This window comes from Chiloscyllium plagiosum, unplaced genomic scaffold (assembly GCF_037043375.1).
Source record: "Chiloscyllium plagiosum isolate Xiang-an unplaced genomic scaffold, Cpla_swu_hap1 HiC_scaffold_24, whole genome shotgun sequence".
NCBI classification, from domain to species: Eukaryota; Metazoa; Chordata; class Chondrichthyes; order Orectolobiformes; family Hemiscylliidae; genus Chiloscyllium; species Chiloscyllium plagiosum.
Genome location: NW_028270162.1, coordinates 15,510,345 through 15,577,900, shown reverse-complemented (window position 1 = coordinate 15,577,900; position 67,556 = coordinate 15,510,345). Strand labels below are relative to the sequence as shown.

The window sequence follows — 67,556 nt, the reverse complement described above, 5'->3', positions numbered from 1 at the left end:
ACAAAAAGAAAAAGTTTCCAGTCTAGATGACTCTTTATCAGAGTTGGAGTGATGTGTGGAGGGGCAGCAGCATTTCACCTGTACCTCCTCCAATCTTGCATATTGTATTCACTGTACCCAATACATTGTGGCTACAATACATTGGAGAAACCAAAAGCAGACTGGGTGACTTTTTTGAGGAACATTTCTGGTCTGTGTGCAACCATGACCCCAGTCTTCCCATAGCTGGTATTGTAACACAGCATCTTGTTCACATGCCCACATATCTGCCCTTGGCATGCTGCAATGCTCCAGTGACTCACAGCGCAAACTGGGGGAACAACATCTCTCCTTCAGACTAGGCACTTTACAACCTCAAACTGTGAACTCACTCCCACTCACCTTTCTTTTAGCTTGTTACATTCTGTTAGCTTGTCCTTTCTCCCATTCTTCTCATCCCAGTGGTACTGTCCAGTCTGTCAGTTAGACACACCATTGTTCTGCCATTCTCATATTCCAATCTCTTAATCTGAACTATCAGCATCTTTTGTCCAGCAGCACCTACACCCACAATCTACCCCTCCCCCCAAACTATAGCAAATCCTGGACCCTCCATACTTCAGCCGGAAGCGGCAGATTCAAACCACTACAAATGCCGGAGGAAAGATCACAGAAGCGCTTCACAGGAGGCTCCCAAGCACTGAGGATGTCACCTAGACAGGGGACGAAACGTCTGCACCAGAAATTCCCAGCTCGGCGAACAGAACCACAACAACGAGCACCCGAGCTACAAATCTTCGCACAAACTTTGAACTTCAGCTCTGATGAAGTGTCACCTAGACTTGATACATCAGCTTGATCTCTCTCTCTCTATGGATGCTATCTGACCCTCTGTGATCCTCAGCACTTTGTTCTTTCCATACAGATTCCAGCATCTGCAGTAATTTACTCCTACTCCCTTCTCTTTCTTTCTATTTGGTCCATCAAAGGTCATCTACCTAATCCATTAAATCTTCCTCTTTCTCCAGATCGCCTCAACTTTCACTTTTTAACTCCTTTCTGACTATTTACCATTGTTTATCTCTGTTATTCAGTAATTTCAGTAAAACAGCCCTTTGGATGTGTCCAATCTTCCAATTTTCACCCTCCACAGGCTACTCCTCATCTCGGCTTCCTACCCACTTCACATCTTGTTCGTACATCAACCCCGCAACAACTTGATGAAAACCCAGATACTACAGGATCATTTTGCTCCATACTGTCATACCTACAGGTGTCTTCTGTCACCGACGTCTATGGCCAGGAGTTTCTTGGGGATATCTCCTTCTGTCATTAGTTCTTTAATCAGTCTGTTCAGACTTATTATAACACACCTCCAGGGCAAGTGCAATTATGAATCTGGATCTCCTGGCTCAGAGATAGGGCATTACCATTGTGCCAAGAGAGCCCTTTGCTCCTGGCCACATCTACTTTTTCATAGAATCCCTACTTTTTCATAGAATTTCACAGTGTAGAAATAGACACTTCAGTCCAACAGATCCACACCGAACCTCTGAAGAGTAACCCACCCAGACCCATTCCCCTAACCTATGTTTACCCCTGACAAATGCACCTAACCTACACATCCCTGAACATTATAGGCAATGTAGCATGGCCAATTCACCTAACCTGCACATCTTTGGAGTGTGGAAAGAAACGGAGCACCCAGAGAATGTGCAAACTCCACACGGACAGTCGCCCGAGGCTGGAATCGAACCCGGGTCCTGCACTATGAGGCACCAGTGCTAACCACTGAGCCATTGTGCCAGCCCGTGTGTGGCAGCAGCTTGCACGGCTCAGGAGGAGGTCACTAGGAGCGGAGAAGCACCCATATGTTTGGGTCTGCAAAGCCGGGGCTGGGGTGGAGACAGAGCAGTGCAGAGGATACAGCTCAAATTTCACGGGCTGCTGGGATTTGGATGGAGGGGCAAGATGGGAAGAGATATTTGGGGAGCTATCTAGGGAGTAGATTATGGAGCACTGATGGTGTCTAGCAGACAGACTGTAAGTGTATGTGAAATGTCATGAGAGACCTAGCATTCCCCCATCCCCGAATCTCACTAATACCCCCTACCCAGGTCTCTGGTTCACCCAGTACATCTCTCCCCACCCACAATCCACCTTGCCAGAATTCCCATCTCGGACTCTTGCCTTGTTAGGTGGGGTGTCACCTCTTTCACTTCCTCAGAAATGGTCTGGCTATGTATCAAATGTAAAAATCTCATCCTTTTCTTCAAACCCCTCCTTGGTGTTTTCCCAGTCATGGTATTGTCTGCAATGCTCTGAACATCCCTGTTCAGTTCTTGCTTCCTAGGTTTTATGAGTATAATTGCTCCACCAAAGGTGGTCATGTTTTCAACTGCCTATCTCTCAATCTCTTTCATCTCTTAAGACAGCAGATGGAATTTGAATTCAATAAGAAATGATCTGGAATTAAGAATCTGCTGATGACCACAAAATCATTGTCGATTGTCAGAAAAACCCATCTGGTTGACTAATATCCTTCAGGGAAGGAATTCTGCCATCTTCAGCCAGTCTGGCCTACATATGACTCCAGACCCACAGCAACGCGGTTGACTCTCAATTATCCTCTGAAATGACCAAGCAAGCCACTCAATTGCATCAATCGTTACAAAGTGTCAAGAAAGAGATGAAACCAGACAGGTCACCTGGCTTTGACTGAGGCACTGGAAAAGACAATGGCTCTGTCAACCCTGCAAAGTCCTCTTCAATAACATCTGGCGACAAGACCAACTGGGAGAGCTGTCTCACTGACGAGTCAAGCAACAACCTGATATAGTCATACTCACGGAATCATACCTTATAGACAATGTCCCAGACCCCACCATCACCATCCCTGAATATGTCCTGTTCCACCGGCAGGACAGACCCAGCAGGGTGGTGTCACAGTGGGGTATACTCAGGAGGGAGTTGCACTGACAGTCCTCAACACGACTCTAGACCCCATGAAGTCTCATGGCTTCAGGTTAAATGCGGGCAAGGAAACCTCCTGCTGATAACCACATACTGTCTTTCCTCTGCTGATGAATTGGTACTCATCCATGTTGAACAATACTTAGGGGAAGAGCTGAGGAAGCCTATGGCACAAAATGTGGGTGGAACATTTCAATGTCCATAATCAAGAGTGGCTCGGCAGTAGTACTACTGATCGAGCTGGTCGGGTTCTAAAGGACATAGCTGCTATCCATCGTGTTGCGTGGCACTATCATCATGCTAAATGGGACAGACTTCAAACAGATCTAGCACCTCAACACTGGGCATCCATGAGATGCTGTTGGCCATTGACGGCAGCAGATTTGTACTCCAGCATAATCTGTAACCTCATGGCCCAGCATATCCCCCACTCAACCATTAGCATCAAGCCAGGGGATCAACCCTGGTTCAATGGAGAGTGCAGGCAGGCATGCCAGGAACAGCATCATGCATACCTGAAAATAAATTACTTGCGTGCCAAACAGCATAAGCAGCAAGTCATAGAGTCATAGAGTTGTACAGCATGGAAACAGACCCTTCAGTCCAACTCGTCCATGCCGACCAGATATCCCAACCCAATCTAGTCCCACTTGCCAGCATCCGGCCCATATCCCTCCAAACCATTCCTATTCGTATACCCATCCAAATGCCTCTTAAATTTTGCAATTGTACCAGCCTCCACCACTTCCTCTGGCAGCTCATTCCATACACGTATCACCCTCTGCGTGAAAAGGTTGCCCCTTAGGTCTCTTATATATCTTTCCCCCCCTCACCCTAAACCTATGCCCTCTAGTTCTGGACTCCCCGACCCCAAAGAAAAGACTTTGTCTATTTACCCTATCCATGCTCCTCATAATTTTGTAAACCTCTATAAGGTCACCCCTCAGCCTCTGACGCTCCAGGGAAAACAGACCCAGCCTGTTCAGCCTCTCCCTGTAGCTCAAATCCTCCAACCCTGGCAACATTCTTGTAAATCTTTTCTGAACCCTTTCAAGTTTCACAACATCTTTCCGATAGGAAGGAGACCAGAATCGCATGTAATATTCCAACAGTGGCCTAACCAATGTTCTGTACAGCCGCAACATGACCTCCCAACTCCTATACTGAATACTCTGACCAATAAAGGAAAGCATACCAAACGCCTTCTTCACTATCCTATCTACCTGCGACTCAACTTTCAAGGAGCTATGAACCTGCACTCCAAGGTCCCTTTGTTCAGCAACATTCCCTAGGACCTTACCATTAAGTGTATAAATCCTGCTCTAATTTGCTTTTCCAAAATGCAGCACCTCGCATTTATCTGAATTAAACTCCATCTGCCACTTCTCAGCCCATTGGCCCATCTGGTCAAGATCCTGTTGTAATCTGAGGTAACCCTCTTCGCTGTCCACTGCACCTCCAATTTTGGTGTCATCTGCAAAGTTACTAACTGTATCTCTTATGCTCGCATCCAAATCATTTATGTAAATGACAAAAAGTAGAGGACCCAGCACCGATCCTTGTGGCACTCCGCTGGTCACAGGCCTCCTGTCTGAAAAACAACCCTCCACCACCACCCTCTGTCTTCTACCTTTGAGCTAGTTCTGTATCCAATTGGCTAGTTCTCCCTGTATTCCGTGAGATCTAACCTTGCTAATCAGAACACCTTACTGAAGTCCACTTAGATCACATCTACTATGCTGCCCTCATCAATCCTCTTTGCTACTTCTTCAAAAAACTCAGTCAAGTTTTTGAGACATGATTTCCCATGCACAAAGTCATGTTGATAGGCTAAGTGCTCCCACAATCAATGGATCAGATCTAAACACTGCAGTCCTGTCATGTCCAGTTGTGAATGGTGGTGGACAATTAAACAACTCACGGGAGGAGGAGACTCCACAAATAAACTCAACCTCAATGATGGAAGAGCACATCAGTGCAATAGATAAGGCTGAAACATTCACAGCAATCTTCAGCTAGAAGTGCCGAGTGGATGATGCACCGCAGTCTCCTCCAGTGGTCCCCAGCATTACAGACACCATCTTCAGCCAATTTGATTCACTCCATGTGATATCAAGATATGTCTGAAAACATTGGATACTACAACGGCTATGGACTCTGACAACATTCGGTCAAATGAAGTGTGCTCAAGAACTTGCTGCTGCCATATCGAAGCTGTTCCAGTATAGTTACAACACTGGCATCTACCTGATAATGTGGAAGATTGCCCAGGTAGTTCCTCTACACAAAAAGCAGGACAAATCCAACCCAGCCAACTACTGCCCCATCAGTCTATTCTTGATCATTGGTAAAGTGATAGAAGGTGTCATGAATTGTTCTATCAAGCAGCACCTGCTCAGCAATAACTTGCTCAGTGATGCCCAGTTTGGGTTCTGCCAGGGCCATTTAGCTCCCGGTCTCATTACAGCCTTGGTTCAAACATGGACAAAAGAGCTGAATTCCAGAGGCGATGTGAGACGTTAAGGCTGCATTTGAATGAATGTGACATCAAGGAGCACTAACAAAACTGTAATCAACAGGGTATCAGGGGGCAAACTGGTTGGTATGATACCTGGCACCTCCACATCACGGCTACCATCGACAATGGCTGTTGGAGGTCAGTCATCTCAACTCCAGGACATCCCTGCACGAGTTCCTCAGGTTAGTGTCCTAGGCCCAACCATCTTCAGCTCCTTCATCAACGACCTTCCCTCCAACATAAGGTCAGACGTGAGGATATTTGCTGAAGATTGCACAATGTTCAGCACCATTCACAACTCCTCAGATACTGAAGTAGTCCATGTTCAAATGTAACAAGATCTGGACAATATCCAGACTTGGGCTGACAAGTGGTATGTGTCATTTATTCCACACAAATGCCAGGCTATGACCATCCCCAATCTGCCCACTGCCTCTTGACATTCAATGGTGTTACCATCACTGAATCCCCCATTATCAACATCCTTGAGGTTACATTGACCAGAAACTCAACTAGACTGACCACATAAACAGTGTGGCTACAAGAGCAGGTCAGAGGCCAGGAATACTCCTGCGAGTCACTCATGGCCTGACTCCCCAAAGCCTGTCCACCATCTGAAGGTTGGCATGCAGATGCAGCAGGCAGTGAGGAACATTAATGGCATGCTCTCCATCATAGCAAGAGGATTTGAGTAGGAGTAAGGATGTCTTGCTGCAGTCATACAGGGTCAAGCGTGTGGTGCTGGAAAAGCACAGCAGGTTAGGCAGCATCCAAGGAGCAGGAGAATTGACATTTCGGGTATAAGCCCTTCATCAGGAATGAGGCTTATGGGCCGGGGTGAGAGATAAATGGGAGGGGGGTGGGGCTGGGGGAAGATAACTGGGAAAGCTAGAGGTGGATGAAGGTGAGGGAGAAGTTGATAGGTCAGAGAGGAAGGCAGATAGATGGGAAAGATGATGGACAGGTCAAGAGGGGGTGCCAAGGCTTGGGACTGGGATAAGGTGAGCGCAGGGGATATGAGGAAACTGGTGAAATCCACATTGATGCTGTGTGGTTGGAGAGTCTCAAGGCAGAAGATGAGGCATTCTTCCTCCAGGCATTGGGTGGTTAGGGTGTGGCGATGGAGGAGGCCCAGGACCTGCATGTCCTTGATGGAGTGGGAGGGGGAATTGAAGTGTTTAGCCATGAGGCGGTGGGGTTAGTTGGTGTGGGTGTCCCAGAGATGTTCTCTGAAATGATCCGCAAGTTGGTGTCCTGTCTCCACAATGTAGAGGAGACCACATCGGGTGCAACGGATACAATAGATGGTATTGGTGGAGGTACAGGTAAATTTCACATCCGACAGAAATTTACCTGCATCTCCATAAATGTCATCTAATACATCCGTTGCTTTTGAGGGAATCCAGTGAAGGTACACCAGACTGATGTCTGGGATGGCAGGCTCGGCATATGAGGAAAGTCTGGATCGACCGGGCTTGTACTTACTGGAATTTAGAATGAGAGGGGATCTCATAGAAACATAGAAAATCCTGATAGGGCTGGACAGGCTAGATGCAGGAGAGAGGTCCCTGTGTTGGGGAAGTCCAGAACCAGTTACAGTCTAAGAATAAGGGATAAGCCATTCAGGACTGAGATAAGAAAGAATTTCTTCACTCAGGGAGTTGTGAACCTGTGAAATTCTCTCCCATAGGAAGCTGTTGGGGCCAGTTTTTTAAAAATATATTCAAGAGGGATCAAAGGGGTTTGGGGAGAGGATGGGAATGTGATACTGAGATTGCATGATTGGCCATGATTGTATTGAATGTGGTGTAGGCTTGAAGGGCCGAATGGCCTATTCCTGCACTTATTCTCTATATTTCTACAAGGCAGAGTCAGGAGTGTGATGGGATACTCATCACTTGCCTGGATCATGCAGCTCCAACAACACTCAAGAAGTTTGACAACATCCAGAACAAAGCAGCTCGTTTGATTGGCACCACATCCACAAACATTTTTTCCTTCTACCACCAATGCTCAGTGGCAGCAGGGTGTACTATCTATGAGATGCACTGCAGTAACTCACCAAAGATACCTTCCAAATCCACGACCACTACCATCCAAAGGGATAGGGGAGCATATATATGGGAACAACACTGTAGGTTCCCCTCCAAGCCATTCAAAATCCTGACTTGGAGATATATTGGCATTCCTTCACTATTGCTGGATCAAAATCCTAGAATTCCCTCCCTCAGAGCATTGGGGGTCAACCCACAGCACATGGACTGAAGTTGTTCAAGAAGGCAGCTCACCACCATGTTCTCAAGAGGTACTAGGGATGGGCAATAAATGTCAGCCCAGCCAGTGAGGCCCATATTCCACAAATGAATAAAAAATAGACACTTCTTAAAATCCTTTTGATCATGTCCTTATGCTAATTTAGCAAATTTTGACTCAAGTACAAGTTCTGTTTGATAAACTGTAAAGCTCCACTGAAATATTTAACCACATCATGATGCGAAACAAACACAAGTTGTTGGGGTGAATTATAAAAGTGGAGAAGTGAAGGATATAAAGATAAATACAAACAGCAGGAATTTTAAGCTGATTTTAAGAGTGCAATCTCTTCTATGTTGGCGAGTCAAAGTGAATTGTGCTGCAATGGCTGGTATCTCTACCTCACAGGCAGCTCGTCTGGCTTCAAGTCTCACCTGATGACGGTTGGTGAAGGATTATCAATGAAATAGCCAAACAGATTGATTATCACTCTTTAAATCCTTCTCATAAGTAGTGGTGAGAGCAAAAGATTCTCTGGTTAGCCAGAACCGTGTGTTAGCTGCGATCTAACAGCCTTCCCTTGTTAAAAGTCTCCACACGACTCCTTTGAGTTTGCCAGGAGAAAGTGATGACTGCAGATGCTGCAGATGCCCTTCAATAGGAGGGGGCTTATGCCCGAATCATCGATTCTCCTGCGCCTCGGATGCTGCCTGACTTGCTGTGCTTTTCCAGCACCACGCTCTCGACCTTTTTAGTTTACAGTCTTACTGTCCCTCTGACCTCTCTGTCCCAAGTCTGCTGCAATCTTCCATGTAGCCAGAAGGAACAGCATCTCATCTTACCAGAATTCTCATCTCAACATTGAGCTCAACAATCTGCGATCGTGACCTCTGTCCAATTCCTTCTGCATTTCTTTGCTGGGGTTTTAAACGTCATGTTTCACGTTCGGTATCAACAGCAGCTCCTGCCATTCACGCCTCCTCTAGATGCGTCTGATTTTGTTTTAACTTGTCTCAAACTACAGTATTACCTTTAACCATTGAAACCTCTTGCTTAATTCTCCACTCCGTCATTGACTCCTCATTTATTTTTCCCACCTTTCACTTGTCCAAAATCTATTACATTTCTAACTTTTCCAGATTTCATTAAATGTAAGTTACCTGTGATGTTAACTCATTTTCTCTCTCCACAGGCACTATCAGACCCACTGATATGTTCTGCTTTACATTTCTTCACATTTTGTTTTTATTCCAGTGTCTGTAGTATTAGATTAGATTCCCTACAATGTGGAAACAGGCCCTTCGGCCCAACAAGTCCACACCGACCCTCCGAAGAGTAACCCGCCCAGACCCGTTCCCCCTAACTAATGCACTTAACTCTACGGGCATTTTAGCATGACCAATTCACCTAACCTGCACATCTTTTGGACTGTGGGAGTAAACTGGAGCATCCGGAGGAAACCCACGCAGACATGGAGAGAATGTGCAAACTCCACACAGACAGTCACCCGAGGCTGGAGTCAAACCTGGGTCCCTGGTGCTGAGGCAGCAGTGCTAACCACTGAGCCACTGTGGCTTGAAGTTAATGGTTCCAACAACTAACTGCATTTATATAGTGAAAACAATATGGTACGACTTTCAGAAAAAAAATTTGTCAGGCAGATGGGATTGGCTCAGAATGGCAGCATGGTCAGCATAGACATGGTGGGCAGAAGGGCCTGTTCCTGTGCTGTGCTGTTATATGTTTAAATCACACAAGGAGGTATTTTGTCAGGTAACCAAAATTTTGGCCAATGAGGAAGATTTTAGGGAAGATTTTAAAACAAGAGAGAGGTGAAGAACGGGAGGGATTTTACAGAGGGAATTCCAGAGCTTAGGGCTCAAGCAGCTGAAGAAATAAACTCCAATACTGAATCAATTTATATCGAGGATGGTCCAGAGGCTGGGTTTAGAAGAATGCAGGGATCACAATGATTATAGGGATAAAGGCAGCTGCTGATATAGGTAAGGCTGGTCATAAAATCATACTTTACAGAAGAGGCTCTTTGGCCCATTGAGTCTGCACTACCAAAGTTACACCAAATCTAAAGGCCAGAGAAAAATTTGAAAATTAATGAGAATTTTATAATTGCTGTTGCTGGACCAAAGGTCAGTGCAGTTCAGGAAGTGTTTACCTTTATTTTTAATTCATTCATATGATTGGAGAGGGCATTGCTGGCTAGACTGGCAATTATTGCCCGTCCCTAGATGCCCTTGAGAAGGTGTTGGTGAGCTGCCTTCTTGAACCGCTGCAGTGCGTGTGCTGTCGGCTATACGCACAAAAATTTGACCCAGCAACTATGAAGGAATGGTGATATATTTCTGATGAAGAGCTTATGCTCGAAACATTGACTCTCCTGCTTCTCAGATGCAACCTGACCTGCTGCGCTTTTCCGGCACCACACTTTTCAACTCTGATCTCCAGCATCTGCAGTCCTCACTTGCTCCACAGTGATATATTTCCAAGTCAAGATGGTGAGTGGCTTAGAGGGGAACTTGTAGGTGTTTCCATGTATCTGCTACTCTTGACCTTCTAGACATAATTGGTCATGCTCAGAACTGGGGATGAGTTTAACTTGAAGATCACCATGTGTCAGGATGAGGTTGGGTTGGTGGGAATTTCAATCCACGCAGTTGGCATCATTATCACACACCAGCCATCCAGCCAACTGTGCTAACCATCCAAAACACAGAACAGGGCACTGCCTGCTGTAAAAGGGGCACAATTTGATGCAAGTTTACTATTAAGCTGAAGAGGGTTCAGAAGGGATTTGTCAGGATGTTGTCAGAAATGGAGGGTTTGAGCTATAAGGAGAGGCTGGATAGGCTGGGCCTTTTTTCACTGGAGTGTAGGAGGTTGAGAGGTGACCTTATAGATGTTTATAAAATAATAGGGGTAAAGATAAGGTGAATGGCGGGTGTCTTTTCCCTAGGGCAGGAAATGTCAAGACTAGGGGAGATAATTTCAAGGTGAGAGGTTTAAAAAAGATATGGGGGCATTTTTTTTTAAACACAGAGAGTGGTTCCTGTGTGGAATAAACTTCCAGAGAAAGTGGTGAATGCAATTGTTACATTTTAAAAAGTACATGAATAAGGAATGTTTGGAGGGATATGGGCCAAGCGCAGGAAGGTGGGACTAGTTTAATTTGGGATTATGGTCAGCATGAACTGGTTGGACTGAAGGGTCTGTTTCCGTGCTGTATGACTCTGACTTCCCTCTCACTACCCTGCACCATGAGGACTGGTTGATGTCAGCAATTCTTCAGGAGTGGGGATCTAAATTCCCAGCAAGAAATTTGCAGCTTAGTCCCAATGGGGCAAGATAAATAGATGTAGATGATCAATCCTGACTATGGCTACCACTCTTGAGAATATTAACTGTGTTTGTGTGTGTCTCTCTCTCTGTTCCTGTCTCCACAGATTCTGCCTGAACAAAATGCTGTTTTTCAAACACATTGTACACATGATCTTAGTGTTGACTAAGGAATGAAGCAGCAAGCTTGGCATCTTGTTTAAGTATTAAGTATTTGAAAAAAAGTCAGGAATTTGTGAGGCAAGCATTTGATGTTACTGATCAAACTGGGGGGAACTAAAAAAACATAGCAAACCATGAGTACAGCAAAGGACATCTTGCTTCAGCATTTCCCATACCGGTGCCTGTTGATAAAAAGTAATTGTCACACTGTAAAAATTTTTATTTCCAAACAAAGCATCAACAAAATACTGAAATGACAGAAACATGGACTGTGCAGTTTCCATGAGGGACAGTGTTAACATTTTACAGATTTCAAACACACTGATATCTGGCAAATTGCTTGTTATAATAACAGATCATTTCCCAAACAACATATTTTCATTGAAGCCATATTTAACTCGGTAATCATAATGCAATCAAATAAAGGCTTGAATCTTTGATTAGGGAAAAGATACATAGAGTGGTTATACTGCCCTCTGTTGAAAAGCTTTCACATGGACGAGATGTGGAAGAACTGAGGCTATAAAAGCATTGGATTCTAATGCTTTGTTGATTCTTTCGTGTTGTCACCCTTTAAGTAAATTTTCTGCGTTATTCAGTCCTGTACTGACAATTGCCTGTGATGCAATTCCGAAGATTGGAGAACACTCCCACACCGCTCCCTCCCCCGCAAGGAAAAACAAACAGGTTTTCCAGAGTTTTATCCCGATTATCCATTAACTCTAGGTATGGGTGGATCTCAGCCTTGAATCCACAGTGCCCGTGCATAATTTATTGAGTAAGACGGGAGTTGGCCTATGGGGAGGAAGAAGAAGGTGGCTCCCAGCTTCCATTGGAATTGTAACCCACGGAAAGCCAAGGGGAGGAGGCTGCAGGATGGCAGCAAGTTGGAAATTCATTTGTAGCCTGCGGGTTGGTTTGGGGGGGGAATGGGGGTGCAAATTCAAGGAGACGGATTAGGGTTTCCGCTTGCCCAGCAGTTCTGCATGAGGTGCCAGGGGCACCTGACACAGCCATAATGAAGGGGGTAAACAAACTCCCAATCCCTCTGCCCCCAACTCAAAGTGTCTGCCCAGCTGCCAGCCCCATTTACTCATTTAGCTGGAGATGCTGCCTCCATGTTGGAGGGCCCCTCGCACTTACTTTCCCTCTACTGCCTCCTGCTGCTCTTTTCAGGTTGAGACGCCTCAGCCAGGCTCTCCAGCTCTGAGAGCCCATATGGTGTCTATAATTGGACATTGTGACGTTCCCCCTCCATGTCAATGGGGTAGCCCTGGAAATACTGTCCCCCCATGCTGATGACCTGATCCAAAGTGGGGATTGAAAACCCAGAGGTGTGTTCCCACCTGAGTTTCTCTGCCCCTGAAGGGACATTGCAGTGCTTTAGAGTGGCGCGCACACACACAGCTCTCAGGATGGAGCGGAGCACAGGATAATGGGTGCTGCATCATGTTTGGGGATGGGAAAGGAGAATGTAGGTGGTTTCAGGCGGCGTATGGGAATGGGGCGATTGGGCAGTGAGCTCTCCTCAGTCAATGATTGGCTCTCCATGGCCAACAGGCAGCCAAAGTATACAGGAGGCTGGTTAGCTGTCTGCAGCAAAGCCATCCCTTTAGGTTGGGAATGGACCCTAGATTGGGGGTGGGTGGGGTTAATTGGCTGGGTATTGGAAGGGGTTCTTGGTGAGGAATAGCAAGACGTTATTGGGTGGGTATTGGAGGGGATTATTGGCAAAGTATTGGAAGGGGTTATTGGGTGGGTATCGGAAGGGGTTATTGGGTGGGTATTGAAAGGGGCTATTGGGTGGGTATAGGAAGTGGGTATTGGAGGGGGTTATTGGGTGGGTATTGGACAGGGTTTTTGGGTAGGTAATTGAGGGCATTATTGGCTGGGTATTGGAGGGGGTTATTGGCAGGCTATTGGAGGGAACACACAGCAGGAAGCTGGAGATACCTCCTAGTAGGGCGTGTTCACCTCCACGGTGGATGGCCGAGCCCGGGACAGTCAAGGGACTGTCCAGCTCTGGGTCTTCAGTCTTAACAAAGCCCTTTTCCCACCTTAGGATCTTCCTGTGCACCAGCAGCCTTCCGGCCTCTCTAATCCTATGCGTCCTATACCACTGGGCCTCTTCCATCAGTTCCCTCACCACCAGCCCCTCCATTACGGTCCGGATCAGCCTTCTCTCAGGGCACACCTCCAATACGAAGGAGAGTCTGGATCTGCGAGTTGTCCCAACAGCTGGAAATGTTTAAAATGAGGCAGGCTTTGCCCGTTGGAGGTGCTGTTAAAGTAAAGGCCTGCTACTGGCCAATCACGAAGCTGCATTGATGCTGGTCAATCGGTCCCTTTAATCCTGATTGGAGGAGGGGTATGAGATGACCCTGCAAAAGGGAGAAAAATGGAAGACTATGGGAAGGAAAATATATCTTTATTTTGTAAAGAAATATGACGTCAAACTTTGCCCTGTGTAGAGTTTCCATTGAAAGGCACTGGCTAACCCCACCTCCCCCACTCCTTTCCCAAACACTGACTCCACTGTGGCTCATCCCAGAGTCAATGATACTGGGGTGGTGTTGAGGCGGTCAGTTGTCAATTCGAGTACGCCCACCAGCAGGAACCCCGGGAGACAAAATCGAGGATCATTTTTCAACCAAGAGGATCTTCACAAAACAGAGGGCCAGAAAGAACAAAAAGGGGCAACGTGCATTTATATAGCACCTTTCCTGATCACTGAATGACACAAAGCACCTTACAGCCATCAAATCATTTTGAACTGATTTAATGCAAGAAATACGACAACCAATTTGCACACAGGAAGCTCCCACAAACAGCAACGTGATTCCGCCCTGAAGATTACAGGATAGGCATTCGGCAAGACACTGGTGATCTACTTCGAATCAAGAGTGCTTTGCACAGAACTGGGACGACATTTATTGCTTTGGGGGATTTATAATGGTGACTTCCCCAGAAGGGTGCAGACATAAAACTACTGAGTGCTTGATTTACTATCCCCTACATCCATGAGCGTGTGAACAATGTATTGTGTTAAATTCAAACTTATTTCAAAGGGGCAGTTACACGAAAAATAAATTGTCAAATATTTGATAACAAAGCCGTGACAACAATATAGATTGTGACCTTAAGCCAATTAGAACTGTTGTAGAGTTATGACATCCCCTTATTCAAATAGGTTGGTTAAATATGCTTCCATTCGAAACAGTGCCAGTTTAATGTGGGGTTATATGTAAGTTACATGTCCCTGTTTTTGGATGCAAAGAGTTTCAGTACTACACTATAATACATGGTTTCAGGAATGTTTCCGTGAGGTTTATCTATGGGTTCACTGCTGCACGCAGTATTCGTAAAGCCATCCCCCTCACACAGAGTTGTCTGACTGCTGATAAGCAAGCTCTTGTCCTATGTGGATGGGAGTGAGGAATTCCTCAGCCAAATCTGTTTTCCATTTGGCCACCATTGTTAGATTTCCCCAAGCATCATGGATAGATGAACACAGACTATCCTCAGTAGAAGGCAGTGAATCTGTGAATCTGTAGGAGTGTAGTGGTAGTGTCATTGGCTCTATCCTGGAAGGCCTGTGTTCAAGTCCCACCTGCTTCAGAGGTAGGTCATAACATAGCAAGTTGATTATTTTTTAAAAAAGTTATCATAGAAGCTGATCATTAAACATATTCAAGGCTGTAAGAGACAACATTTTAACCAGTAATCAAGGATTTTGAGGGTAAGACAGGAAACTGGAGTTGAGGATTATCAGGTAAGGCATGGTGTCATTGAAGGGTGGAGTAGACTCAATGGGCAGAATGGTCTACTTCTGCTCCTGCATTATATGATCATTGCAAAATCTTTCCCCCTTTTAGAAGGGAAATCTAGTGGGGCCTTTTGTGAGGCAATGGTGGTGCCTCTCCCTCTCGACCAGGTAGACCTGGGTTCAAAGTCGAGAGTGTGGTGCTGGAAAAACACAGTTGGTCAGGCAGCATCTGAGGGGCAGGAGAATTGACGTTTTGGGCATAAGCCCTTCATCAGGACCGGGGTTCAAGTCCCACCTGCTCCAGAGGAGTGTCATAACATTCAGAGTCCAGATGTTTTGGGAAATCTGTGATGAGGATTTTACAATTAGATGCTTGTTTATTCACCCCTTCCTCCAAGTCAAAAAAAAGCATCACAAACATATCCTATTTGGTTGGTGAAATTCCTTAGCTTTGTGTCCCCATCAAAGTGCTACAGGGCACGGCAAGGTGCTATATTAACGCAAGTCATTCTCTTCGGAAAGAATGGCATCTTACACATCCACAATCTCTGCCACATGGTGCCAGCTACTTCAGTTAGACAGAATGGCAGTCAGGGTGGCAGGGCTAACCGCATCAATCTCTCAATAACTGCACCACATAGTGAGGGATGATCTGTGTAAATCATTGCTGGAGAAGGCAGTTCAGGGCTTTACGTTGGTTGCTGCTCTCAATCCATCTCATTCCCCAAGATTCACAGCAGCAAACTGGTATTTTTAGAACCACCTCAGCTTTGTTAACTGCGACTCTATTTGTAAAACCTAGGATTCCATCTGCATTATCAATCACTTTCTCACCCTGTGCTGTCACCTTCACATATTTGTGTATTTGTGCCACTCAAGCCCTATTTTCCTGCACCCTCTCGTGAGCTGGCATCATTTTTGGCCAAGATGGACCATCAGGTAGTCCAATTTGCATTCTGCCATTTTATTAATATCGTCCTGTTCACGGAATATTCAAACATTGAAAGTCAAAGAGATGATGGAGAGACAGCATATGATGGCAACAAGCTAAGATTCACAACCTCAGCCTTAAAACATGGGAACAAATAATTCCTGGAGATCAGTCCAGTTAATTCGATTCATTCTGACAAACGGGCACAGACAGGAAATTAAGAATTTATGATGTTAAAGAGAAGTCAGACAGAATGTTCTCACTGAGTGTATTGATGGAATAGGTTATCGAGGGAGGGTTGGGTGTCTGACATTATTAGAGGCTGGTGATTGTACAGGTTATTGAACAAAGCAAAAATCAAAAGATATGACCATAGGCTTGCTTCACAGGAATTGTCTAACAACATTTCTTCTGCCCTTCACCTCCCCCTCCTCTCCCACCGCTTTCCTGCTCATGTTAACTTTACTTTCAACTCTTATGTAAACCATTAGACAGGCAAAAGTCATTTATCTTTCATAACATAACATTCTATTAATAGCAGTGTTCATCATTTATGACAGAGCCATACCATACACAGCACAACTGAACATTACAAGGAGGGTCGATTGTACTTAAGATGGATGCTGCTTTTAGGGTGAACTGTATGATGGGTTCTGAGGAGGATAAACCATCCAATACCATTTCCAAAACCAATTGTGCTCCTCTCAGATGCATAATTAAGACCAGAAATGTTCATATCACTGTACATCATTGCACCTGAAAAATCATGAAGAGCGTTATCGCCTTATTAATGACTATCTGATTCAGGATGTCACCTCACTCAGTTTTACAATCTCCGTAATCTGTCCAAGACGATACTGACCATCAGCACACTCAGTATGTATCTAAAGTGATGCAAGATTAAAGACTAATTACTTTTCTTGAACTATTTTGCAATAACTGCAGAATTATTTTCACCACCAGGTCTGTTGAATCTCATTATAGGAACCCACAGAAATTAAAATACAGCACCCCCTCCTGAATTAAGAGCAGTTTTCTCTATTCAGTGGCCTTTGTGATCATCCAGGTGAGGGAATTTGGGGAAAGGGACAGTTTCCACCCTCAAGTAGCTACAGGGTTTGTTTTGGACATTTGTTCACAGGATTTGGCCATCTCTGGCAAGGTCATTGTGTTATTGTTAATCTCTGATTGCCCTGGACAAGGTGACACCTAAGCAAAGCCTTCATTAACACAATGGATTGGCTTGTTGGGTCATTTCAGAGGGCATCCAGAGTCAGATTGCTGTGGGCTTGGAGTCACATGTCACTCAGACCAGGAAGGACATCACATTTCCTTAAATCTGTAAACCACATGGATCTTTCAATGACAATTCATCAGTTTCATGGCTACCCCTCAATAGACACTACATTTTTAAAAAATCCAGATTTCCTTAACTAATTAACTCTAAATTACCCAGCTGTAATGGTTTAATTTGAATTCCTGTTTCAGAAGGATTCAGGATTTATGATTTATAATCCAATGGCATAATTAGCATCCTACTATGTTCCTGCATCTAACATCCAATGGGTTTCTATGGAAAGCAAATGGGATGGGGGAATTCAAACAGCATTGCACCCAATCCAATCAGTTTCTTGACTTGGGGTGGGGCAGTGAGATCAGGTTACACTTGCTCCCCTGTTCCAACCCTGGTATGACAGTGGAGGACATTCAAGGGAGACATTTTTCTCATCACTCTGTTCAGAGATTGAGCCTCTGGTGTTGGTGGGACTTGAACCTGGGTTTATCACTGTACCACAGGAACCCTAGCAAGTATTTCCAGCAATGGTAATTTTCCAAGCTCCCCTTGCACGGAGCTGGCAATGTACCTCAGAACTAGAAGGAGCCAGTGCAGCATTCTTTAATCTTCAATATCTTTGCATCTCCAAATGATCATGTTCAATTTAGAATCTAGTATTATGCCATAAGCCCCTTGGTAGAAACTGGTTCATCTCACACCATTCCCTTATAACCAGCCACAACAGGATCAAACTGGGCTGCAATTCAACCTGAGCTCCCCATGATGAAAGGATAATTTCAGTCACTTCTCCTTTTTGTCTTTGATTTCTGAAATCCTGAGCTTCCCGACAATATTGTACTGTAACCAGTACAGCTAGAACTGCTCTTCACTGAGTTTGGAGATTATTGTCATTAGACGCTCTTCACAATGCTTTCACTTCAAGTTTCAAAGCTCACTGCAGCTTCCTTAATGTGAAGGTTAAGGTACGAGAGAATAAACTAACCACTAAAGGACATTATAGAGGTTTGTAAATCATGAGGGGTATTAGATAAGGTGAATGGCAGGTGTTTTTTCCCTATAGTGGGGGATTTCAAGATTGGGGGCACCTTTTTAGGTGAGAGGAGAAAAATTTAAAAAGACATGAGAGGCAATTTTGTTTATACACAGAGAGGGGTTTGTGTGTGGAATGAACTTCCAGAGAAAGTGGAGATGCGGGTACAGTTCCAACATTTAAAAGATATTTGAGGGGCATGGATTGGTTGAATAGGCAAGGTCTTTTCCCCAGGGTAGGGGAGTCCAGAACTAGAGGACATAGGTTTAGAGTGAGAGGGGAAAGATATAAAAGAGAGCTAAGGGGCAACTTTTTCACACAGAGGGTGGTACGTATATGGAATGAACTGCCAGAGGAAGTGGTGGAGGCTGGTACAATTTCAACATTTAAAAGGCATCTGGATGGGTGTATGAATAGGAAGGGTTTAGAGGGATATGGGCTGGGTGCTGGCAGGTGGGACTAGATTGGGTTGGGATATCTGGTCGGCATGGATGGGTTGGATCGAAGGGTCTGTTTCCATGCTGTACATCTCTTTGTGGGCGGCACGGTGGCACAGTGGTTAGCACTGCTGCCTCACAGCGCCAGAGACCCGGGTTCAATTCCCGACTCAGGCGACTAACTGTGTGGAGTTTGCACGTTCTCCCCGTGTCTGCGTGGGTTTCCTCCAGGTGCTCTGGTTTCCTCCCACAGTCCAAAGATGTGCAGGTCAGGTGAATTGGCCGTGCTAAATTGCCCGTAGTGTTAGGTCAAGGGGTAAATGTAGGGGAATGGGTGGGTTGCGCTTTGGCAGGTCGGTGTGGACTTGTTGAGCCGAAGGGCCTGTTTCCACACTAAGTAATCTAAAAAAAAAAATGACTCTAAGGTGAGAGGGGAAAGATTTCAAAAAGACCTGAGTGGCAACGTTTTCACTCAGAGGGTGGTGCATGTATGGAATGAGCTGCCAGAGGAAGTGATAGAGGCAGATACATTTACATTTAAAAGGCATCTGGATGGGTACATTAATAGGAAGGATTTAGAGGGATATGGGCCAAATGCTAGCAAACAGGACTAGATTAATTTAGGATATCTGGGCAACATGGACAAGTTGGGCTGAAGGGTCTGCTTCCACCTACACAACTCTATGACATTTAGATAAGTACATGAATAAGAAATGTTTGGAGTGATATGGGCAACGTGCAGGCAGGTGGACTGGTTTAATTTGGGATTATGGTTGGCATGGACTGGTTGGACCAAAAGGTCTGTTTCTGTGCTGTATGACTCTTCAGAACTTTTTGCATCCAATCTCAGTGTTAATTGTATTAGTAAGTGTTAAACTGTTAAGTGACTGACATATACAGATCCACCAACACCCCGGATATATTAAATGCACCATATGGGTAAGGATAAGAATCATTATGGTGAAACATTACCTTCATTTCCAGCTTGCAACTTCCAAAAGGATTACAAAAAGTAATTGAAAACACAAGACTTAAAAAAGACATGAGGGCAATTTTGTTTTACACAGAAAGTGAGTCCAAATAGATGGGGAAAAATGAATCAGAATATAATTAGCTGCAATCACTAAAAGGATAAAAACAACTAGCTCTCTGCAAAAAGACATCAGTAATGTGAGGGGTAGCCTTGCAAGGCAAGTATGCAGCCTTTCCTGAACTAGTCAGATTAAGAGAAAAGCGAGGAAGAAAGCAGGTGAGGAAAGGTAAATGAACAAGAGGGAAAATGAAATGAAGAAATACCAAGGAAAGACAGAGATAATGTGAGTTGAAAGCAGCAGAGGAAAATGAACTGCGGACAGCTGAATATTCAATGGAATGAAAATGCAAGTCGAAGAGGAAATGAAAGGATCAGTGTTGTGAACAGAACATGACTTCTCAGAGGAGCAGATACAGCTGTGAGCAAAAGGTCACACCAGCCGAGCAGACTGTCACTACTAACCAACTCTAAACTAATCAAATTAACCACAGTGTCTTTCACAGCCAGGAATAAAGACCCTGTACCAGTCAGCATCAAGCTGCAGGCAGGCTGCTTGCAATCCAAGACAAGTGACTCATTTAAAGCCTGATCCCGTGATGGGATTTGTTGGATTCTCCCTGTGGCACTTTCCCTTCTGCAGCTTATCACAGAGAGGAGCTGGCTTTTGGAACTACACGTGGAACGTGTGAAGGAGACCAAATCCATGTGCCTCTGTTGGCCCTGAATTCCTAACGCGTGTTAAAACATCCACTTGATCAACCTCGAATTCACTTGCTGAAGTGATAATAACCCAACATCTTGGCATTTCTTCCCGTCTTGTTTCGGTTGGATGCTATTTTCTTTAAAGTGATGTGCAACCCTTTTTTGTTCAGAAATGGGAGTGTGTCCAAAATGTCCCTCTGCCTGTTCAGCATTAGCCAGGACAGTGAATGGAATAGTACCTGAGGGCTCCTAGGCTGCAAGAGTGTAGTTTTGATTAGGATACCCACGCCACCAACGTGGGGGGTGGGGGGTGGGGGGGGGGGGTGCAGGACTGAAGGGTGGTGCCTTACCTTCATGACAGCCACAAAGGCACTCTCTACACTGGACTGGCATCGAAATACATCAACCACATGTGGGAGATACGAAAGGGCAAATGTGATTATATCCCATTGTGGCAACAAGTGTCTTTGGGAGATGTGAGATAAAGACCAGCTGAGCAAGACCACCCACCACTACATCGTTTAGACGTTCCCATTAAATGTTCACCAGCCAATCCCACTGTTTATTTTGTGGGAATAGTTCTTAGGATTAAAGGGATAAAACAGGGACTAGGCACTGATTTGGATGATCAGCCACGATCATATTCAATGTCGCACCAGGGTAGAAGGGCTGAATGGCTGTCCCCATTCCTATGTTTCGGTCCTCACCTCTCTCACATACAGGGTTGAGCACAGTGTCTTTTCAGTGTAACCACTGGCTTCTGGGCATGAATCTGCAAGGACAGGAGAGGTGCAACTTGGGCAAGCATCAGGTAAGGCAACAGGTCCCAGAGGCCTGTGGTCCAGGTAGCCAAACGCAAAGCCAACGCCAGAGGGATGCACAGGAAAACGGGACAGCAGGAGAGGGGCATTAACGGGGAAATAATGGAGGAAGTTCCAGAAATGGATGGTGCGTGAGGGGCGGAGGTAGGAGGTGAAATGATAGAAAGGGTTTTAAAGAGAAGGAAAAGATTTTTAAGCTGGAGGCATGGTTCATGGAGATCAGCAAGGATGGGACATGACAGAGATTATGAACAGGCTGAAGTTTATGCAGGGCATAAATTACAGACCACCATTAAAAAGCAACAGAGAGAGCAGTTAAGAAAACTTCTCTGTGCAGGGGATTGTTGAGATGTGGAATTCACAGAAACGATGGAAGAAAGGGATAGTTTCAAAATGGAAGGCTATTAAGAAAGAAATGGGGTATAGGACACAATGAATAGCCCTTTCAAAAAAAGTGTGACAGGTATAGCAGACTTTTTAAATTCCTCTGGAGGTTTGATCTCTCACTCAGAGTGACCGTTTCTTAGATGGGAAACCAGACAGCAATGCAACTGTGGGGTTTTTTTACAGTGAGGCATTAAAATTGGAGGCTTTGGGAGGGGTGACTAAAATACACAGCAAAAGCCTGGAATTCTGTCTGATTTCTCCTGCTGAAGACCAAATACATAGAAGCCAAGTCTTTATCTCTTCACCATACTGCACCCAAGATGGGTTCACCCAATTGGGATTGATTAGATTAGATTAGATTACTTACAGTGTGGAAACAGGCCCTTCGGCCCAACAAGTCCACACCGACCCGCCGAAGCATAACCCACCCAGACCCATTCTCCTACATTTACCCCTTCACCTAACACTACGGGCAATTTAGCATGGCCAATTCACCTAACCTGCGCATTTTTGGATTGTGGGAGGAAACCGGAGCACCCGGAGGAAACCCACGCAGACACGGGGAGAATGTGCAAACTCCACACAGAGAGTCGCCTGAGGCGGGAATTGAACCCAGGTCTCTGGCACTGTGAAGCAGCAGTGCTAACCACTGTGTTACCGTGCCGCCCAAAGATGGGTTCACCCATCTTTGGTGATTGAACTCGGATCTGCCTGTGCACCATCTTCCTCATTTTCACCCCCTCATCCATTGCTGGAGAGTAGCGAAGGAAAATGTAAAAAAACTCACAGATGCCAATATTTAGTCGGTACGAGGTAGCATTTGAATACATCACACTAAGCAAAAACAAAGCAGAATCCTGCAGCTGTTGGAAATCCAAAATAAAAGCAGAAAGTGCCAGAAAAAGCTCAGCCTGTACATATAGAGCAAAAACGAAAAACAGGAAACATTTTCAGGTCTGTGACCGGTCATGGTCTGCCTAACCTGTTGAGTTTTTTTTCTCCCCCAAGTATCTTCAGCTCTTGCTTGGAAAATTTCATGTTGGACAGGCCCTCTTAACCGCACCCTTTCCTGAGGTCTGGTGAGCCAAAAGATTAATCTCACAACAACTCTCTCTCTCGAATGAGATAGCATACTATGACCCTCTGGGACAGCATGACTTTCACTCATTTTATTTTTTAAGAGCATGTGACCCCATTTAGTTGAGAACGTCACCCTTTTTTTTGGCTGCACGCATGAATTTTAAGTGAAGGACTTGTCCTGGACTTGTCAGAACCAAACCCATCATATCCCACAATGCACTTTGTCCAATTCCTCCCCCATGCACGTCAACAATGGCCTTTGCCACTGTCTCCTTCACCAGTCCATAACCTACATGCCCCAGTCTCTGTGTAATCAGATCTAAACTGTCTTTACAACCTCTTCTTCCAGGTTTGGCCGCTAACTCTTGGTATTTTGGTACAACAGATATAAACTAAATTCATTCAGTCTTGCAGATCAGAAAAATCTGTTCCCATCTAGGACTCAACAGGACATGTATTTTTTGCAGAAATGTTCATTTTCTAGATTACCAAGTGACTATCTGTCCTGCTTTCTGGTTAACAGGCCATGTTGGAGGAGTAGAGAGGACTTCACAACTTTGGGTGACAATGGTGAAGGAAGAACGCTGTGCTAGAAAAAAAGGACAAGAGGACTTTCTTCCCTTTGGTGTGTGGACTCTGATCGGGGGACGGGGTGGTTGGCGGGTTTGCATAAATCAGTACAGTTAGTAATCGTTAATCGGGTTAGTGAGGTTAGTATAACAGCAAACACACCGGCTGCTGCTTTTTTCTTTGTTGGATTAGACACAATGCAATATCAGAACAAAACAAAATGCACACTTATATAACAGAGTAAACGTCATCAAAAGATTCACTTCAACAGTCCACCGTCCCCTTTGACTGAATCATCAGGAATGTTGCACTTGCAAGAACTAAATTCCTGGGTCTTTTTGCAAACATTCAGCGGAAATTTCATTTTATACAATTTTTGAACAGACTAGGCTCCTCTTGGTAAGGGACGTTAATGGGGAGATCTATAATACTTTTTATTCCATGAACGAAGCACAAACATTTGAGGGTAGGGCAGTTCTCAGATGTAGAGATGACCTTCACTTGGTTCTAATGGAACCAACCCTCAACCAGTCACAGTGAAATCAATGAGCCCCACAAGACACCCTTTAAAATTCACCAATGTGATGTCTACATCTAGAGTCTGTGGGCAGTTAGTTGTAAATGCAGTAAATGAGTGCCCCTTGAACTGCACTCAGTTGAATTGCTTTCATATGGATCCTTACAGTTAAAGTTAATTCCTGCTGGTGGACCCACACTGCCTTATTGCTTCCACATAGCTGGTTTGTTAGGAGAACAGGAAATGGGACAGCTATCTGAATTTATACAGCGCCTTTAAAATTGGGAAATGTCCTTAGGAATGCCTAAGGTCCTATAGAAAGCAGGACACTGATCCACAGAGAGGATATCGATGCATTTAATCCAAAGCTTGGTGAGAGATGTGGATTTTAATTAGCACCATCAAAAGAGGAGATGGCAAGCTGATCAAAGTGGATAGCTTTAGGAAGGGAGTTTCTGAGTCCAGGACTAAGGCAGTTAAAACACATCCACCGATAGAAATCTATAAAATCATGAGATGCACATTTGGGGATGACAGTCAGAATCTTTCTCCCCCCAGAGTTGAAATGTCTGATACCAGGGGGTATGCATTTAAGGTGAGAGGGGGGGGAAGGTTCAAAGGAGATGTGAGGGAGCAAGGTTTTTCCCCACAGAGTGGTGGGAGTCTGGAACACGCTGCCAGGGGTGGTGATGGAGGCAGATACAATCGGGGCATTTAAGGTGCTTTTAGATAATTACATGCAAAGAATGGAGGGATATGGATGCAGGGAAGATGGGAAGGGATTACTTTAATTTGGTGTTATGTTTGGCATAACATCATGGGGTGAAGGGTAGATTCCTGTGCTGTACTGTTCTATGTTCAATACTGGAGCAATTAGATTCAGGTAGAGTAACAGGAGGCTAGCCAGGGAGCAGATGTTACAGGGGTGGAGGATGTCACCCAGAATAGGGAAGGCAGCGACCACAGGAACAACTGGATAACAAGGATGAGAATTTTACCACGGGCGGCAGAGTTAGACTCAATTACAGAGCTTGCTAAGGGCTGAAAGATTCCCTGGGAAAAGAAAATCAATGTGCTAATAAAGATCCAGTTTGCGACACAATTTGAAGAGCTGCATGTTCTCGATATGAAGCTATACTCCGTTTCAAATCATTTAAACAGATCATGTTTCAGCCCCAGTGCATTGAGTAAAGCAGCACTGAGTTCAGTACTGAGGGGAGATGCTTCTCAAAAGAAACACACATTTATTGAGCCAGGTTGTGGCATGTTCCGGGAACTCAATGACATGGGTGACAGTGGGGGTTCGGTCAGACTCACTTGTACCTCCCCACTCTGGGCAGATCCACACTGAAGGTTTGCGCTCAGGAACCTGCTTGACAAGCCAATCATTCCTGAGAGCTGCTATACCTTTAAAGGGGCACTGTCGTCCTGCCAGTGGGGAACAAGCCTTTCCCTGATAACATACCCAGTGGATGCTCGTTCTCTCTGGTCATGGGAAAAAACATGAGTTTGAGATTGGCAAGTTTTAAAATGCTTGCCCTCCACCCACACCCCTCCCCCACCCAGCCCTCCTCTCCTGCAGAAACCAGCTCACAGGGTATCCCACAGTTATGGGCCTCAAGTGGCTATTCCTCAGGCAGGGCTGGATCCCACTCTTCAATATAGGGTGACTCCAGTCCACATCCAGCAGGGGTTATCAGCTAGCAAACAGGGTCTTGGACAGTAATCCCACCCCCAGCTCTTTAGTGAATATGGAGGGATGCAATAGCCAATTGGAGCATCTCTCCCTCCCCTGCCTTTTTTGCCTGTGATTGGCTAGTCTGGCATTCATCGTGAGGCATGGTGCTGTGCACAGGAGAAGCCACACACATTCACTTGTTCTTTCAACAACTTGCATTGTTTAGGATTGTTTTGATCTGGTGGCGTCTAACATTGAGATGAGCTCAGATTCCTGACCTCACTGGCTACTCATTTGGACAGTGCCCCTTTAGAAAACTAAAATGCCCACAAAGGGCACTTGTACAAAGCTGGAACAAAACACACTAATTCACGACCCTGACCAATCAGATATCATTCAAGCCTTCATGCACTACAAAGCTGGAGAGAGCTCCCTCCCTTGTTAGTAAGCAGGTAACCATTAGTGGTGTTAGTAATGGTTAGTAAAACCAGAATGTCCTGGTCAAAAGGATTAGTATGTTTTTACTTCTAGATAAGTTATCTGGCCTCTTAAGAAAGTACAGGAAGTTTTCTGTATCTCTCTGACATCTTTAACCCGTTCACTCGTCCCCTTCTAGATTAATCACCCTTTTTAGGACCCATTGTTCCATTTTATTTTTAACTTTTGCAGAAACTTTCCAAAGTTTTTTTCAAACCTCCCCCCCCCCCGCGCCAATCTTTGCCGTTCTGCTGCAGGTATTGGCTCCCTGCTGATGGATCCCATAGTAGTGTCCAAGCCACTACTGTTTTGAGGTAAACGTCAACAGGGAATTTCGTCAGAAGTCAAGTTAACGTGCCCCTTTGCTAGGGTTACCAAATCTGCAGGGTAGCCATTGAAGTCTCTTGGAATTAAAGACTAACCTCCAGCAGGCTGCTGGGAAATAATCCAGCAGGAAAACGTTTGGGAATTTCACTAATTTTAGGTCCGGAACCAGACAGAGACATTTGGGTCCATATCTTGCCCATTTAAAGCACAGTCCTTAAAGGGTGAGAAACCTTCTCATACACCAATACTGTCTGACTACTGTGAAGTTATGAAGTGATAGGAATTACCTTGCTCCCTGTCCTCCTGTGAGATTCCCACCGAGATGTCCTTTAGCATCAATAAGCTTGGGTAAGGCCCAGGTAGATGACCTCGCTGTGCCTGGTCTTTGATGTATGCTGTACAGTAAATGACAGGATACTCTACAGTACAGCCAACATCCAAGAGACAGGCAAGGTCAATATCCCAAAGGATAGGTGGATGTGCTCCGACTGATGGGGTTAACACAAAATGATCCCAATCACGGCAGAACATTTGGCTGACAGCCAGCATTGGAGAATCTTGAATGATTTGTAAAAACATCATTATTCACAGTATGCCAGGAAAATGTATTGAGTGCACAAGAGGGGATGGGACCTTGAACCCTCACCCAGGATGACACGGTCCTCTAGGCATCTAACAGCTGATGATGCCCCCTTGGCGATACCTACCTGTCGGTCAAACCTGGAGTGAAAAAAAGATGAGGGTTCATGATGGTGAAAGGGTTAAAACACAAGTGACAAACAGGCCGTTCTGTGGGGCTTTCGGACCACCAGAAATGAGTCACTTGCTGCCAAAACATTTGGATTGAACACAGCACTTGGCAATCATGGAGATAAATCCAGACCAGAACTCATCAGGAAAACACAGAAAACTTCAAACAGGCCTCTGAGAGAGTCATTAGTAGAATTGTTAGTACTAGTTAATTTTGTTAGTACATGCAGTGGTTTAGTAAAGAGCGTTCCTTCAGCTCTGAGTGTTTCCTCTTAGTCATTTCATGCAATTTTATAATACACCTGGCTGCATTTGACTTGAGCTCATGAATAGCAGGAGGAAAAGCTACAGTAACTTCCAAAGAGAAACACGTGATAAATTGACGAAGAAACCATCAAAACAAAACAAAAAACATACGGCTGCAAAGTGCTTTCAGAAAACCGTCGGGGCAAGGTGTGTGAGAAATACATCAGTGAATGGGGGCGACATCCACCTTTCTGGAAAAAGCTCGAACCTTTCCATAACACAACGGTGTAACAGGGGACACCACCATCTGTTAATATCTGTCACTGAATCATTCCTGATGTCTGAACAACTGAACTTCCCCGAATGCCACTCTCATGTCCAACTTTGAGAAATATACTTGTCTCTGAAACAGCATCTACTCCATTGTTCTGCTTAGTACAAGAAGAAAAAAATGTCAATTCTCCTTCAGTGCCTATTTTCTTTCTTAGACTTCTACAGAGCTGGCCACACCTCGGTCCCTTGTGTGTGACCATCTCTAACTTGGACTGTAGAGGAGGAACATCAAATCACAGTCTAATCCTATCCTCAAGCAATCTGCAGTTTTCAGAGAGGGTGACATGGGGAGCATTTGGATGATGGTCACTGGATATCAATGAGGAGCAAGAATCTTTGCCTATTTTCTTTCCTCTTTCCTAGCCCAGGTATGTGTAGGCTAACTATAACCCATGTCTCCATGGACGCTGCCTGACCTGCTGTGATCTCCAGCAAGTTTTTGTTTTCAGTGTCAACTGTAATCTGTGTATTGTTGGTCTGGTTGGGATCAGCTAACTCAGCACAAACCTGTGTGAGGCGCTCAGTACAGCAATGGACTTTACATTTTCCACAACAGCTATCAAAAAACTGTCTCAGTCTTACAAAAATAACGCAGAATGGCAAACCAAATAGAAGAATATGGCCACCCTTCCTGTGGTCAAGCATTCCTTTTTTGAAAAAGGAAACTTTCTCTTCGAACTGTAAGATTATGGGGCGGTGGCGATGGCATAGACTAGTCTTCCAGAACACCAGGCTAATGTTTTGAACTTGGGCTCAAATCTCACCACTGCAGATGGTGAAATTGGAATCCAATATGAATGTGGAATGAAATGCTAATTTAGTGATCTCCATGATACCATCAATTATCATTTTAAAAAACCCATCGGGTTCACTATTGGTCTTATACATATTTCCTGCTGTTAAACCTATCAAACCCAACGATGAAGACAGCATCAACAAAGGATTCAGCTACGTAAATCTGCCATCCTTACCTGGTTCGGTCTATATGTGACTCCAGACTGTAGCAATGTGGTTGATTCTTAACTACCCTCTGGGCAGTTAGGAATGGCCGTTAATGGTGGACTAGCCAGAGATATCCACATTCCATGAACAAATGTGTGAAAAGGAAGCAATAACTAATACAGTAGGTAAATGGTGTGGACACTGACTTAACTGTGAATATTTTAGGAGCAGTCTGAAAACAGTCGACTAAGAAGAGGGTAGAAGACCATTAATATACCCATTGTTAAATAAGTCATCAATAACCTACTGCTGTACATGGATCAAAGTAGATTATCCATTTACCAAAGAGGCCCTCAGTGTAAGTTTAACAAACTCAAAACCTGCTCACTTATGCAAAATCAAAATGGGGCTAAAAGGCCTGATTTTCCTCTACGGTGCCTAATATATTGAAAATTACAAGTAGTATGTGTCTGAATCTGCAAATAGGCAGCTCCTAATGGAACTGAAGAGGGACATCTGTAGAATGTTACTGCCCGCAATGATCACATTTTAGAAACTCATCCAAGCTGTAATTTCTCTCTTGAATTAGTCCAGGGACGTGAGCAACTGGCATGGAGCAATTAGAATCCCAACAGCAGAAAAGGCAGATCATAGAGCAATCAGCTTCCCATTGGCTCTTTGCAATTGAACTAGTCCTACTCCCAGGTCCTCATCCACAGCCCCATACTTTTTCCACTTCAGGTTCCTATCCAATTCCCCTTTGAACAATTGCTCTGATTGAAACTACCTCAAGGAGAAAGTGAGGACTGCAGATGCTGGAGATCAGAGTAGAACATTATGGTACTGGAAAAGCACAGCATGTCAGGCAGCATCCAAGGAGCAGGAAAGGCAACATTTCAGGCATGAGCCCTTTATCAGGAATTCCTTATGCCTGAAACACTGACTCTCCTGCTCCTCGGATATTGCCTAACCTGCTGTGCTTTTCCAGTGGACACTTTTTGACTTGAATCTACCACAGCCCACATTTTCAGGCAGTGCATTACAGATCATAATCACTGGCTGCATAAATACACATTCTACTACATGGTCCTTTTGTCATACACTTTACAATGTATAATCTTTGGTTGTCAACCCTCGTCATAGGGAACAGTTTTGCCCTTTTTCCCCTGTCTGGTCCTCTCATGATTTTGAACCTCTCTGTTGAATCCTCCTTGCACTAATTAAGCAAGGTTGTACTTTATCTATTATTCCTAATTCAGGTGATAGAGTGTCAACAGTCTAATCACAACATTGAGGTCAATGGTCAGACTGGGAACACGTGAAAAGGCCCCCTTCCTTGAAGGACAGTGGTTAACTCTGGGGTAGCATGATGACTCAGTGGTCAATACTGCTGCCTCACAGCATCAGGGACCTGGGTTAGATTCTGACCTCGGACGACTGTGTGGGGTTTGCACATTCCCACAGTCCCAAGATGTAGGTTAGGTGGATTAGCCATGGGGGATACAGAGATAGGGGAGAGGTGGTGTGGACTCGATGGGTTGAATGATGTGCTTCCACAATTTGGCAATTTGTTGGCTTCTTGCAACCATCAAATCTTCGTGGCCATTTTCCTCAAAATCTTAGACTTACTGAATTTAATGACATGCCATGATGGGATCTGAACTCCTGACAACTGGGCCCAGTACCAAACCATCTTTTGTGCTTCAGCATCAACAATAAGCTTCACAGCAAACCTGCTCCCTTTTCCATCAGAGGTGCACACATGCATCTCCTGTTCAGACTCTGCAATTTTACTTTTTAATACTCCCTTGGGTATTGAGTAATTTGTTGAACCCTCTTTACTGGCCATTGGAACAAGCTAATTCAAGACAAAACAGCATCTTCAATCTAGAATCTTCCTGCTGTGTGTCATTCAGGACTATTGCTCAACAGTGCTTGGCTAACATTTGCAACCTTGTATCATTAACATGTACACAAATTATGTCAGGATGTCCTAAGATGGATTCAATGAATGTAAATTACACTGTGAAGCCCACGACATCATAGTTGATTATTAACCAGTGACATTCAGTAGCAATCGTGTGTGTCAGTGATAGAGTCATAGAGATGTACAGCACGGAAACAGACCCTTTGATCCAACTTGTCCAAGCCGACCAGATATCCCAAACCAATCTAGCCCCACCTGCCAGTACCCAGCCAATATCCCTCCAAACCCTTCCTATTCATATACCCATCCAGATGCCTTTTAAATGTTGCAATTGTACCAGTTTCCACCACTTCTCCATCAGCCTCCCATGGGGAACCTTATAAAATGCCATACTGAAGTCCATGTATATAACATATATAGCCCTTCCCATATCAATCAACTTTGTCACTTCCTCAATGAATTCTATATAGTTGGTAATATATGACCTTCCCTGCACAAAACCATGTTGCCTATTAATAATAAACCAGTGTTCTTCCAAGTGTAAATATATCCTATCTCTCAGTATCTTCATCAGCAGCTTCCCTAACATTGATGTCAGGGTCACCAGTCATTAATTACTTGGCTATTTCCACTCTCGCTTCCCTCAGTAACCTGGGATAGATCCCATCCAGACCTGGGGACTTGTCCACCTGACTGCCTTTTAGATTTACCCAACACTTCCTCCCTCCTTATGTTGACTCTGGCCTTGCAAGGCTCTAGGATGCAATGTTTAATCTAACAGCAAGCAGTGAAAATGCTGGTCTGTCCAACTTGGAAAGTTCTGCTTTGGCTGTGCAATAACCTAACCATAGTTAGTAAGAGGTTGAGATAACTTACGTTAGGAACAGTTAGTTTCTTTTCATGCAAGTTAGTAATGGTTTATTGGGTTCTGCAATACGTGGGTTGCAGGGTCAAAAACCTGGAATTCCCTCCCTCAGGGCATTGTGGGTATCCCTACCCCAATGGACTGCAGTGGTTCAAGACGACAGCTTACCACTGCCTACTCACGGGCAAGATTAACAAATACTGGCCCAGGCAGCAATGCGTACATTCCATAAATGAATGAGAAAAACCCGGATTTTATTTGGTTCAGATACAAAAGTCCGTCTGCTTTCTTTCTCCTATTCTGACATCTCATTGCTGCCAATAAGCGTGAACTCGTAGGAGTCTTGCGACATATGGATTTTTTTTAAGCAAACGTTTTGCAATTCGAATGAAACTTTAAAAGGCAGATCAGAAATTTGCAAACTTTTGAGAACAAGCATTAGATCACAGAACTGCGAACCATGTTCTCCAAGAGGTGCAAAAGATGAGCTCCTGAGCATTTGATCCTCAGCCATAATAAGCATCTACTGACTGCCAGGTTCCTTGTTGTACAATGACACAGGACAGGAGTAGGCCATTCAGCCCCTTCAGCCTGATGATAGCATCAGCAATTCCTCCCTGTGATTGTACGTGGGAAGATAAGTTGTGAACAGGAAGTAAGGATACAGAACATAGATAGGCTACGTTCGTAGGTAACAATCTGCCAAACAGAATATAATGGAGGGAAAATGTGAAATTGTCCAGTTGTGCAGGAAAAATTAAAGCAGTAGGTTATCTAAATGGTGAGAGATTGCTTGTATCCACCTGAGCTTAGCAGAGTAAGAGACCCTTTATTGAAACATTAAAAAAAAATCTGAGGGCTTTTGACACTGTGCACGTTAAAAGGATATTTTCCCTTGTGGGAGATTCGAGAATAGAGTCACCACTGAGGAGAATCTGTATTGCGTTTGTCTTGCCCACTGCTAAAAAGGAGCTTCCCAGAGCTCCTCACATCTCAAGCTCATCCATGATTTAATCCTTTGCTTCCCACTCCCTGTAAATCACCTGATGTGTGTATTTTGGGATACGTGATTGGACGGATACATATTTCTATCGTTTACTTAGCAGGACTCATATACTTAATGGTAAGGTCTTAGGGAGTGTTGCTGAACAAAGAGACCTTGGAGTGCAGGTTCATAGCTCCTTGAAAGTGAAGTCGCAGGTAGATAGGATAGTGAAGGCGGCGTTTGGTATGGTTTCCTTTGTTGGTCAGAGTATTGAGTACAGGAGTTGGGAGGTCATGTTGCGGCTGTACAGGACATTGGTTAGGCCACTGTTGGAATATTGAATGCAATTCTGGTCTCCTTCCTATCGGAAAGATGTTGTGAAACTTGAAAGGGTTCAGAAAAGATTTACAAGAATGTTGCTAGGGTTGGAGGATTTGAGCTATAGGGAGAGGCTGAACAGGCTGGGTCTGTTTTCCCTGGAGTTTTGGAGACTGAGGGGTGACCAGGTGCTGGCAGGTGGGACTAGATTGGGTTGGGATATCTGGTCGGCTTGGACCGAAGGGTCTGTTTCCATGCTGTACATCTCTATGACTCTACATTGGACAGTATGGTAACTCAGTGGCTAGCACTTCACCAGGGATCCAGGTTCAATTCCAGCCTTGGATGATTGCCTGTGTGGAGTTTGCACATCCTCCTTGTGTCTGCACGTGATTCCTCTGGGTGCTACGGTTCCCTCCCACAGTCCAAGGTGTGTAGACCATGGGAAATGCAGGGTTACAGGTATTGGGTGGGATGCTCCCCAGAGAGTCACTGTAGACTCGATGGGCCGAATCGCCTGCTTCCACATTGTAGGGATTATATGATCTTGCTGTCTTCCATGTTATTTAGTTCCAGAAATTCATTTTCTCCGTATTGTGCTAAATAGACAGCAACAGGTCCCCGACCAGAGGATTGTTCCCATTAGCTCCATATTTAAATAGAAAGAGGTGTCTAAAATAGCAGATAGGTTTCAATCCAACTGAATAATTCGCATGTCTGTTTTGCCTCAGAGCATTTAGAGGCTTCTTAGAGACAGGGCTAGTTCTAAAGAAGGGTTACTGGACTTGAAACATTAACTTGAAACATTTTCTCTCCACAGATGCTGACAGACTTGCTGAGTTTCTCAGCTTTTCTTTATTTCATTCTGTTTCTCAGTGTTGAACGTTTATGTATTACTCAGCATCTTTAAACTAGTTTGAATCACATTACTTGATCCTATTCTGAAAATGTTGACTCTTGCCAAGGACAGCTCCAGTCAATTAAAGAGTACAACTTGCACATCCAGCTATCCCTCACTATAGTGAAAGCATCCCACAGTGCTTCCCCAAAGTATTGTGTCAAGTTTAACAAGCCTGTGAGGAGGTATTAGAATGGGTGATCAAGAGGTACAAAGTGACAGGGTCTTATAATGCAGTGGTAACATCCCTACCTCAGAGTTCGAAGGTCTGGATTCAAGATACACTTGTACTAGAGCGGTTTCATAGAATGTCCAAACCAGTTCATTAAAAATAACCACAAGATTAAAACAATGACATCACAGTGGCAGGTTTTAACAAGAATCTTTAAGAAAGGGAGCAAATAGAAAGCAGGTTTAGGGAGGAAATGCCAGAGATCAGACAGGAAAAAGTATGACCACAGTCAGTGCAGCAATTAAAATCAGGGGAGGACTAGAAGCCAGAATTGGAAGTGTACAGATATTCATTGAGAGGTGAGAGAATTTATAGATAGGGAGGGTCAAGGCCATAAGAAATAGGAACAGGAGTTAGGTCATTCAGCCCCTTGAGCCTTCTCCACCACTCAATAGTATCACGGCTGATCAGACATTCCTCGCATCCACTTTCCTGCCCATTCCCTATAACCCACTAGTCAAGAATTGTTGAGAATTATTTTAAAAATTGGGGTAGCCTCCGACTGGATGCCTGTGTAAATCAGCCACAGCAGGATGAATAGGAATCCACGCAATTTTGGAGACTCTGCACCGGAGTTTTTGATGCGTCAGCGTTTACAGAGAGAGCAAGGTTAATGTCGTGGCGTCGCATGTTATGGGGGGGGGGGGGGGGGCGGGGAGTTAAACCAGTGGAATACAAAAAGGTGAACCAGAGCCTGCTTTTGCCTGGTATCTTTCTGCTGCAGGGAGGGAATGCTTTTCTGAGTCAGATTGCCAGGCTGGTATATTCCCAGTTTGTCCAGGGGCAGTGAGTCTAAGGGCAACACCCCAACTGCTGCCCTGGCAGAAATACACAAACTTGACAGAGAGAATGAAAATACTTCCTAATAAGAGGAGGCAGAAAGGCAATTAACCACAATGTAATTAGCAGTGAACCACACTGTAATTACATCACTGCAAACATGAATGTAATAAACGACAGCTGGGTAACATTTAACATTAGAATCTACACTGAATAATATTTAACCTCATCTATTATTGGCAAAACAATTATTGTTCTTCAGATTTTTCTTTTGTTAAATACTAAACATCGTGGAGGAGTTTTGAAGAGGCTCTTTTGGGTCTGATTTCAAAGCCTTAACCCTGAACTTGCTCGAAAACAACAATTTGCATAGCACCATCATCATATGAAAAGCATCCCAAGGCATTTCACAGGAATACTCGGTTGGGCTTAGCAACTGAATCCGACATCAAATCCCTGCCAAAGAGATCTTAGGGTAGCCAGTCAAAATGGGATAGGTTTTAAAGAACATCATCCAGAAGCCAGAAGAGAATCCCCGAGATTCGGGTCCACGTAAATGGAGGCCAGGCCAATGATGGGGAAAATGATGACAAATCACAAAAAGGCCAGAATTGGAACTGCGCAGAGGTGAGGGACTGGAGGTGGTAACATAGACCAGGAAGGGTGTGATTTTATAAAAACAAGGATTTGCATTTTAAAATAGACTGTTTGGCACCGTGCACAGTGCCAGTGTCCCTGCCTCTGAGCCAGAAGACTCCAGTTCAAGTCCCACCTGCTCCAGAGGTGGGGATCGAACATCTCTAAGCAGGCTGATTAGAAAGTACTGAAAGGAGGTATTCCTGAACTGACAGCCACCATAGCTCAGTGAGCACAGGGTGAATGGGACTTGGTGTGAGCTCAGTTATCAGAGACTTGGCAGAGGTCAGGTTTATTGGACTGAAAGACTGGAGCAGTACTAGTCCAGCAACTCGAAGGCTAATTAAGATTACAGAAGATGCAGTCAGCAGCTGATGAGCTGAACTGGTGAGCCACTTTAAAATCAAATAAATTTGCTGCCTGATACTGTATGGGATTAACATCTATGGTTGGATGGACCATTTACAATTGAGGTCCAGACTATCTTTCTCCTACAATTGGAATGTCAGCTTCAGTGCAGTTGGTGACACTGGTTGACCTGAATCTAAAATATTCCAGGTTTAGGTAAGTCCCACAACAGCAGAAAATACACTCCTGTGTCATCATGGAGCAGCAGCTTTGGAATGTGATGGTAAACTGAGTCAGCCGGCTGGCTGGATACAGAGGTTCCTTAGACACTATTTCAAAAAGAGCAGCGAACTCCCCCCAGTGTCCTCACCAATGTATTCCTCAGTCAACATGACTCACTGTCCCGTCATTATCACATCACACTTGCTAATACACTGACTACAATTCAGAAGTGATTCATTGGCTGTAAAATTTGGAGCGGGGTGGGGATTTGGAAAAGTGGTCTCAAAATACAAGTCTTCCCTCTTTAGTGGAAGGCTAACAATGATACTGTAAACATTCATAGCACCCCTCTGACTAAAGTCAGTCGTTGTCTTTAGTGGGGCTAATGGCTAGGCTCCTTTGTCAGAGAAGCAGATTTCCCAGCGAAGGTGTGAGCTGGAGATATTGTACCTGTTGCTTGATGAACTTTCCCCAACGGATCAGTCATTCCCAGCCTATCCCCTCCTTTTCAACACGATTTGCAATTTAAATGATTCGCATGGAACTACTGTCTTGCAACGGTGAAAGGGCAGCCAGAATCGAATGGTCTTGCTCACACTTCTTGCAGGAGTAAGGTGGAGTTTGAAGGAGCAAGTAGAAACAAAGTCAAAAATCACACAACACCAGGTTATAGTCCAACAGGTTTATTTGGAAGCACTAGCTTTTGGAGCAGTGCTCCTTCATCAGGTGGCTGTGCTCCAAAAGATAGTGCTTCCAAACAAACCTGTTGGTCTATAACGTGGCGTTGAGAGATTTTTAAACTTTGTATACCCCAGTCCAACACCGGCTCCTCCAAATCAGGTCAGAAAGAGACAGTGGCTGCCCTTGTATTGTTTGGAGTCCAGCCACTCTGAAGCAGTGCACTATTCAGATTAATGTTAGAATATTAATAGCATTACATTAGTCAGACGTGTTAGTTCAAAGTGTTAGTACCAGAATCAGTAGCAAATTAGTCAAATATTTGTGCAAGTAGTCATGCATTAGAGTGAGTTATTTGGCCAGTAGCATATTTGAAGGCTGTCACCAAATGGAAGTCATTTCATAGGAGGAGTCTGACTTTTGGTGTTGGAACTGCAGCTAGTTAAGATTTTAATCTGATAGGCCATGGTCTCTCAAACTAAAAGCTTTGCTTTTACTTTTCACCGATGTTCTTTGTTCTGTTTCTGTGAAATGGTTATTCTTCCTCCAAAATTCACTCTCCTGCTCCTACCAAGGTCCTGCTGCCTCATCCTAGATAATCATCTACCTGCTGGATCTCTACTTTGTGATGAATCTCCATTTGAATTTGATATATTCCAGGACCTGAAAACCATGGAACATCAGGGGCTTTCTTCTAACACACTACCTACCAACCAGTTGCGCTTTCGAATCCTCGGCACTGTATCTTGCTATTTAACTGTAAATCTTATCTCCTCTCCTCAAAAGAATCATATCACAAGCAAAGGTCAGGCATTTGCACTGATGACAATCCTACCTTCCCTTCTTGAAATAATTTAAAACAGACATTTCTCTACTTTTTCCATTTGTGATGAAACCTTAAGTATTTTTGTGTATACGTGTGTCGGAAAGGAGTGAATTCCTTAAAATGGCAAATGTTAGTTCATACAAATCGTACAAGGGCCCTGGTTCTCATCATCATAACTAATATTAAAGATATTCCCATTTCAATTCCCCAACCACTCCCTTTCTGACATGACCATCCTTGGCCTCCTCCATTGCCAAAACAAACCACAGCTCCTATTGGAGGATCAAAACCTTATCTTCTGTCTGGGTAGCCTACAGGAATCAACATTGAAGTTCTCCGATTTCAACTAACCTCCCATCCCATCCCCCAACTCCCTTCCCAGCCCATTCCCCTGCCACCAACCAGATTCATTCCTCCCATTGGCCAACCAGGTCGTACCCTCTACCTGTCTTCACATATCCACACTTCACCACCCTGCCTTCCCCCGCCCCCTTTATGTGCAGCTACACCCGTCTCCCTAAGTCCTGAAGAAGGATCACACCCGAAGTGTCAACTTCAGCACCTCCTGATGCTGCCTGGCTCACTGTGTCTTTCCAGCCTCCTGCCGATCTACATCAAATAACCCTAAAGACAGAGAGAGACACAAAGACACAGAGAGAGAGAGACAGAGAAAGCGATAGAGAGAGCGATAGAGAGAGCGATAGAGAGAGCGATAGAGAGAGCGATAGAGAGAGCGATAGAGAGAGACAGAGACAGAGAGACAGAGACAGAGAGAGAGAGGGACAGAGAGAGAGAGGGACAGAGAGAGAGAGGGACAGAGAGAGAGAGGGACAGAGAGAGAGAGGGACAGAGAGAGAGAGAGATAGAGAGAAAGAGGTAGAGAGAGAGAGATAGAGAGAGAGAGATAGAGAGAGAGAGATAGAGAGAGAGAGATAGAGAGAGAGAGATAGAGAGAGATTCCCTCTCATTCCCTTTCTTCTTGCTCACACGTGTGAATGTACATTAAACTACATGCAGTGAGCTGCTGGTTGTACACACTTGTGGAAATTCCTGCCATGGATAATATCTATTATAATATTTATCATAGTTAATAGAAGCGAAGACATTATGTATCTAAAAATCAATTATTTCTTGCTGTTCACACTGTCTAAATCACTTCCATACTCTGTACAATCAGGACAATTGCCTTCATTAGTTCAAGTCCAGTTAGTAAAAGATTAATCAGTGTTAATAAAACATAACCATTAAGAGCATGCAATGTTAGTACACATTTCACCTGTTGATCAAGACCAGTTAGTAAAATGTTACATTAATTTAGTTAATTAACAGAGTTCTTTGGAAAGTGTACTGTCAAGAGTTCTTTTGAGGTTGGGTTCATATCGAATGTAATACACAACACCATCATTTTACCACAATGCCTGCCAAAGGTTTATGGTGTTTTTGCTCACTAATCTATAAAGATCCCCAACCCCTCATTCTCTAGACTCCAATGGATAGACTCCTAACTGATTAAATCTCTGTTTATTCATCAGGCCTGCCATCTCAGGGATTAAGAAATCTTTGTTGCACTCCTTGTATCCTTCTTCAGATAGAGACCAAAACTACACACAGTTCTCTAGGTGTGAACTCACCAAGATCCTGTACAACTGTTGCAAGACACCCCTGTTCCTGCAGTTGAATCGTCTCACCATGAAAGTCAACATACCATTTGCCTCCTTCACCATGTACTGCATCTGCAATGTTTACTTTTCACAACCGGTGTACAAGAACACCTGGGTCTCACTGCACTTCCCCATTTCCTAATCTATCGCTGATCAGATACTAATCATCTTCCTGTTTTGCTACCAAAATGGATAATCTCACATTTATCCACACTATCCTTCATTGGGCATGCATTTGCCAACTCCCTCAACTTGTCCAAATCACACAAGCATCTCTGTCCCCTCCTCTCAGCTCACCCACCCATTCAGGTTACGTTCAGCACACAATAAATAAAAATCACCAGCAAACGATGGGGTGAATCATAAAACAGATGAACTAGGTTTAAGAAACAGGACTGGAGAGGAACAACAGCAGACTGACTGTGACAGCAGCTCTACCAATTAATTTTTTTCAGAAGCAGCAACTCAGCAGTTATGGTCAAGCAAGTCAAATATTTGAACTTGAGCTTCCTCCCTTCAAAGGGGTGCCATTGCCACAGAACCCTCAAACTCTTAACATTCACCTGTACCTATGTTTTTGTTTTTGCTGCTGTTTACCTATTATTTACTTACCTACGCTGCTTAACTCTGTGATCTGCCTGTATTGCTCGCAAGACAAAACTTTTCACTGTGCCTTTGTATACATGACAATAAATTAAATTCAATTTGGATTCTTAATGTCATGGATTAGTGTGCCTGTAGGGATTTTCTCTGATCATTTGGCATGGCTTGTGTCAGTCAGTGTCTGAACTGTTGAATTGGCATTAGGACCCTGTATCAGCCCATCTTATTAAACGTCATTTGACAAATTGACCCCATGTCAGTGGTTAATTCAGCATGTGGCAATCGTAGCAGAGAACCTTGCTCCAAGAACATCTTAAGAGATGGAACTTGATCTCAGATTTGAGGTGGTTTTGGAAATACTCATTTTGGGGCTTAAGGTGGCTGACCACAAAGTCAATCTAACAACATGTCAAGTTTAATCTCTGCTCTCAACACCAAGTTAGCTAGCTGGTCACATGTGGGATCGGGGGGGGGGGGGGGTGCGCAGGGTGGGGGGGCTGGTAGTGGTGGTTTCCAAATTCCAATCCAGTGACCACTGCTGGAAGATGTGTTCATGTGAGCACAGGGTGAAGACAAAGTACGAAACTTCCAGTCAAGTCAAATGGTCCACCAAGTGTTTATGGTTCCCATATGAAGAATGGCCACTTGCTGAGATACAGAAGGGGAGTTAGTGATGTCAGATCTGTATCCTAACATTGGTCAGTAAGAATTGGAGAGAAATGTGGAGAAAGGTTGGCATCACGTTTGGGTGGTGTGGATGGGTAGGTGGTGATGGGGGAAGGTGTGAACATGAGCTACATGTTCCTGACCATCTCGATCATTACAGCCCAGCGCTCCCTCTCACATTATTTACTACTTCACATATTTTCACTGTTGAGCAGAATATTGGACACCACCAGTAACGTAGCATTAGTTGAAGATAACTGCATCGCCATAGAAACCACTGCAAACCAAATGGATGTTAAAGCCATGGGCTGTATCTCCTGGATTTGTTCCCACACGGAGAGATGTCGACTCGTGGTTGTCACTCTGGTGTCAGCGCCTTCAGATCCACAGCAAGCTGAGGGTTCTGACCAATAAGATGCTGGAAGAGATTAAAAAGACACCATTGGGCTTGGTTCTGATAAACATCAGATCATCCTACTTCAAGCTTAAAGGGTTAGATCATTTAGCCAGGTTGAGGGGTATGTTTGGTTAGATCCTAAATATTCAGTAATAGAGTAAATGAAACAGTCATCATTAGCCAACAACAAACTGGAGAAGTACATTTGAGAGATTTGTCTGTAACCCACCTCTGTCTCCCTAGATCCTGTCTACCAGCTACAAGGCACAAGTCAGGAGTGCGATGGAATCTTCCTCACTTGGCTGGATAAGAGCAGTTTTAATACTCAAGCTCAACACCACTTGGGAAGAAGCAGCTCACTGGTCAACATCACCACCTTAAAATATTCACCCTTCCACCATGAATGCACAGTAGCTGCAATGTGCATCATTGAAAATGCCCTACAGAAAATCACCAAAGCTCCTTCCAACCCCAGGACCATAAACCTCTGGAAAGGTAAGAGCAAAGGACCATTATCACCTCTAATGTCCCACACCATCCTGACTTGGAACTTCTTCGCTGTTTGTTCACTGCTCCTGGGCTATAAGCTTGGAAAACCCTCCTCTTTTCAGCTCAGTTATTGTGGGAGGGTGGCAGATAGCAATAATATCAGTGGACAAATAAAACATGAACGTCACCCGGTGTGGAGGAAGGGAGGGTAGGTCAGAGGACCTCCTTGTGGGTGTGCTCCTGGGCCTGGTCAAACTGGCCATAATTAGGTCCAGGCAGCGGGCCATGGAGGGGGGCATTATGGTCGATTGCCTGCCCCTCTTCCGCTGTTATCCCTGGAGAAGGGGTATGCGGTGTCCACCAACACCCTCGAGACTTTCAGGGAAAGGTGGTCATCGCACAGAGTGGAGTGCATTATTTCCTCCTCCAACTCTATTTTGATTAAATCCCTGCCCTCCCCTTCACTGTTTGATCATGCAGCAATGCCCCCTGAAAAGGGCACTGCTTGTCACTGGCCACTTGGGTGTTTCCTTTCTTCCTGCTGGTGGAAATTGAATGAAGATTTTTACCCCTGTTGTCTTTCACTGTGTCTCATACCTGCACACACACACACATACAACATGGGTGCTGGGGAAAATATGAGCACTACTGCAGTTAGGCGGTAGTGTGGGGGTAAAGTATTTTTAATGAAAAAAGGAAAAAAAAGAAAAAGAAAAAAAAAAAACCATGACTGCTGTGGGGTCATGGTTTTAACCCCACTGCAGCAGCTGGTGGAATTTGAATGAACTAAATCTGGAATATAAATCTAGTCCTTGTAATAGTGGTCATGAAATCAACAACTGAAAAAGGCCCATCAGGCTCACTAATGTCCTTCAGAGCAAGACATCTGCCATCTGTGTCCTATATGTAACTCCACACCCAATCTTATCGGCCCTCTGAAATAACCCAATAAGCCAATCAAGAGCAACTCCACAAATGTGGCTAAGCAGCGACGTCCAGAACTCATGAACAAATGAACTAATATCGGGAATCAGGGACAACACAATCTTGGTCAGTAGAATGGAATTTTGTTACTTCCTAGTGAAAGAAAAAAAATAAATAGCTAGGAAAGAACTGGTTCCATCACCAACTTTAAATCCAATTAACAAAATGTAATATTAGTATAATCACACCATAATGGCCAATAAGCATCTAGACACTTTCCAAAACCATAAGCCCCACCAAATGGATGAGGAAATCAATAGCTGACCCATGGATCAGTCAGGTTAGGCTACAGTTGAGAAGGCTGCGCAGCTGCTCAATGAAGAAGGAACACCGTTTGCTATAAACAGCTACATTCCCTCTGCCTTCCTAATCATGTACTGTGCCTGCTTACTAACCTTATGCTTCATGTCTCAGGACACTCAGACACCTCTGCAACTCAAGAGTTCAGGATGTCAGTTAGCTGGGTGGCTGGCTTGTGATGCACATTTGCTAAACAGTGTGGGGTCAATTCTCACATTGGCTGAGGTTCCCATAAAGGACTCCCCTTCTCAACCTCTCCCCTCATGTGAGGCATGGTGGCCCTCAGGTTAAACCACCACCAGTTGTCTCTTGCTCTGAGACAGCAGGACTAATATCTTTTGGACAAAAGATTTAATCTCTCTCCATTTAATTTTCCAGTTTTCTATTCTGCCTGCCAAAGTGGAGAAAATCATTTTTTCCATTGTTATTCACCATTCGCAGGTAGGTGGAGGCGGCGTTTGGTATGCTTTCCTTTATTGGTCAGAGTATTGAGTACAGGAGATGGGGGGGGTCATGTTGCGGCTGTACAGGACATTGGTTAGGCCACTGTTGGAATATTGCATGCAATTCTGGTCTCCCTCCTATCGGAAGGATGTTGTGAAACTTGAAAGGGTTCAGCAAAGACTTAAAAGGATGTTGCCAGGGTTGGAGGATCTGAGCTCTATGCTACTTTCTCCCCACCCCCACCCTCCTCTCACTTATCTCTCCACCCTTCAGGCTCTCTGCCTGTATTCCTGATGAAGGGCTTTTGCCCGAAACATCGATTTTACTGCTCCTCGGATGCTGCCTGAACTGCTGTGCTTTTCCAGCACCACTCTAATCTAGACTACAGGGAGAGGCTGAACAGGCTGGGGCTGTTTTCCCTGGAGCGTCGGAGGCTAAGGGGTGACCTTATAGAGGTTTACAAAATTATGAGGGGCATGGATAGGATAAATAGACAAAGTCTTTTCCCTGGTGTCGGGGAGTCCAGAACTAGAAGGCATAGGTCTAGGGTGAGAGGGGAAAGATATAAATGAGACCTAAGGGTCAACTTTTTCACGCAGAGGGTGGTACGTGTATGGAATGAGCTGCCAGAGGAAGTGGTGGAAACTGGTACAATTGCAACATTTAAGAGGCATTTGGATGGGTATATGAATAGGAAGGGTTTGGAGGGATATGGGCTGGGTGCTGGCAGGTGGGATTAGATTGGGTTGGGATATCTGGTCAGCATGGACGGGTTGGACCAAAGGGTCTGTTCCATGCTATACATCTCTATGACTATGTGTTATGTTTGTGCAACCCATTTAGCTGACCTGTATCATTATTACAGGCTTACTGTCCTACTTATTATAACTTACTGTACCATTTCCTCTCATACATCAGGAGAAAGTGAGGACTGCAGATGCTGGAGATCAGAGTCGCGAGTGTGGTGCTGGAAAAGCACAGTAGGTCAGGCAGCATCCGAGGAGCAGGAGAATCAACAATTCGGGCATAATGAATGAGGCTTGTGGGCCAGGGAACTGAGAGATAAATGGGAGAAGGGTGGGATTGGTGGGGGGGAAGGTAGCTAAGATTGCGATCGCACTCCCAGCTACCTTGCCCCCAACCCTTTATCTCTCAGCTCCCCAGCCCACAAGCCTCATTCCTGATGAAGGGCTTACGCCCGAAACGTCGATTCTCCTGCTCCTCAGATGCTGTCTGCCCCTCATGCACGAGTCCACTTTCCCATAAATGCATCTATTGCTTCGACTGTGGGGAAGTGAATTCCACATGCTCACAACTCTTGAGAGCAAAGAACTGCCTTTCTGAATTTCTGGTTGAATTTTTTGTGACCATCTTATATTGATGGTCTCCAGTTATAGTTGCCCTCCAAGCAGATGTGCTAATTAAGTCAGCTGCTTTGTCCTGTATCGTGAATAATTCTAAACATGGCAACGGACTTATTACATTAGTGTATAATCAGCCAAGTGAAATGTCACTATCATGCAAACAAGTGGAAATGTGGTGAATAAATGAGCTCTAGGAATGTAGCAAAGTACCCATGATGTAGAGGTGCTGGTGCTGGACTGGGGTGGACAAAGTCAGAAGTCACATGATACCAGGTTATAGTCCAACAGGTTTATTTGAAATCACAAGTTTTCAGAGCACTGCTCCTTTGTCAAATGACCTTGCTCCGAAAGCTTGTGATTTCAAATAAACTTGTTGGACTATAACCCGGTGTCGTGTGATTTCTGACTTTGTAAGAGTACACGAGAACAACATCTTACCACTCGCTCCCACTGGTAGCAGCAGCTGGAGCTTATTTGTAAATTCAATCTCCCAAAACTCTTCCAATTTCAAAGATTTCAATATTTGACTTCCAGCAGAAGAAAGCGATGTTAAACCAGGTCAGCTTATACAGGTGCCTCATACAGTGGGGGGTTGGAATAAGGAAAAGAGATGAATTGGTGTCTTTAGATAACACCAAGATGCAGGGAGTCTAAGTGACCTGGAAAGAGGATTATTCTATCTCATCTTTGACAGCTTAAGCCCAGAGAAAATCCAAAGGCAGCCAAGGTCACCAGAGCTGTGGGATTTGCACTTTTCCTCCATAGCCTCGTAATCCTTCCATCAATCTAGGGTGGAATTAAAGCACAAAATCAAAATGCCAAGCACTGACAGCGCTAAGCCTGTTTAAGCGGATCTAGGCTGACATTACATTTCATTTATGCGGTTAACATAAACTGTTCTTTTTTTTCCCTCCCTCCCCTCATCACCGCCCAACCCCTCTGGGTTGGTGTTTATTTTCAGATAGTGTGTGTAGATTTTGTTTTTGTCAGACCCCAGTTCAGTGTCTATGTGCACTGCTTCTCGAAGGGAGAGAGTGGACAATCAGTGAAAATGTGCGAATGAGAGTACTAGCATTTGAAGCGAGGCTTTCGTTTGAACTACTAGAGGCAAAACTAGTGCAACAATTTACCCCGGATTTGAAAACAGCATCAGAGTCTTATCCATTCCCTTTTATTTTGTTGAGTGAACACCACTGTCGGGATGTCAGGAAGTCAGCCGACGAGACATCAAATACTTAGGGTGACTAAAGAGGCCCTTTGGCCCACTTGCTTGTGCCAGCCCTTCAGAAGAGCAATTGAATTACTTTGACGCATATTCACAGACCTTTCCTTTTCAAACACAAATCCAAATGTTTTTTGAAATTTCAACCAAATCTGCTTCCATCACATGTTCCAGATCATAGCGCACAGCATTAGAAGCATAAACTCTAATGGATGGATCTCATTAGTAGTTTTGATTTCTTTTGTACAGTAGAATAGTAGTCGGTTTATTGTTGTTTTTGATGTTATGATGTTATATTTTCATGTTTCTATAACTTTTTAATTTTGTAAAGAAAAGTATTTCAATAAAAATATTTTTAAAAATTTCACAAGAATAATGGCCTGCACACTGCTGAGAGTAAATCATGGAGGGGAATTACAGGGGCATTCATGTGTTCACTCCCACATCTTCCAACGCTTTCATTGAGATAGGAACAGGAGAATGCCTTTCAGCCCCTCAAGCCTGCTCTCCCTTTCAATAGGGCCATAATGATCAAACCCTCATGTCCACTTTCCTGCCCTTTCCCCATAACCATTGATTTCCCATCTGATCAAGAATACAGCTCAGGCTTAAATATGCAGGAGGACCCTGTCCCCACAGCTCTCTGTGACATGGAGTTCCGAAAACTCTCAACCTTCTGAGAAAAAGTTCCTCCTCATTTCAGTCTTAAATTGGTACTCCTTTATTTTGGGTTATGTCCTTTCATATCATAGAATTTACGGTATAGAAGGAGGCCATTTGACCTATCATGTCTCTACCAGCTCCTGAAACAGTTATCCAGCTAGTCCCGATCTCCAGCCCTATGTCCATGGCTGTCTGAACTCATCACTTTCCCCTCCCCCCACCTTACCTCAGTTCCAACCTGCCAGCTCAACACCATCCTCATGATCTGTCCTACCTGCCAATCTTCCTTCCCACCTATCTGCTCCACCCTCCTCTCTGACCTATCACCTTCATCCCCACCTCCATCCAACTATTGTACTCTTAGCTACCTTCTCCCCAGTCCTACCCCCACTCCAACCCAGAGGCTCCCTGCCTCATTCCTGATGAAGGGCTTTTGCCTGGAACATCGATTTTCCTGCTTTTCCAATGCTGCCTGACCTGCTGTGCTTTTCCATCACCACTCTAATCTTGACTTTCAAATACATATCCAGGTCTTTTTGAAACCTCCTATGGACTCCATCTCCACCACTCTCCCAAGCAGCGCATCTTAAATTCTGCCAATCCTCTGAGTAAAGACATTTCTTCTCATCTCACCCCTAGCTCTCTTGCTCACAATCCTGAAATTGTGACCCCTAGTTACCGACATACCAACTAGGGGAAAACAGAATATCCTGCTTTACCCTGTCAATATTATTCAGAATTTTGAACACTTCAATAACGGTCACTTCTTAAACTTCTCTGCTCCAAGGAGAATAAGCCCAAATCCTCTAATCTTTCCTGCTGTCTAAAATCACTAATTTCTTGTATCTTTTTAGTAAATTTTCTTTACACTCTGTCCAGGGCTTTAACATTCTTCCTTGAATAAGGTGCCCAGAACTGAACACAACACTCCAAATGTGGTCTGACCAATGACTTGTAGATGTGTAGCATCAGTTCCTTGCTTTATACTCTACGCCTCTATTCTTATCTTAAATTATAAAAAATATTAGCAATCAGAAAGTAGGCTGTTTATGAAGTGCTGAAGGTTATGGAACCAAAAGCTTCACAATGCAACGAGTAGCTAACTCTGAATGTACCATCCTGCTGTAAAAGGGACTGTTAGTGGGAGGTGAAGGTGTTTTGTGGGTGAGGGAAGGGGTCTCAATATGGATCAGCACATTAAAATAGAATGCATCAAAACATGAAGGTGAAAAGCTAAAGAACACAAACCTGCAAGTTTCTGGGATAACGTTGAATTAGAATTTGTAGTTAGAGTCTCGGATCAATGTCCTCATCTTCGCTGGAGCCCTTGAAAAGAAAATGGTAAAAAAAAGAGCAGCAGAGGCCAGCATGTAGAAGTAGAAAGCAGTGTGCCCATTGTTAGCAGGAGTTACCTCAACATTACAATCCACCAACACAACCCAGCATCGAAAGCACACTGCTAACCTTGCATTCCTGTAACTAGGAGCACAGTTCATGACCAAACATTGAAATGAAGGTCGTAACAGAGCCTATTAAGTAGAGAAACAAAAGAACCAATGGACAAAAGACACCAGTTGGCCCATCACCTTAATTGTCAAGTCATCCTGGCTAAACAAGTCCTCTCTCCCCGGACTACCTCCATGTCCCCGCATTCCCATTGCAATCCTATAGACATGTAATCACCTGGGAGAGGCAAACACAAAGAGCAAAGGTTCCATGTCTAGCAAACTATTCCTCACTTTCCTGAGATGACTGAGTGGGCTTGAGGACTCATAATTCCAATAGATTAAAGGAGGGATCAAGCTCTAACCTGTGTGTCCACAGTGCGTTCGTGTGCCAGCCTCAATCACTGCATGCACACAAAGACACTGGAGTTTAAGCTGGGCCCCCTAATGCAAGCCCAGACACAGTGCTGCTTTATCAGAGGAATGGTGCTACTAGTATAAGCATCAAACTGAGGGCAACCTGTTCACGTATTGGGGCTTACAATGAGAAAGAGTCAACAGTAGCATGGCATTCCAAAACGAGGAATTCAAACAGGTGAAATACTAAACATTTTGCAATAATATTTAGTAGAGTCCCAATACAAACTCCATAACATTGCTTGACCCTTTTACTATTCTGATGAACTCTTAAACACTGAGAAATTAAGAGGGTGGGGGGAGGGGTGTGTGTGTGTGTGTGTATATAAGAGAAAGGGCTGCTCCAGTCAATAGCAACAATACCTGACTGTAACCCACCAATTGAGAGACTGGGTCTCACTCTACTTTAAGAGAATGATAGGGTGGTTATAGGGTGTGCCGTTTGTCAGATGCTGGTTTATTTTCCATGCTATAAACAAAACATATTCTTGAGCGAGTTAGGAAAGAAATCACAATGAAAGGAAGGACCGTATGTAACATGTTCTGTATGTGTTGGGATATGCCAACACAGTAAGCTGGAGGTACAGTTTTATAGATTTTCTCCTTCACAATTTCTTACTGTACTGGAGATACCTGTTTGCTGGGCCTGAGTCTTTTTTTTAAAAACAGCTCCTTTCACAGGATGGGGTGAGCTGAAGCAAGATAGGATACTAACTTTGGAAAATATACATTGGTGAGGGTGAACGACCTGGGTTTTTGCTGCTGTAAATAGTCAGCAGTGGTTGTCAACGAGATGTTAAGTGGGAAAGATGGAGATATGAACCGGTTTGAGAGCTGGAATGGAGCATCTCATCCGAGTCACTGATCCATGGGCCTGAGTAATGGAAGGGACCAGTCAAGGGGAACGCAACAACATTTTGAAGGAGATTTAAAAGAGAAACTCATCCAGGCAAATGCGTTCACTGTGACGAATCGTTCAAATATCAGGGGACACCAGCAAAGAACTGGGAAAGTTAGACAAAAGAGAGAAGCCAGGTGGAGCTGTTTCCTGTCAAAGCATTAATAGGATAAGCTAGCCAGGCAAAGCCACTGAAGTTCAGGGGATTGTGATATTCTGAGAGAACAAATTGACAGATTACAAACAGTCACTTGGAGGTACAGATCCTGAACATTGCTGAAAATAGAGTACATGGCCAAAGATTTTTGTCATGTATTCATTGGGTCACATTCAAGAATACCAAATTTTAAGCAGCCACAACGGTTTATACTACAGAGGATAAAATGAGAGATACATCCCAAAGACTGGTTGTTTGAATCAGGCACATGTATGTAGCTGTTTATAATGGACAGAGAGCATGCCGTATTAAACCAGGTGGGCTTTGCAAAACACAAAACATCTACTGTTAGATGCAATTTGATGATTGGGCAGCATTTGCTAAATAGTTCTGAATGCATCAGCTATACTTACAACCAGTAAGAGTTTAAGATAACTAGTCAACTTATCACATTACTCTTATATTGGCTAGAAGTTACAAAAATTAATACACAGAGACCAGTGCTTGGAAACAAAAATCATACAATTCCCACAGTGCCGAAAGATGCCATTCAGCCCAATGAGTCTGTACTGACCCTCTGTACAACATCCCAACCAGGCCCAACCCCACTACCCTATCCCCGTAACCCTGCATTTCCCATGGTTAATCCAACTAGCCTGCATATCCCTAGATACTACAGGACAATTTAGTACGGCCAATCCACTAGCCTGTACAGCATTGGACTATGGGAGGAAACCAGAGCACCCATGGTGGCACAGGGAGAATGTACAAACTCCACACAGGAAGTTACCCAAGGCTGGAATCAAATCCAGGTCCCTGGCACCATGAGGCTACAGTGCTAACCACTGAGCCATCATAGGTTAAAGTCTGGAACTTTTTCCATTACCTAGGAACTGGGGGAGCCAATCATTCTGTTACTTTCCCCTTGGCAATATCTCAGCCAGTTATGACTGGCTAACTAATCAGAACCCTAAGATCCCACAGTATAAACCGTGAGGATTATTTCAAAGTTGGCATTCTTGCATTCATCCTGACCAGTGGGGGTGGAAAGATTCACCCGTATGCCTCCCTTCTCAGCAATATTCAAGTGGAGAGACAGAGGAGATAGAAAGGCTAAGAAATGTCGAACAATATTCCAGTTTCTGCCTATGCCATCCTACACCAGCATTGGATGGATGGGAGCTTCACAGTGTGTTATGATGATGGTCCATTGGTGGGAATGTTGCATGACACTTTGCGAACAGTGGCTCAGTTTTTATGATGTTTCCCCCTCCCACACACAAAAAGAAAAAGGCAAATCACAGGACACTGAGCCTGAGTTAGTGGACTGTGTGGTCACCCAAAGCTCCCAATCTAGTTGTCGAAAAGTATGGCATGTAAAATGAGAATAAAAAAAGGTGACTATTTTAAGTTGACAGTTTCTTTACATTGATCCCCATTATTAAGGGTGCCTCTCCATTCCTCAGTTTTGTGTCCTCACCTCCAATCATCCAGCTCTCCCCAAAGTGTTGGCAGGAATACCATTAGTAGCTTTGGTCAGGCTAGGAGTCAGAAAATAGATTGTGCAGCTGGTTAATTGGCAGACACAAATGCACTCAAAAACACCGGAGAAAGCTGGAATTTCAATTCACGACCTCCCGCCCAGAGTCTGTCGATCTGAGGATCCAGCTACTGGAAAGGCGAAGGGAGATTTATTTTGAAAATACCTGTCTTCAGCTGCTGTCACCCACCTCCGTTTACATTCCCCCAATTACAGTCGCTCACCTTCATGGATTCCGATCACATCTGGCACCATCTGCTTCCCGACTCCCAGAGGCAGTGCCGCTCAGTCACGTGTGGGCCAGGGTACCACTTACTGAAAGACAAGTTGGACTAGTCAAGCTTTTAGATTCACAACCAGCCTTATTACACTGCACCCATCTCAGTGGTTCCATGGGTGAGGCCCCTGCTTTCAATTAAACCATTAAATAAAGGCCACATCTGCCTTCTTATCCAACCGAACTGTTCTCCCTGATCTTTGGGCTACTGTCATAGCTCACAGCTGTTTATGGGAATTTCCTACGCACAGGCTAGGGCTGCATTTCAATTTTAAAAGAGCACCTACATTTGTAAAATGCTTCATTGGTAGTGGAGTGATTTAGGGGACCCAGAGGTCACAAACCACACTGTATAAATGCAAGTTCATTTCTCCTTCAGGGATACAAATGTGCCCTTCGCCTGCCACTGGAGGACCGAGCGGGCTGAGCGAGTTTAGGAATTAGCTAAGGAAAGATTGGAGTAAATCCATGGGGAATATAAATGCTGACATTGTCTGGTTGGCACAAACAGCTCAGTTCTGAGCTGTGTATCCCACATAAAGGCAGGTGTCCCCAGTAAGACTGGAAAATCTCAACTTAGTAGAAACACACTTCTATTCGGTGCCTCCTCTTCGGAGGTAGACCACTTCCAATGACAGCTCGAAAAGGGAGAACAAGAGTAAACGCTGCTGATTGGCAACATCACCTCTGCTCACGTGTACACTGACTGGGAACGTGTACATTAAAAAAAAGGCAGATCAGCCATGATCTCATTGAATAACAGCGCACACTTGATAGATTTATGGTCTGTAACCCTTCCCTTCTGCAAACAGACACACACCACCTCAAGCAAATCAGGCTCCCTCGTGGAAAGTAAACCGTTTTTCCGTTCCATACTTTGAAGTGATCTTTAAATATTGGACAATGCATGACAAACAGCCCAAAATGTTGTGCCATTCACCACACAAGACACAAAATGCAGATGTTTATTACAACAGTAAGTGTTATCTATTGCTGGTTTATTCAACCACATGATAATAGGCAAGGAGCATTTTTCAAGCGTACCATCCTAAATACACAACTTTGATCTTACACACATGACCGAAATCACGATGCACATACACCACCCTCTGATGCATTAAGCCCCAGGCCTGAAAACTGTGCAACCCAATGCCCCAAACTTCCATAAGACCATAACACATTGGGCTGAAAGGACTAGAAATTAGGCCATCAAGTCTGCTCTGCCATTCAATCATGGCTAATAAGTTTCTCAACCCTATTCTCCCTCTTTCTTTCCGTAACCCTTGATACTCAAGAACCTGTCTGTCTTAAATATACTCAATGACCTGGCCTTCTGTGGCAATTAATTTCATAAATTCACCGCTCTCCGGCTGAAGACATTTCTCCTTATCTCCATTCTAAAAAGGTCCTCTCTTTACTCTAAGGCAGTGCCTTCAGCTCCTGGTCTCTTCTACCAATGGAAACACCGTCCCAACATCCACTCTGACTAGGCAATTCAGTATTCTGGATGTTTCAGTTAGATCCCCCTCCTCATCCTTCTAAACATCATTGAATAGATTAGATTAGATTAGATTAGATTCCCTACAGTGCGGAAACAGGCCCTTCGGCACAACCAGTCCATACCGACCTTCCGAAGAGTAACCCATCCAGACCCACGTCCCTCTGACTAATGCACCTAATACGATGGGACAATTTAGCATGGCCAATTCACTTAACCTGCACATCTTTGGATTGTGGGAGGAAACCGGAGCACCCAGAAGAAACCCACGCAGACATGGGGAGAATGTGCAAATTCCTGAGACCATTCTTGTGAACCTCTCTGGACACACTCCAGGGCCAGTACATCCTTCCTGAGACATGGGGCCCAAGACTGAGCACAATACTCCAAATGTGGTCTGACCAGAGCCTCAGAAGTATATCCCTGCTTTTATATTCAAGTTCTCTCAAAATAGATGTCATCATTGCATTTCCCTTACCTCCTTCAGCCTTTCCTGGTTTCCTAGAACATACAGCTTTTTAAAACAAGTGCACCTCACCACACCATCCTGATTTCTCTTGTTGCATTTTCTCAGCCACCATAGTGTAATCCAGAAACTAACAACAAAGAAGATGGACATTTAGCCCATCTAGATTATGACAGCACTTTGAAAGAGCTGTTCTGCACAGGAGGAGGAAGAACAGTGTGCAGGAGGGCCACATCCCCATCCTTTGTTGAGGTTTCCCAGTCTCATATTGTACCATATAGACCATGCATACAGAACAATAGTCAGCCTTACAGGCAAGTTACTATGATGTACGACAAAAACTAACAAACAAACAAACTTTATACAGCAACCACAACCAAAGGATGTCCCAAATGTTATATTGTGTCATCACTGTTAGAAAATCAAACTCAGGTATACACATTCATAAACAGCAATGTGGTAGTGGTCACAGAGCAGGCCTCCTCTGCTTTTTTTCAAAGTAATGCTATGGGACCCTTTACTTTCACCCAAGGGAGCAGACAGAATCCCCATTTAACATCTCATCTAAAAGACAACATAACAGCACTGGAGCATCGACCTCCATGTCTCTATGTGTGTACATGTCCCAGAGCAGAATTTGAACTCAATCTTCCGGTTCACATTCAGGTCACAACAATGGACCATTTAAGGAGTCTTTGCAAAGACTCAGCCCTCAGAACGATCTCCTGCCAGGACTGTAAGAGATTTCGCTAAGGTCTGGGTAAACACTTGCTCACCCCATTTCTCTGAAGATCCCACTGGGTTTTCTGTAAAAGACAAGTTCTATACCAACTGGACACCTAACAGGTTGGCCAATCATCTTTGTTAATTCAGGCGATCACAATTAAACCTCCTAATTGTAGCTCTTCACATAGGACACTGTTGTCCTGCCATTTCGACACTTGCCTGTATTCAAAAGGTGGTCACAGACAAGCTGGGATCATAGAATCTCTACAGTGCAGATAGAGGCCACTTAGCCCATCAAATCTGCACTGACCTTCCAAAGAGCATCTCACTCAGACCACACCGCCCCCTCCAATCCTATCCCTGTAACCCTGCATTTCCCATGGCTAAACCACCTATCCTACATATCCACCGTTAACTGAACTGTGATGAACTTTTAACTTTTTTTTTCTTATTATTTATGACTTGTCATTAATGTAGGTGCTGTAATATGGCGACCTATACAACCTTTCACTTTTTTGGTTGCAAATATACACACAATAGCAAATTGCTGTTCTATTCTAAGTTTAGGGAGAGAATCCCAGCCTAATACTGCCATCAACAGTACTGTGATGATAATAGGAGGTAGCATAAGATGCTGGAGTTGAGAAATGCAGGAATCGCAGAGTGTTATAGAGCTGGAAAGTGTCACAGGGAGGCCTTGGAGAGATCTGGAAACCAGGAGCTGTGGAATGGGCCAGGCTCAGATTGTACTGAAAGGAAATGCAATGCAGCTCATTTCAAATCCATTTAGATTTAGATTAGATTACATTACAATGTGGAAACAGGCCCTTCGGCCCAACAAGTCCACACCGACCCGCCGAAGCGCAACCCACCCATACCCCTACATTTACCCCTTACCTAACACTACGGGCAATTTAGCATGGCCAATTCACCTGACCCTGCACATCTTTGGACTGTGGGAGGAAACCGGAGCACCCGGAGGAAATCCACGCAGACACGGGGAGAACGTGCAAACTCCACACAGTCAGTCGCCTGAGTCGGGGATTGAACCCGGGTCTCTGGCGCTGTGAGGCAACAGTGCTAACCACTATTTCCCAGTCAATAATTGTTATCCACAAACAGTGAGACTTTAAAAAAGAGTTTTCATGGAGATTGGTGACTAATGGAGTCTGGTTTGACCATCCAAACCAAATGTGTCCAAAATTCTATAGCAAACTTAATAACAACCAAATTAAATCAGTTCATTAAAAATTCCCAGTTGATTAAAGCCTGGTACGGGCTTGGATAATTCATGTCAGGAGATGGTAATTCTATCTTATTTCCAGTTAAAGTATAATATTGACAATCCCTTATGCCCATCTGATCTGGGGTACAGTAATTCTGCTGACTAAAATTGGCAATTGGCAGTGGTCAGGAGATCAGATCTGTGGTACCCAGCCTGCCTCATCAACAATTGCACACAGAGGCCCAGGAATTTCTGGATTCTTCAGGCAGAAAATTGGAAAACCAAAGAAAGATGGCCAGCTGACAACCCTGTAACGTCAACGCTCTCCTCCTAATTCTGACCTTTTTATGTACCCAGCCCCACCCCCAGTTATAACCATCCCACCACTGGTGGTGATGTCTTCAGCAGCCTAGGCTCCAAACTCTGTTATAGTTGCCCTATTACAATCACAACCGTTACGGAACTGTGGACAGGATTCATACCAACAAGGAACATGAATAGGCCATTTGGCCCTTTGAGCCTGCTCCGCCATTTTATAAGATCACGGCTGATTGGATTTTAACCTCAACTCCATATTCCTCCACACCCCTGATAATCCTTTATCACCCTTAGTAATCATGAATCTATCACTAGCCTTAAAAATTTTAAAGATTCTGCTTTTTAAGGACAGGAATTCCAAACACACTCAATCCAAGAGAGAAAAAAAAAGATCCATCATCTGTTTTAAATGGGCAGCTCCGTATTTAACCTTGACCCCTGATTCTCCCACAAAATGAAGCATCCTGTCAAAAATCCATGAAGGCAATTCCCCTTCGGATCTTATCTGCTTTAGTTAAGTTCCCTCGGACGCCAATCTCCAGAGAACCCAGGCCTAGTCTGTCTAACCATTCCTCATAAGGCAATGCAACCATTCTAGGGATTGCCTGGTAAACTTTCTCAGAGCTGCTTCTCAGATTTATATTGATTCTGAAGTACAGTGACTCAACGGAGTAAATCGTGTACTTCTATTTCTCTTTCTTATGGTCAACATCTCTCCACTTCAGTTTCCTCCTTCCAGATAGTCCTTAAAAACAGGTTGTTACATAATAGTCTCCTATGTACAGAAAGGGTGAGGTTGTGGCAATGTGTCAATGGACTAGCAATCCAGAAGCCTAGGATGATGCTCTGGACTCACAGGTTCAAATGCTACCATGGAAAGGCATGGACTTTAAATTCAATTCATTGGACTCTGGGACTGAAAGGCAGTCTCAGACATGGTGCCCACAAAACTATTAAAAACTTCTCTTTCATGATAGTCCTTGAAGGAAAGGAATTTGCCATCCTGACCTGTTCTGGCCTATGTAAGACTCCAGACTCACGGTAACATGGTCTAAAGCACCAACAAATGTTGGCCTTTCCAGCAACACCCACATTTCACAAAAGAATATAAAAAGAAGAAAAAAAAGTGATACTTATTTAATTATACAACCTGCGAGGGGCCTTGGAATGTTTGTCACCTTTATATCAAGGTGCTGTATAAACACAAGCTGTTGTTGTTGGATTAAAAATCAGAGGGAGACATGCACCAGGACGTGACATCCGGGAAGTTCTCATTCACCAAAACAAATAAAAATCAAACAAATGGAACAAAGAAGTATAGCATAAAATTAACCATAAAATGGAAGGTAGTAAGCACCAGAGTGTGGAGGAAGAGAGCATAGTGGTAAGGTGTATATAATGTTTCCAATCAAGCTTCTTGATGAGGACTAGGAGTCAGAAGCAGGCTGTGATTTCTCCAGGTCCTGCAAGACCTAATTACCCAGGGGAAAAAAAATACAGGGACAGTTTGGTTGTGGGGGACTTTCCATTGGGGAGGGGAGATGCATCTTCCAGCCTGTGGGATGCGGGAGGAGGGGGGGTGGGGGTTGGGCTGTGGTTTGTGGTGGGACTAGTCTTTGGGAGGAAAGCATTATGTGCACACGCCATTACGAAATGCAAATGCTCACACCAAACACTCACTGTATTAAAAATGGCCATCCCTGTGGAAAACCATTTCCCAATTATGCTAACATCTTCTCAACCCTTCCAGACCCATGATCACTTCCATCTCAAAGAACAAGGGCATCAGATACTTGAGAACACCATTCTCTGCAAGCTCCCCTCCAAGCCACTCACCATCCTGACTTGGAAATATACCGCTGTTTCTTCACTGTCGCTGGGTCAAAATTCTGCAACATGGATCTACCCACTGCACATGGACTGCAGCGGTTCAAGGAGGGAACTCTCCACCACCTTCTCAATGGCAACCAGGGATGGAAAATAAATGCCGGCCTAGCCAATGACAGCCATGTTGCATGAATGACTAAAATAAAAATTGAGGATACAGTCACCTTGGCCTATACTGTTGTCACTGCGTATGTTCAGTGGGAATGAGCAGTTTGACGGATTGATACCCAATGCAGAATTCATATCATAAACCTCATATCGGCACACCTAAAGACAACTCAAAATTACCCTGAATGGTAATTCCAAGCCACATCTGTGGCTCCACACCAAAGCAGGTTATTGCTCCTTTTTGATGTGCGCTCCCTCCTAGCACTCAAAGAGTTAATAATTACTCAGCCTCCTGGATACTCTGATTTCCTCAATGGAACATTGGCGTACAGTGTAAAACGACCTCTGCACTGGCTGCCATTACAACACTTTGAAGATAATTAATCTGTACCAGGCACTTTGAGACATCTTAATGACATGCTGATATAAATGCAAGCTTTTCCTTTCATCCTGCTCTATTGCAATTTAAATAGAACTCATCGTGAATGCTGCCTGACAGGTTGGAATAGTGTGCAGCTCCGTGATGGTTGGTGACAAACCACACAGGGTCAAAAGGCTTCACATGCTCGACTGATTTTGCTTATTCACTGGGATCTTAATGTCAAAATATGCTGGTGAGAGAAAAAAAAAGAAAATAATGAAATCAGCCTTCGCTGATTGTCAGCTCCGGGCAGGACTGAACATTTTTAAAGAGTACGATCTAGAATATATGCCAGCAATCCAAATTTTCACCAAGATAAGAAAGAAAAAGAGTTTCCATTTGAACCATCATTGCACCACCATTTTGAGACACACAAATTTAAAAAACCTCATTGTCCTTTAGAAATATCCCTGATTCCCATTCCTGGTTTGGTTATTCAATATGTTAGACCTTTCAGTGTGTAGTGCATCCCACATCTTTACAATTCATGGAGAGAGAAACACAGTTAACATCAAGTCCCACATGACTCTGTCAGAAATATTAACCATACTGGCTTCAAAATACTCACTCTGTTTGTCTCTCCACAGATACCGTCAGACCTGTGGAGTTTCTCCAGCATTTTCTGTTTTTGTTTTATTTCTAGCATCCACTGTTTTTTTGCTTTCATTTATGAATTTGCATTCAGAAATTTGGTCTTGGTTCTCATTTCATGATCCCTTGTTCAGCAACCCCCTATTGGTAGATTGTGTTTCTCTGCAGTTACAGGTTTCTTTCCCATATTCTGCACCTTAATCAGTTCACCCTTTAATCCCCAAAAATACATAATCTGCGTATCTAGCCTTTCATCATAAAGAATGCTTCTCATCCCTGCAGGACCTACTCTTTCAAAGCCAGTGCTATCCTTCCTTCCTGAATGGGGCAGATGTACAACTAGATGCAACGCTCCAAACAAGGTAAATTCACCAGTTCTCTCTGTACAGAGCGATGTGCTTTTATTGGAACTTCCCTGGAAATTGTCCTAATCACTTCCTGTAAAATCAGTGGATGATTTGCAGAGACCCCTAGCACCTCCCCACTCCCCACTCCCCACTCCCCACTCCCCACTCCCCACTCCCCACTCCCCACTCCCCACTCCCCACTCCCCACTCCCCACTCCCCACTCCCCACTCCCCCCAGAAAACGTTCAAAATGAATTTGGGGCATCTTCTGGGGTTTCCTCAGCCCTTGGTCAAACTTGATAATGGACAATTGGCACAACTGCATTGAAAGTCGCCCCCTCTGTCTTATAAGATTGCTCGATGGCCCATTTTGTGCCTGTAAACCCTTAACTAGTTAGGCACTTGGACTTAGCTTTTGTTGTTCATCATCCCCCACCTACCTTTCATATTGTTTCACAGTGAAAACCTGGACAAATTTTAAATGGACAGGGAATGGCATCTCAGCTTAAGCTTAGTGCTTCTGAAATTACTCCTAATTTCTTCAAGACCTTTTCTTTTTTTAAAACTTTTGATACATTTGAATATTTTCCCTTCTGTTCCAATATGCATTGTAAAAGACTGGAGATAGCTGGAGTGTGTATCTTCTCACTTCTCACCAATCCAAGCATAACCCTTTTCTCTGCCTCCCATTCAGTTTACTGTTCACCTCATCGATTACAAATGCTGCCAGACAGCTCTGCTGGACTAGTTCAACATGACTAACCTTTCACAAAAAAGTATGCTATCATAAAATTAACCGTAGTCCTGATTTTAGTTTGCTCCAATCTTAATAGGAGTGATGTTTGAAGATAATGCCATATAGATAGCCATCCTTATCTCTGCTTGTCACTTTGAATACATCATGCATTATTCACTGCCTTCCAATTCATTCTTGTCCCCCAAACTTTGGAAGATTACAACTCATCTGTCAGGAGTTTCTTCATTAATATCTTTAACACCATTGGATAAACACTATCTGGGTCCAGCTGGCTTTTGTCTTTTTTTTTCAGCTATATTCACAGTAATTTTTAAAAAAATTAAGACATTTTGTCAAAGCTTTTGAGCTTGCACTGATCAGGACAGTTCATAAGAAATATCAAAAGTAAAAAGGAAAGGGAAAACAACATTTATAACATGAAGACACACTTGCATGAATTGGATTCTTCCCATATTAATACTCAGGACCTTGTTCTTTGCAGATGGAAGAAAAATGAAGACACACTTATTCTCTAATTAATTTCACACACCAATACTGTGATCAGAGTCAACTTGCCAGATTTAAAATTTAAACAAACTTTAGTGGTGAACTGTCAATCATTAACTGGTGCATTTTCCATGGCAATGACCGACTCAATAAAAGGCCACTTGCCAACCAATTAGCATTCTTCTCACATACAGGATAAATATTTATTTTGGTAATTCTCTCAAATGGTCCTGGTCAGTGCAAGATGAAAAAGCGCCAAGCGCTGGACTATTTTTATGTTTAATTGGAATTGCTGCTGGCTTTATCACTTCAATCAATTCTAATCTTCCCTGTGGTAAAAACAATGACTGCAGATGCTGGAAACCAGATTCTGGATTAGTGGTGCTGGAAGAGCACAGAAGTTCAGGCAGCATCCGAGGAGCAGTAAAATCGACGTTTCGGGCAAAAGCCCTTCATCAGGAATACAGACAGAGAGCCTGAAGGGTGGAGAGATAAGTGAGAGGAGGGTGGGGGTGGGGAGAAAGTAGCATAGAGTACAATAGGTGAGTGGGGGAGGGGATGAAGGTGGTAGGTCGGGGTGGGTGGGGGGAGGAATTCCAAAACCTGCGCCCACACGTCCTCCCTCACCTCCATCCAAGGCCCTAAAGGAGCCTTCCACATCCAATAAAATTTTACCTGCACATCCACCAATATCATTTATTGTATCCATTGCTCCCAATGCGGTCTCCTCTGCATTGGGGAGACTGGACGCCTCCTAGCAGAGCGCTTTAGGGAACATCTCCAGGACACCTGCACCAATCAACCACACCGCCCTGTGGCCCAACATTTCAACTCTCCCTCCCACTCTGCCGAGGACAAGGAGGTCTTGGGCCTCCTTCACCGTCGCTCTCTCACCACCAGACGCCTGGAGGAAGAATGCCTCGTCTTCTGCTCGGAACACTTCAACCCCAGCACATCACCGTGGACTTCAATAGTTTCCTCATCTCCCCTTCCCCCAACTCACCCCAGTTCCAAACTTCCAGCTCAGCACTGTCCCCAGGACTTGTCTACCTGCCTATCTTCTTTTCCACCTATCCACTCCACCCTCCCCCCCCGACCTATCACCTTCATCCACTCCCCCACTCACCTATTGTACTCTATGCTACTTTCTCCCCACCCCAACCTCCTCTCACTTATCTCTCCACCCTTCAGGCTCTCTGCCTGTATTCCTGATGAAGGGCTTTTGCCCGAAACGTCGATTTTACTGCTCCTCGGATGCTGCCTGAACTGCTGTGCTCTTCCAGCACCACTAATCCAGAATCTAATCTTCCCGTCCCCAGCCATTTATGCTCTTTTCCACTGTAAAGACTGAAAATATTCCATCTTGTATCTTTGTTTCCCATCTTCGTTAATGAATCAGTCCGTTTTTACTCATGTGTATCTAATAGGACGTGTTTATGAAAACCTCTGCACTCCATCTCTAAATTGTTATTCCCAAAGCCAGTTCTTCTCTTTTCTCCAATTCTGAATTCACTAATCCACGCTGATGTGTGCTTTTACCAGTGTTCCCTTAGCACCTTGATCGCCTAAGCCGCTGTTTTACCTGCCCAAATCTTTGCTGACAGTGTTAACAAGACTTGAATCACAGGAGGTAGAGATTGCAACAAAGGATACTCTGCAGTAGAGCTTCTTGCACTGCGCTCAAGGATGGCTTCCCAAATCACGTAGCAGTCAACGAGTAGCAAGGCTGAGTGTTCTTTCCTTTCATCGTACAACGATGTTCTGAACATTACTGTTGCTGAGGCCAGTAACTCTAGGAACCTGCCACCTGGCAGGTTGTGGAGTACTGGAGCAAATGGTGCCTTTACTGACCATTCTTGACTAATAACGCATCAAGGGATCATAGGGTGAAAACAGGAGAATGGGATTGAGAAACATTTCGGCCACGATGGGCCAAATGGCTGCATTCAGGCCCTATATCTCATGGTCTAACTGCGAGGAATACACCTGTCGCTGACAAAACTTTGCCCAATAGCTTGACGGAGAGGAGAGTAGGCTCATTCAATGGAGCCGGGTAAAACGTCAATTTCAAAGACACAAACAGGAGGCTGAGGCAGTAGGTGTTGTGGTTCTCCAATAAGTCAGTCTTCTCATGTTACAGACTGAGAATCACACTTCTCCATTGACCATATTTATGAAGATGACACCAAATTTGAGGACATGTACACATGCAAGGCATCTACCACAAGGCTCTGCTGTTCAATTATGCCCTGGCTGATGTCTACTACAACTCTACCCATACCACTCAATACACACGATGTATTGAAAACTCTAATTGTTCAAACATTAGGTGGCACGGGGGCTCAGTGGTTAACACTGTTGCCTCACAGCACCAAGGACCTGGTTTGATTCAAGCCTCAGGCGATTGTCTGTGTGGAGTTTGCACATTCTCCCCGTGTCTGCGTGGGCTTCCTCCGGCTGCTCCAGTTTCCTCCCACAGTCTAAAGATGTGCAGGTTAGGATGAATTGGCTATGATAATTTGCCCATAGTGTTCAGGGATATGTAGGTTATGTGCATTAGTCAGGGGTAAATATGGAGTAATAAGGTAGGGAAATGGGTCTTGGAGGGTTACTCCTCAGAGGGTCAGTATGGACTTGTTGGGCCAAATGGCCTAGTTTCCACAACTGTAGGGTGTCTACAAAAATAAATTCACAGTGTTTTGAGGCAGGAAGTTCCAGATCTCCACTACCCTTTGAACCAAAATTTACTTCCTGAGTGGTCTAGCTCTAATCTGAAGGTCACATCTGCTTGTTTTGAGAGGCTATGGTTTCTCCCTATCTACCTTATCAAACTTTCTGAATATGTCAGACACCTTGATCAGATCACTTTTAAATCTCCTATACTCGAGGGAATGCAAACCTGAACGCGCACAAGATTTCCTCATAACCTTCAGAAACAGAAATTCATGCAAGTATCCTTCACAATCAGGCCGCGACAACAGTAATTTACCTCCATTCCTTCACTGCCCGCTCCCCTCCCTCCAAACCCCATGCCTAGCTGCTGGGTTAATGGATGAGAGCGCTCAGTCAATAGGCTTGGATAGAAATGGCAAAGACCTCCGTGACACAATAGGCAGGCAATTGCTCTGCTAGTTGATGTCAGGTTAGCCTGTCTTGGGACAGGTGAGCTAAGAAAGGGTAAGTATACTCCCTCACCTTGGTTTACCTCAAACCCATGCTCTGGAACTCCTTTCATTTTTTTTGTGGCAGCTCCTACAACCGTACTTGGCTCAGCATAAAAACCGTGTGAAAACGCTCCTGTGGAACGCCCCAGATTGTTTTACAACAAAGGACGCTGTATAAATGCAAGTCCTTGTGATCCTTCACTTAGGGAGTTAAATGGGTACTACCTGCGGAAACAGAGGAGACCTTGGCCCACTGACTGTGCGGTACTAGACACCCACAAATCCAATGGGCCGAGTGGCCACTGCTGGGCTGGTGTTTTGCAAACCGTTTCTCCCAACCTATGGAAGCTTTTATTACCAACAACAAGGAGTTAAAAAGCGTGGTTTAAGTCAATGACCACATTCTCGGTGCAATTGGCGCTTCACAAAGTGCCATCCAGGACAATGGGAGGGTGAAGAGACATAAACATCACACACACACAATGCTGGGATCAGACATAGGGCTGTGGGAAACTCTGCTACTTGCTCCCAGGCAGATTTCTATCCCCACATATTAACTGAGTGCCAAGAGGGTGTTCAACCACAAAAAGCTTCACAATGCATTTCCCAGCAGCTAAAGCAATCAGGACAAGGATCCCCATAGGTGAGGTGCATTCACTTGACCAGAACATGGCGAACAAATATCGGTGATGTGCACGGTGTTGCCATCACAAGCCCACCAGAGATCAGTTAATTCAGCACAGCTCATGAATTGAGCCTCCGAACATTCTCAAGACATATGGCCCATATCTGACTGATTGATGAATAGGCTTCCACGAGCTGTTCAGGAGTTCCAATCTTCCCCTCGCTTGACTCCACAGAAACATATTTGGCAACACACTCCATGCAGAGCTCTACCTGTGCTCTCTTTGGAAAGAAACAGCATATGGGAGAAATCAAACAAGGAACAAAAGTCGGCCACTCAATCCCTTTGAGCCTGCATCACCATTCAAAATTACCATGGCTGATCTAATTTTAACCTCAACTCTACATTCCTGCACACCCCTGATTACCAAGGGGATGAAAGGTTATCAAACAGAATGGTCTTTCAACATTTTCTCGGTCTGAAAATACCCAGAGTCAGGCTAGGTGCACTGGAAACTCAAAGTCAAAGTCAGCAATTGTAGGTGGAAATCCACACTTCTCTAGTGTTTGGGATTCTCGTCTGATAGTGGAGGCTCAGTCATTGAATGATTTAGGTAGATGTTTGATTGACAGGAGTCTCAAGGCTTGACGGAGAGGTCAGACAAGAAAGTGGACCTAAAGTCACAATCAGACCACTACCGTCTTATCAAATGGGGATATCTAAGGAGCTGATAATGGCCTACTCCTAATTCTTATGCTATATTCTTATGTATAGTGGGTCATCACTTCCACAGCACAATGTGTCAAACTGTGACACTGTGGTTCAATAACTCAGAGAAATCGTATGTGAAGGCATTGATGACCTTTAGTGTTAGTATACACAGGGCATGAGGCATCAACATGGTTAAGCATACAGCAATGGTACAGCCAAGTCAGACCATTGGTTGACCAATGGTACAGCATACTGTCTAACCCATGGCATTTTAACCCAACAGAGATTTTAAATTGGAGAGAAAAAATAACTTTTGCTCTGGGTTTCACACCATCTCTAAGATATCATCTTTAATTCTCTCTGTAAAGATGGGGCCTTCTGCAATGCAGGTTCTGCAGGCGTTCTGCTGTCTGCTGACTGGAAACCCTTGGGGAATGAGCAAGTCTGGAAAAACGGAAACTCGCTGCTTTTTTTTGGCAAGGGAACTGCACTGATCACGGAGCAAGTTAGACCCCGGAATTCAAATTCCTTTACAAATAACAATTACTGGCAATTCAACACTTTATGGGATTAGCACACATTGAATGGAAATAAGCACAAGAATTCTCCCTCTCAGCATATATCTCGCATTCCAACGTGGCAAGATTCACACCATTTGCACAACAATTGTGCAAAGAACAATTTGCACAAGAAAGAGATTTAAAATTATGTATCAATAGTAGAAAAGGATAACCACACAATAAGTGGTGCAAATATGCATTTGGACAAATGTAGTGCAGATGCTATTTGTTTGAACAACAGGTCACAGTAATTCATTTTACCTACCAGCATCCCCACACATTTTGCTTTTCCAATATCAATCTGCTTTATCTTCCTCATGTTCAGTTCAAATATACACACTCAAACGCTTTCCTTCAACCCCTACCAGCTCCTTGTCCAAGTACATCGTCAGGCACCTATTGCTACTGTTCTCTATCCATTCTCTGTTCTCTGCTCCACATCCATCCCTACACTTGTGAAAACATTTTGCTCCTTTTAAAAGGAAGTGCATTTTAAAACACAGATTGTTAAAAAAAAAATCATTGTCACGACCAAATAATGTACCAATGGCACAAATATGAAATACCATTTTCACAATTGCGTACATGACAGTGCAAAGAGAATGCCTCATTTCCCTTCTTTATATTCACTGTCACCCCAGACACTGCTGCAGAATTTGCATGAAAGCAGACAGTTGTACTTTGCTGACAATGAAATAAAGCAGTCCTTTTACTGGAGGATCAATGCCTCCCCAAAATCTGAAGTGGAATCTCGGACACTATCACCAGTCATAGTTAAAGCACTAGTGGCCTCTGTCTGGAAATATCTCAGAAGCCCATCCATGCACCAGGTCTAGATTTGAAAGCTAGATTTTTTTTTAAAAAAAGGTGGCCACAGCCTAGATCCCTAATCGGGCTGATTTTACAGAGAACCTTTCATACCTCTCCCTCCCCCACCTGACAATGTCACTTTGCTTCTTACAGTGCAATATGTTCATCAGACCCGCTCATCCCAATGGGACATCGCCCCTCACCCTATAACTGTAATCCCTCAGCACTGTGTCCATGACCAGCCCATTAAACGGTTCACTTCATGGGCACCAGAACAAGTCAAGTGACTTCCTGTGGCACTTGAAACAAAGATGCTTTCCCCCGCAGTTTAGTTTGTAGAATCAAACCGGTAAACAGTGGAAAGTATTAGACATTTCGCCAAAAATAATCTTGGCAGGTTAAAGTTAAGCAAGAATTAAAATAAAACACACACTGCTGTTATTTTGTTCTCTGAAAACCCATTTTGAAGTTTAGCCCTAGACCCGTTTTAGTTCTCGACCCCTCACAAAAAAGCTAATTGAATAAAATCATGATAGCAGATTGTCAAATTCATTTGCAATCTGCGTTTTAATTCGATATATTGCACTCGACACATTCACGTGGCCGTTGTATCCGCAATCTCTAGCCATCGTAAAAAATTAACGCCTCTTCTCCGCATTGCTCACCGACCATTTATATAATAACCTTGTACCGGGCTAGACAGACTTAGGGCTATGTACAAATTGCTGGATAACGCTGCGTTCAGATTGTTATTCCAACACAATGGCTGAAGCACTGTTCTCAAATAAGTAACACACACGCCCTGCATCTCAGGCAATGGGACTTCATATTTACTGGACTAACACACAATCCCCTAAAACACACATTCTGCCACGCATCCAACCTCAGGTCTGTCTGTAATCACTTTAGGAAAAAGTGAATTTTAGTTCCAATAATGTACGAGAGAGAGAGAGAGAGACTCCCCTTACCTGACACCTCTTCTGCATTGCAATCATTTGATTATGGTTCTGGTTGTTTTTTTTTGCCCCCAACAGAAATAAAACGAAACGTTCACAGACAAGTGCAATATCACTCCTGAGTTCATCCCATCACCGTGAGCGAGTCAGCATTGAGTGTGTGAGATATTCTGGAGAAAGAGAATGCGATCTGGAAGATGTACCCTCCTGTTCTAGCTGCTGCTGCTATTGGGTGGAGATGCGTCTGGCTAACATTGGGAAAGGGGGAAGAGATGCATGGAGACAGTTTGATCCCCTGCTATCTCGGGATTGTCCGATTTGAGGCCAACAGTGCGTTAAGGATAGTATCATATCAGCCTTTCGACTTGCCTGTTAATCTTTCCACAGAGAGAGTGTATAGACACACTCACAAAAGGTGGAGCCGCTCTGTGCTGTGTGCGTCAGGGAGTAGGGCGGACCCTACATTGAAGGCAGGGGGAAGTAGAAAGTGGGAGTGGGGGGTGGGGGAGTGAGAGGCATCTTCGTAATTAGTGTCACGGTGAATGAAGAGAGCAAGCTGAAAAGCACTGAATAATTAATCCATCTGGGCCGTCCCTTGAATGGGCTGTTCAGACAGCCAGCTGCTGGCTAATTCTGCAACCACTTGCATCCATTGTTTGCCTTTTGATGGGGCTCACAGCCATATATATAAATATATACCTACCATCTGTGTAACCTTGGCAACAGGCTCCCCTTCCAACCTGGGAGCAAGGGGAGGCAAAGATTGATGGTGGGTGAAATGCATGTTCCTCATAAATCCTCATCTATGTTTGCACATCAGTTTCATTTGATCAATCACCTTGAGAATCTCCACCCTGTACCCAACCTCCCACCCCTCCATTTGAGTGACAGAGTCATTACGATGGAAGAGGAAGCCATTCAGCTCCATCAAATCCATGCTCTCTCTTTATCGATCCATCCATTCCCTCATTCTCTGCCTGCAACCCCAATCCAAGTGCCTGTTTTATCTCCTTCTGAAATCACTGATTGCCTCCATGGTTCACCCTCCTGGTGGGTGGGTGGCGGGTGGTCAGAGCCCCCTGCCACCTCAACACAGCA

At 44.3% G+C, this 67,556-nt stretch overlaps 1 long non-coding RNA gene across 2 annotated transcripts; it reads right to left on the bottom strand.

Moving 5' to 3' along the window:
* Positions 1 to 11,441: 11,441 nt before the first annotated feature.
* Positions 11,442 to 66,910, bottom strand: LOC122562557 (uncharacterized). Of its 2 annotated transcripts, none has more exons than XR_015761239.1 (5): positions 66,471 to 66,910; positions 50,750 to 50,840; positions 47,317 to 47,394; positions 40,384 to 40,623; positions 11,442 to 13,617 (listed from the first exon to the last, which is right to left on the bottom strand). It is a non-coding gene; the product is annotated as an uncharacterized LOC122562557 (long non-coding RNA). The 2 variants fall into 2 exon arrangements; XR_015761238.1 differs by having other exon boundaries at positions 40,491 to 40,623; positions 66,471 to 66,899.
* Positions 66,911 to 67,556: the final 646 nt, after the last annotated feature.